Source organism: Myotis daubentonii, chromosome 5 (genome assembly GCF_963259705.1).
Source record: "Myotis daubentonii chromosome 5, mMyoDau2.1, whole genome shotgun sequence".
NCBI lineage: Eukaryota > Metazoa > Chordata > Mammalia > Chiroptera > Vespertilionidae > Myotis > Myotis daubentonii.
In genome coordinates, this window is record NC_081844.1 from 21,728,615 (window position 1) to 21,798,980 (window position 70,366).

The following is a 70,366-nucleotide window of genomic DNA, read 5'->3' on the forward strand; positions in this document are numbered from 1 at the left end:
CACTAGTTGGATTCCCAGTCAGGGCACATACCCAGGTTGCGGGCTTAATCTCAGCAGGGGGCGTGCAGGAAGCAGCTGATTGATGATATTTCTCTCTCATCACTGATGTTTCTATCTCTCTCTCCCTCTCCCTTTCTCTCTCTAAAATCAATAAAAACATATTAAGAAAAAAGAATCTAAAAAAAATATTAAAATGAAAGCATTTGTGCCAGCCCCTCCATTAGTGTCTACTGTGGCTGGTGCAGAAATCGGCCCTGGGAAGTTGGCCGCAGGGCAGAAATGCATTTCTTTTTTCTTTCTTTTTATTGTTGACACGATTACAGATGTCCCCATATTCCTCCCAGGAAACGCATTTCAAACATTGGCATGCATCAGACTTCCCTGGGACGCTCATTAGAAATGCACAGCCCTCAGCTCTGCCCACTGGGATTCAGATTCTGTAGGCCTGGAAGGTGGCCCAGGAGGTGTTCTCAGGAAGATGGTACCTCGACCATTCCTTGGGGGCAGTGGCATATCCCCAGGTGGGGGCACCCCACACTTTTTAAAGTCCTGACTTGACCCCTCATTTGATGGGTGGCTTTTGAAATCTTTCCACTGTGTGGAGCCTATTTCTTCATCTTACGTGTAGGGATGATGACACCCACCTTATGGTATCATTGAGAGGCTCCCTGGGTGCCCACAACTCAGCCTGGGGCAGCAGCTGAAACCTCAGCTCTGAGGCAATGAAGGGGGTTGAGCAAATGCTGTTGGGGAACACTGGGTGACTGAGGTGACAAATGGGCCGGTTCAATCAGAGGTAAGACATTGTCGAGAGGGGAGCATTTGCATCCCCATGAGAGGTTCCTGGGAAGAATGGATGGACAAAGATTCAGGCAAAGTGACAACTCCCAGCCCCAGAAAGGACCTGCAAGGGGCTCAAAAGTCAGTAGGTGGAGGCGGCAGCTCTGTGTCCTGGAAGGATATGTGGCCTGCACCAATGGGCTCCTTTCTCTCTGGCTTTGAACAGTAGGGAACACTGACCAATGGAGAGAGAGGGGATATTGCCAGGCTGCCTGCTTCTGACTACTTTGTCCCTTCGGACTTACCAAAGGAAAGGCAGCTCCCCCAATAATTAGTAGCTTGGAACTGTCCCTCCATCCTGCCTATGCCTTCGCAAATATAGGCACTTCTCACTATTCACTGTTGTTACAGTCTACAAAGTTGCCCAAATAAGCAACCATTGCTCCCAGAGGAAATACTGTAAGGGATAGGTTCCTTTGTCATAACATTTTTGTCAACTGCTCAACATATAACCTTGGTTTTTTGTTTGTTTTTTTAAAGATATATATTTTCTTTCTTTTTTTAAAAATTGATTTCAGAGAGGAAGGGAGAGGGAGGGATAGAAACATCAATGATGAGAGAGAATCATTGATCAGCTGCCTCCTGCACGCCCCCCCCACTGGGGACCGAGCCTGCAATCCAGGCATATGCCCTTGACCGGAATTGAACCTGGGACCCTTCAGCCAACAGGCTGATGCTCTATCCACTGAGCCAAACCGGCTAGGGCCATAACCTTGTTTTGTGTGTTTCTGCTTAAAGATGCCTTAGTTAATACACACTGTTCAAAAATATATTATTATTGTGAGTCACTAATATTAAACTTTAGGCCAACAGAATTATAACTCATGGCCAAAGGAAGCTTGTCTAACACATCATTTTCTCTGTGAGGCACATCACAGCCTTTTTGCCTGAGGAATACTATAGAGCACTTCAGAAACATGCTTAGGAAACATTTTAAACAGCAAAATTACCAACGAAAACAACAAAAATATGAAAAAACATGGCACTAAGTAGACCTCAAAAATGAAACTTGGTTTTTAAAAAATTATAGTTGACATATATATGCTTCCTGTTGGTAGGTATCCTGATTGGTACAGAGAGGAAGAACATTTAAAAAATATATATATTTTATTGATTTCAGAGAGGAAAGGAGAGGGAGAGGTAGACACATCAATGATGAGAGAGAACCACTGATTGGCTGCCTCCTGCATCCCCCCTACTGGGGATCAACCCGTAACCTGGGCATGTGCCCTTAACCAGAAGCGAACCTGGGACCTTTCATCAGTCGGCAGGCGGAAACTCTACTCACTGAGCCAAACCAGCCAGGGCAGGAAGAACATTCTTGACCCTCAGGAGCCCCTGGCAACCCTCAGGCTGTGAAGTTCTCTTGAGATAAGGAAAATGGCTGTGATGCCTAATGGTTCGGAGTCAGAGATGGTTCATTTGAACCCCTCAGCCCTACTCCTTCTCATCTCTGTGAGCCTGGGTAGGAAGCTACTTATTTTCTGTGTATTTCCTGTCCAATGGGCAGAATTAACACCACCTTCACGGTTGTTAAGGAGACCAGTGAAGATCCTGGTGAGCCCATGGCTGATGCTTGCAGTGTGGAGCAAGGGAGAGTGCAGACCCAGCTTTAGTCCCACTTCCTCTCTGGCTCTGTGACTCTGGGCAAATGAGCTCACCTTCCTGGACCTCATTGCGGTCTCTGTAAAATGTTGGCAGGGTTATGCTGTGTCCATGTGACTGGTTGGCTCTGCCAAAAGGATAATATTTGTGAGGCCATTCTCCGCATATACGTGGTCAGTTCCACGAGGGAGGGGCCATGCCTCTGTTGGTCCTCAGTGTACCCTCCGCACTGAACACAGCCTCTAGAGCACAGTTGCTTAGGAAATAGTCGTGGCTCGATTGAACACGGTCTATCCGACGTAGGCCACACCCTGAGACCTCCCCATGGAGAGCAGATGATTATGACAGCTTGGTGTGATGGGAGGGTGTCCACAGGCTAGGAGAACGGAGAGGAGAAGCTGGATGGGTGGGTGGTTGCAGCTGGTGGGCTTCCTGTAAGAGGCCAAGCTGCAGCTGCATCCAAAAGGATGATGTTGGCTGCACTTGGTCTACTTGTGAGCTCCCTGAGATCAGGGGCCACGGCAATCTTGCTCACTGTTGCACTCTCAGTGCCTGGCTCAGAGCCTGAAATTTTGTAGGAGGGGGAAAAAAAAGAAAGAAGGAAGGAAGGAAGAAGGAAAGAAGGAAGAAAGGAAAGAAGGAAGGAAGGAAGAAAGGAAGGAAGGAAGAAAGGAAGGAAGGAAGGCAGGAAGGAAGGAGGGAAGGAAGGAAGGAAGGAAGGAAGGAAGGAAGGAGGGAAGGAGGGAGGGAGGGAGGGAGGGAAGGAAGAAAGGAAGGAAGGAGGGAAGGAGGGAGGGAGGGAGGGAAGGAAGAAAGGAAGGAAGGAAGCTAGCTATGGATTTTGAAGGAGCTGTCTCCACTCCCCCCCCCCCCCCCCCAACCCCAACCCCTCTGAGTGCTAAATGGAGCAAAGGGCAGTGGAACTCAGCCCCAGCTTTGCACTTGAGCAGCTTGGGGTCTTCAGGGGAAGCTGCTTGACCTCACTGTGCCTGTTCCCCCAACTGGAAAATGAGGGCGACAATGACTCAGTGCACTGAGGGTACTGAATACCAGTCACCATTCCACAGGCCTCCCACATGGGAACTCTGCCCTTACAAGCCTTTGAGGCGGGTGCTGCCTTTCTTCCTGGTTACCGGCAGAGCCACCTGAGGCCACATAGCTTGGAAAGGCAGGCTTTGAACCCCCAGAAACCTGGTACCCAAATCCATCCAGTTGACTTGCAGGATACACCGCTCCCAACGTGCCGTAGGGTAAATGATAGACAAACAGGAGATGTCGAATAAATGTAATGATTGTTCTTTTTAATTATAATTCCGCTAGAGGGCGCTCGGACGGAGGGTGAGCCAGGGGAGAGGGAGGGTCACCAGGCTGAGAGTTTCCCAGGGAACCTGCCATGGGGTGGGGTGTGTGTGTGTGTGTGTGTGTGTGTGGCGGGGGGGCGGGGAGGGGTGTTGGGGGCTGGGGGTGCGCCTGCTACTTGGCTGCCTTGCTGTCCCCTTTTGGCGGCTGCGTTTGTGGGTGGGTCCCGGTCTTTGGCGGCGTGCGTGGGTCCCAGTCGTTGACCAGGCACTGCGCCTGCTGGTAGTTGACGTGCGGGTGCCTCTGGCGGAGGCGCAGGCGCACCACGTTGTAGTCCACCTCGTGCCCGATCCTCTTGCAGTTGAGGCTGCGGGTGAGGTTCCTGTGCGTGGTGTGCAGATCCTCCAGGTTCTTCTCCACGTGCGAGATGTGGCGCTGCAGCTTGTCAGTGCCCTGGGGAACGGGCGGGCGGGTTGGGGGACCGCCCAAGAGGAGCCAGAAAAAGGGTAGGGGGAGGGGGGAGGAGGGAGGAGGAGGGAGGAGGAGGGAGGAGGAGGGCAGGCACACCTGGCCAGATGTGCGTGTGAAAGGAGCAAGCAGAAGAAACGGTGGGCCTCGGATGGGGGGTGGGGGGGGGCACACCTGGGCCAGAAGAAAAATAACCAGCGACAGGGCGGGGCTGAGAGAGGAGCCGGATCACGAGTGAGTGGTGCGGGTGCGGGGGACGGGGGTCGAGGGGACTCATTTGGGAGGTCGTGGAAGGACTGACAACTCGGGTGACAGGCTCTTCCCTGGGCCGCGTGTCCCTGGGGCAGGAGTCTTACCCAGGGGAACGAGAGGGGCGTACCTGGGTGAGGCGCGCGGCCTCCGGGAGCTGGGTGCCCACGTGTCTCTGGTACACGCGGACCAGGGGTCGGTCCAGTTTCTCCCGAGTCTCCAGGTGAGTTTTGGACAGAGGACCCTGGCGAAGGGCGGGGCGCGGAGCGGTGAGGCCCTCTGTGTGCGCGCATCCCTCCCCGGCCTCCTCCCCGCAGACCCTGCGCCCCCAAACCGCACCTTGATGAGGCCGCGGGTGATGTACATCTCCTGGTTGAATTTCGTGCACCGGTGGATAGTCCCCCTCATCAGTCCTACGGTCATGTTCATTCTTTCCTGGGTGGGTGGGAGCGCGGGGGGGGGGGGGGAGGGTCACGCCGGCTCCCCGTCCGCTCTCTTCCCGTGCCCCCCTCTCAGCCTTGGTCCTCTCCCACCCTCGCCCCAGCCACCACCTCCAGGCAGCACCTTCAGCTCCGTGGTCTCGCGCATCTTTTGGGCCAGCGAGGAGCACACGCCATCGCTAATCTCCAGCTGTTGCTCCCGGATGTCCTCCTCATTCTTGGCCATTTCCTGTAAGGCGTCCTTGGACTCCATCAGCAGGCGCTTGGCGTCGTTCAGCGCCGCGGCGCACTCTGCAGGGGGGTGGGACCCGCGTGGGTGCCAAGCCTTCCCCCCCACCCCCCCGCCCCAGCCCCCTTTTGTTTGTTTATTTTGTTGTTGTTGCTGTTAATCCTCACCCGAGGATATTTTTCCATTGACTTTTTTTAGAGAGAGTGGAAGAGAGAGGGAAAGACAGAGAAGCATCATGTGAGAGAAACACATGGATTGGTTGCCTCCTGCAGGAGCCCTGATCAGGTCCCGGGCTGGGGGAGGAGCCTGCAACCAAGGTACATGCCCTTGACGGGAATTGAACCGGGGACCCTTTGGTCCGCAGGCCGAAGCTCTATCCACTGAGCCAAACCGGCTAGGGCTGCATCCCTTTCTTTATGGCGGCCTTGGTAAATGGCATTAAATAAATATCAAAAATATAAGTCTTTTACTATGGTTGCAGATATCAAAAAATTTCTATATGTGACACAGCACCAGAGTTAAGTTAGGATTTTTCAAAATGCTGACACACCGAGCTCAAAAGGTTTGCCATCACTGGCTCTAGGTGCAGTGGTTCTCAACCTTCTGGCCCTTTAAATACAGTTCCTCATGTTGTGGTGACCCCCAACCATAAAATTATTTTCATTGCTACTTCATAACTGTAATGTTGCTACTGTTATGAAGCATAATGTAAATATCTGATGTGCAGGATGGTCTTAGGCGACCCCTGTGAAAGGGTCATTCGACCGCCAAAGGGGCCGCGACCCACAGGTTGAGAACCTCTGGGGACAAGGCTCCAGGAAAAGGGGCAGCTGATGCCGAAACCGGTTTGGGTCAGTGGATAGAGCGTCGGCCTGCGGACTGGAAGGTCCCAGATTCGATTCCGGTCAAGGGCATGTACCTGGGTTGTGGGCACATCCCCGGTGGGGGATGTGCAGGAGGCAGCTGATCGATGTTTCTCTCTCATCGTTTCTGACTCTCTATCTCTCTCCCTAACTCTCTGTAAAAAAATCAATAAAATATATTTTAAAAAGGGGCAGCTGAGAAGTGGAGGGGAGAGGGTGGGCACCCACTACAGTGGACTCCTTTCTGAGGGGCCTACCTGGTGTGTACACGCCCACAGGGTCTGAAGGAGGCGTTTTCTGACCCTGAGTGCTGGGGGTGGGGATGCGGGAGAGGTCCACCCAGGAGTGGCGGCCGGCCAGCTCCAGAACCTTGTCCAGGGGCTTGTTCATTAAGTCCACAACTTGGAGCCTCTCCTTGCAGCAGAAGGCCAGGGTGTCTCGGCAGGAGGCCAGGGCCTGGGGGCGAGGAGAGGGAGAGAGGCCGAGCTGAGGGCAGGAAGCGTGCTGGGAGGGTGGGGGTGGCTGGAATGGATTGTTCTGCTGGGGGCTGAAAAGCCTTTCTGCCTCTGAACTGACCCTCTTTGGTTCTAATTGCGGCTGAAAAGAAGCGATTTTCAAGTCCAAGTTCAGGCACCCGACCCTCTCACCCTCTGTCCAGGAGCCTTCATGATCGTGGGAGTGGGGAGAGTAGGGGCAGCAGGGCCTGGTGGCAGCTTCCCTGTCCTGGGTGTCCATTGCTTAGGTTCTGTGTCGGGCTTTGCCCTGGCACCCTGAGAAAGCCCCGCCCCATCGACTTCCCTCTCTGGACAGTGGAGAGGGAGCCCCATTTCCGTCTTCCTGTGCCATCCTTTCCTCCTCACCTTGCACTCGCCTCATCCCTAGCCTCAGTCACACTATCTCTTCTCTAATGAGACTCAGGAGCCCTCTGCAGGCCTGAGTCCCTCTCTCTGATCCTCTGCATCTGGACCTTCGCCTCATCCAAATCCTATTTCCACCAGAATAAAGCATAGATCTACAATAATAAAAGCATAGTATGCTACTTAGACTGGGCAGCCGAACGACCTTCCAGACATCCTTCTGGACGACCTTTGCGAAGCTGTGGCTGCGAGGAACCAGCCCCTTGCACAAATTTCATGCATTGGGCGTCTAGTGTGTGTGTGTGTGTGTGTATATCTCCTATCTAATAATAGACAAACATGGTAATTGACCATACATTCACTACGCCTCCCATTGGCTAATCAGCGAGATATGCAAATTAATCACCAACAAAGATGGCGGTTAATTTGCATACATAGGCTTGAAGCGGTGGAGCGAAGACTGAAGGCGGCTCCGGCCAGAGCAGCGCAGGCTTGAAGGTGGTTCCGGCCGGAGCGAAGGCCTGGGTCCACATGCCAGAGGAAAACCAGTGCTGGGAGCCAGGGGAAGGGAAGGCCTATTGCACGAATCTTTTCGTGCAACAGGCCTCTAGTATATATATATATTCAGCCATAAAAAAGCAGAAAATCCTGCCATTTGTGACAACATGGATGAAATAAGCCAGATGCTTAAAGACCAATGCTACATGATCTCACTTACTGGTATATATGGAATCTAACATAATCAAACTTATAGAAGCCAAGAGTAGAAGGGTGGTTGCCAGGGGCTGAGGGGAGGGGGAAATGGGGAGAGGTTGGTCAAGTGGTACAAAGTTTCAGTTATGCAAGATGAGTAAGTTCTGAAGGGCTAGTGTATAGCAATGTGCCTATAGTTAACAATACTGTATTTTATAATTGACATTTGCTTAGAGGGTGGATGGTAAGTGTTCTCACCACACAGCATAGTAACTATGTAAGGTGCTGTACACCTTGATTGTGATAATTTCAAATGTATACATACACCAAATCTCAGGTTGTACATTTTAAATATATGTACAATTTAATGTATATACATATTTATTGATTTCAGAGAGGATGGAAGAGGGAGAGTGAGAGGGAGAGGAGAAAGAAACATCAGTGATGAGAATCATTGATTGGCTGCTTCCTGCATGTCCCCCACTGAGGACTGAGCCCACAACTCTGGCATGTGTCCTGACCAGGAATTGAACCGTGACCTCCTGGTTCATAGGTCGATGCTCAACCATGGAGCCATGCCAGCCAGGCTATATGTACAATTTAAAATTGTTAATTATACCTCACTAAAGCTGGGGAGAAAAGGATACTTGACCTAAAACCACAATCCTGCCCCTGGCTAGTCCTGTGCCTGGGGTGGGGCCATCTCTCTCTGAGCCTCAGTTTCCCCACCTCCAATAAGAGACCGCAGTTTCGCTTCACAGGAGTGCTTACAGGAGCTGACTCAAGGGCTGCACAGGGCTTGGCACAGACAGGGTGTCCATTGTTATTCCGAGGCCCAACTCCATCCCGCAGAGCAAAGCGGAAACCCAGTGAGTGTCAAGTCAGAGTGAGTGGTGGGTGGCTGAGAGGTTTGTTGTTGTTGGTCCCTAAGGTCAGAGCGGTTCGCTCCTTAGGCAGCCAGGGGTACCCCTCCAGCCCTCTTCCCTGGGTCCCAGGTATTCCCGACCTTGAGCATGACCTCTGATTTTTCCATGTCTTCCTCCATTTTCCTCTTCATGCTCTTTAACTTCTCTCTCTCCAGGGTAAGCATACTGTCAGCTTTGTCAGGGATCTGGAAAGCGAGGAGAGACTCTCTCACGCCCAGGAGGGGCCACAGGAGAGCTCTCCTTCCAGGGTGGGAGAGGTTTGCCAACCTCATAAACTCTGGGTTACGGGGATGGCGTCAGGGATCTCTCTGAGAAGACTTTATCCTTTCGGGGGGGCTAGAGAGGGGGGCTGGGTATCTCCCTTTTACAGGTAGGAGTCCAGTGAGCTAGGGCTGGGGGTGCCCCTTCCTTGGCGATGGTGTTACCCCCCCCCCCCCCCCACACACACACATCTCCCTGGCCAGTAGTGAGGAATTTCATTATAGGGATGATGAGAGCTTGCCTTTTTGGGGTCTTACTCTCTGAATTTCGGGGCTGGAACTAGGAAGACCACCCTGTGAGTGGGGTCCCTCCCCAGGGAGGGTATAATGTTCCCGCTTTGGGGTTCAAGTCTAGGGGTTCACTTGGGAGGGAGATTTCATAGGACTGGGACTAGGTAGGGGCTCTCTCTCCCTGGAGGGGATTAGCTCTTGGGATTAACTCCTGGGGGCTGGGAGTCTGAGTGTCTCAACCTGTAGGCAGGATCTGCTCCTTTATTTCCCCATGAGGCCTGGGGAGGGTTTCTCACTCACTGGGGCTGGGGACAGTTTTTGCTTGTTTTGTTTTTGTTTTTATAAACACTTTGAAGAGAGTTTCATGGGTTGGGACCAGGACATCACCCACTCTTCTCAGCTGCGCCTTTCACTGGGCGTGGCACTGAGGGTCTCATGACCACAGGCAGGTCTCACCCGGGGCCTGGGGGCTGGGTGGGTGACTGCATGCCTGGGTTGGGGGTTGTGAGTTTCTCATCTTCCATCTTCTCTCCCTCACGGGGGGACTGGGATACATCCCATCTGGGGTAAGGGGACTGAGGATCTCATCCCCACAGGGGAGGAGGGGGTGATCTCCTTCCCTGGGGCTGGGGACCAAGGCACCTCATCTTGGGGGTGTCCTCATCTTCTCGGGCCCTTGCTCACTGGAACTGGGGCCCGGGATGGGTGCTCTCTCTGCGGGGCGGGGTTTTCCCAGGGCGAGCTAAGCAAGGCTTCGGTCTTGGGGACTGGGCTCGGGTGGGGGAGGGGTCTCCCACCTTCTCCGACTCGGGCCGGTAGCCCCGCAGCTTGACGCTCTGCTGGTTAATGAGCAGGCCCTTGCGCACCTCGCTGAGCCTGTGGTCGGTGGCCTGGCGCTGGCGCTGCAGCAGCTGCAGCTGCCCATTGATCTGCTGCTGCGCGCGGCCCAGGCGCGCGGCCGCGAGGCGCGCCCCGCGCACGTGCGCCTGCACCAGATCCACGGTCTGCAGGGCGCGCGCGTCGCGGTTCAGGGGCAGCGGCAGGCGCGCGTGCCAGGCCGGCGGCTTCATCTTGCTCTTCCACAGCGTGACGCCCTCGCCCGGCGGCGGCGTCTCCAAGGTGCCCCCATCTTGGAGCAACTGCACGTGGAAGCGCCAGGGCTGGATGTAGGCGGCCTTGCAGAGGTGGCGCGCCACGTTCGGGTCCCACACGCTGTCCTTGGGTTGCCACATGGCCACGGCCTCCTGCCCGCAGCGGTCGGTCAGCTGCTGCGCCTCCAACATCTTGGCCTGGGCCTCCTCGCGCCATTCCCGGGCCCCGACGCGCGAGCTCTCGCTTTGCTCAATCGGGGGTATCAGCACGGGCATGGCCCCTGCTTGGTGCCCTGCCTGGGCCGCGTCCTACACGGGGAGAGGCAGGGACACTCAACTACACGCACTTCTTTCCAGTCCTGAAGCGTGAGTGAAGCAGAGTCCTCATCACAATGACCGCGGTGACAGGAGAGCGCGTCGGAGTTCCAGGGGTGGAGGAGGGGGAAGGCGGCGGGGAGGCGCTAGATGGAGCCTTTGGAGCTCTGCAGGGGTGGCTTGGAATCCTAGCTCCTGGAGAAAGAGGGCCTCATTTTACCCTCCTCTCCCTGTTACTTATTTTTTTTTTTTTAAATTTTTCCCTTTATTTCTTACCCTGCAGCAACATGGGCCTTTGTCCTGCTCTTAGGACACGCTAAGCTCTTCCTCCCTTCAAAGCTTTGGATTTGCTGTTCCCTCTGCCTGGCATACTCCTTTCCCTGTTCCTCCCATGGCTGGCTCGTGCTCAATCTTCAGAACCCAGCTCAAACATCGCCATCTTCAAGGGGTCTTTCCTTAGCACTATATCTAAGCCTCGCTCTCTCCCATCACTCAAGATTTCTAGCGCCAGAAACAGAAAAGATGATCTCACCATCAGAATCACAGTAAAAAATTCAAAGAAATACAGAGTCCTGTCTGAACTTCCTGTTTCCATGGAGGAAGAAAAACAGTTTCCCACTGAGACTCATATGGGGAATCCCTCCACCATAGGGAGCAGGCTAGAGTCTGGGGAAGAAAAAAGGGACAACTACTCTCTCTTACTCCCCCCTCTGCCCCCCCCCCCTAATTCTCCACCTCCTTTCCTCTCAGCCGTGGCTTCTTTCGTTGGGCATTTGGTAGGTGCCTCAAACCATGGTCAAGATCCTAGAGCCAGACAACTTGGGTTCAAATTATAATTCTGACATTTGCCATCTGTGTGACCTTGGGAAAGTCACCTGACTTCTCTGTGTCCCTTGTCTCCTTACCCGTCAACCAGGATAATGGGATTGTGGCATGGGTCAAATGAGTTAATAAGAGTGAAGTGCGTAAACAGCGGCTGACGGAGAGTAAGCACACTGTAAGTCAGTGGTTCTCAACCTTCTGGCCCTTTAAATACAGTTCCTCATGTGGTGACCCAACCATAAAATTATTTTCGTTGCTACTTCATAACTGTCATGTTGCTACTGTTATGAATCGTAATGTAAATATCTGATATGCAGGATGGTCTTAGGCGACCCCTGTGAAAGGGTCGTTCGACCGCCAAAGGGGTCGCGACCCACAGGTTGAGAACCGCTGCTAAGTGCTTACTTTTCATTTTTATTCACTGAGTGAGTAGATGAATGAGCTTTTCTAATACCAGGAGATGCACAGAGGGTTTCACAAAGAACCAGGGAGATGGCTTATTTGGGACAACACTCAGCACTCAACCGTCCATCTTGGCTTTATTCATTTAGTGCTTCCGTTTTCCCAACTGTAGCATTTCGCTGTCTTGGTTCGCTGCCTGGCGTATGGAGTATTTCTGTTGGGTAGTGTTGTGCCAAACTACCTTGTGCTCTTGTGTCAGATCTACACAAAGATGATTTTGACTTCAACATAGGTCTGGTGAACTTCATTATGGCTATGGGTGGAGGTGTAGTCTGTCCTAGTCTGGCTTTTAATTGGTTCAATGTATCCATGCCAACAAACCCCAGTGTATACCACCATTGTCCGAGCATTGACATCAGTATATGCCACTGCCCATTGTCAGTCCACCAACTTCTCATTTCCATCTTCCAACCCCAGTTCGTATCAACTTCTAAAACTCTCCTCTGGTTCCTAGTTTCGATGGTCCGTTTTGGACATTTTTCTCTAGTTTGACTCTAAGCCTGAGTTTGTGGACGAGGCAAACCACCTTCTGCTTTCAAAGCCTGCTGATCACAGCTTGGGTTGGCAGGTTCTATAGACTGAAAGCTTGTGTCCCCCCCAAATTCATATGTTAAGTTCTAATGCCCAATGTGAGGGTTTTAGGAGGTGGGGCCTTTGAGAGGCAATTAGGTCATGAGAGTGGAGACCTCATGAATGGGATTAACACTCTTATAAAAGAGACCTCAGAGAGTGCCCCCGCCCCTTCAGCCATGTGAAGACAGTGAGAAGACAGCTGTCTGTGAACCAGGAAGTGAGTTGGGCCCTCACCAGACACTAAGTCTGCTGGCACCTTGATCTTGGACTTTGCAGCTTCCAGATCTTTGAGAATTAAGTTTCTGTTGTTTCTAAGCCACCAGTCTGTGGTATTCTTTATAGCAGCCCAAACAGACTAAAACAGCAGGTGCCTGGAAGGAACCATAGTCGGGCTGGGATTAGCTCTCAGTCTCTCCAAGAGATTTAACTGCATGTGGCTGAACAGAAATGATACTCAAAAAAAAAAAATGCTACAGGAATCTATATCTATATCTATATCTATATCTATATCTATATCTATATCTATATCTATATCTATATCTATGCCAAATCTGGGAAAATTTTTTACTATTACAAAAACTCAAATGCCTCTCTTAAGCCAACAAATAAGCCTGTTTTCATGCTGTGAAAGTAATGTATGCACTGAATCTATGCTGCCTAGCCTAGTTTCTGGCATAAACCCAGAAAAATATAGTGAGGAAAAGAAAAATCATCTGCAATCTCATCACCCAGAGATATCTATTCTGAACATGTTTTGATTTCACTCTAGCTATTTCCTGAAACTCCCCTTCCCCCATATACAGGGGTGGGCAAAAGTAGGTTTACAGTTGTTTGTATAGAAAATAATACAACAATTAATAAATAATAACACAAGAACAAACTCTGTGTTTCACATACTCACAACCATAAACCTATTTTTGCCCACCCCTGTGTGTGTGTGTGTGTGTGTGTGTGTGTATTTATACACATCTCCTTCCTCCCAATATACTAATGCTCAAATATGTCTAACTCAGACCAGTGGGGAATAATATTTGTGAAATTAGCTCTCTGATTTTTATAATGAAGGCCGTTTTACAGAAATTCCTTGGTACTGCCATCTTTGCTGGGACCACCTATTCTATGTTATGAGTATTACAAAATGGGGAGCAGAATTCTGTCCTTGGATTAAATAGAATGAAACTGCAGGATGTATGAGGAAGAAAAAACCTTCTAAAACTTCTAGCTTTTCTTTCCTTTTTTCCTTTGTTATTGCACATTAATGTCCTTCATTCTGAAATCTTGGCAGGTAATTATCAGAGACCCCTTTTCCGGTTCCCTGATGTCTTCCCTTCTGGGGCACCAGGTCCTACTTTTAGTAGGTGCCCCCTTTCTCTTGGAGATAATCACACCAGTTGGTCTCTCATTCCAGGGGGATATGACCTAGAATCCGTTTTGTCTTTGAGAAATGAGGTCGCTTTCCTGGGGGAGGTGTCAGGAGAGAGTGGGAAGCCCCAGGCTGGGAGGGGAGGTTCTTCCTGGCTTTTACCAGTCCCTCTTGCAAAGATGGTAACCCTGCTAGTTGGTGAGGAATAAGGACTGGTCTGTATGGCTCTTGTCCCCATCTGTCCCCTAAAATGGTTCAGGCAAAAGTTAGTCATGTCCTCCTGCAATTCACCAATTCCATAGTTTCTTTTCTATTCCATTCAACTTGACCTGTAGGTAGAATTTGAAATTGTTTACTAGCTGAAACTTGAATCTCCTCCCCTGTACTATTTCACACTTTTCCCTTTTGCCTCTGATCTTGCTCCTTCACTGGCTGGTTGTCTGCCAGCCACCCCCTCAACTATAGTGTTCTTCAGTCTTAAAGATGGCTCCCAGGGGCCCCCACCTTCTGGCCTTCATGCCCTGTGTAATCCCCTCCCTCCCTTCGCATGTAGGTTGGATCTAGTTCTAGCCAATAGAGTGTGACAAACATTAAAGGATGCTCCTTCTAGGATTAGGCGATAAGACAGCGGTTCTCAACCTGTGGGTTGCGACCCCTTTGGCGGTTGAACGACCCTTTCACAGGGGTCGCCTAAGACCATCCTGCATATCAGGTATTTATATTACGATTCATAACAGTAGCAGCATTACAATGATGAAGTAGCAACAAAAATAATTTTATGGTTGGGTCACCATATGAGGAACTGTATTTAAAGGGCCAGAAGGTTGAGAACCACTGCTCTAAGAGCTCATGGTTTCTACCTCGCTCTTTCAGAAATGGAAAGACCATGTGGCAAAGAATTGAGGGAGCCTCTGGCCATCAGCCAGCAAGGACCTGAGGTCCTCCGTCCAATATCCTGTGAGAAACTGGAGCCTGCCAAAAACCACGTGAGTGAGCTTTGAAGTATACCTTTTCCCAGTCCAGCCTTCAGATGAGATAGCAGCCCCAGCTGATGCCTTGTCTGCAACTTGGTGAGAGACCCTGAGCCAGAGGACCCAGGTAGGCCATGACCAGATTCCTGACTCACAGGAACCCATAAAATCAATATTTGTTGTTTTATGCTGTTAAATTTTGTGATTGTTATGCACCAATAGCTAACTAATGTATTAGGTTCCCATGTTCTAGTCACTTCTCATTCCTCACCCTTCCCCTGGAAAAGCTCATCCGTATTAGTGGATTTAGATGTTACTTATTAGATTAGGGCAACTGTGGCTTTAAGACCAGTGGGTAGGCAAGTGCCCAGTTTAGAATAGCATCCAAGTTCCTACCATAATCGGCAGAATATCAGTTCCTTAACACCTGGCTCCTGCCCACCTTTCCTCCCCCATATCCAAACACTGTGTCCTTAGATCATTAAGGATCAGCCATGCTGGTGCTCAGATGCACCAAGTTTATTTAATCTCATGAGCTTTGTGCTTGCTTCCCCCCTCGTCAGATGTTCTGAATTTTCATATGGCTTACTCCCTTTCATCCTTTAGGTTTTTTTTTTTTTTGGTGTGTGTGTTTTTCTTTGTTGATTAAGGTGTTACATATGTGTCCATATACCCCCATTGCCACCCCGCTGTTGTCTGTGTCCATTGGTTAGGCTTATATGCATGCATACAAGTCCTTTGGTTGATCTTTCCCCCTTACCCCCCCCCCCCCCCCCGCCTTCCCTCGGAGGTTTGACAGTCTGATCGATGCTTCTCTGTCTCTGGATCTGTTTTTTCTTCATCAGTTTATGTTGTTCATTATATTCCACAAATGAGTGAGATCATGTGATATTTATCTTTCTTCAACTGACTTATTTCGCTTAGCATAATGCTTTCCAGGTTCATCCATGCTGTTGCAAATGGTAGGAGTTCCTTCCTTTTTACAGCAGCGTAGTATTCCATTGTGTAGATGTATCACAGTTTTTTTTATTAATGGGACTCTTATCGCCCTTAGTCCTCACTGAATCTATGCTGCCTAGCCTAGTTCCTGGCGTAAAGCAGGCCCTTCATACTTATTTTTTGAATGACTGAGTGATGGTGGCTCTGCCATACCTGGACATAGTCCATGAGAGGACTAACCAAGACTCTGCTGCTTCTGCCATGGACACTTGTGGTCTTTGCGGATGTAATTAGTTATTACACCAGGTTATACTGCAGTAGAGTGGATCCTTAATCCAGTGATTCTTGTTCTCATAAGAAGGCTACATGAAGACACGGAGACATACAGGGAAGATGGCCACATGAAGAAAGAGGCAGAGACTGGAGTGATGCATGTATAAGCTGAGGAACACCAAGGATTGCTGGCAACCACTAGAAACTGGGAGATGCAAAGAAAGGATCCCCCCTTGGAGCCTTTGGGGGGAGCAGGAGTCTGCCAACACCTCCATTTCAGACTTCTGGCCTCCATGTTTGTGAGAGAATAAATTTCTATTGTTTTTAGCCACCCAGTTTGTGGTAATTTGTTATGGAAGTCCTAGGAAACTAATATAATGACATCTGTCTCTTTAGTCGGAGGTCCCTTGCCTACCCCTGGCCTGTCTCTTTATGGGGCATTCCCCATCACCTGTGCACACTGAAAGCACCTCTTCAGTGTGCAAAGAGCAGAACCAGAGAGAGGCAGCTGTGTTCTCTCCTGGTGTCCTAAGCTTATTATCATTTTCTTCTTCTTCAAAAAATATATTTTTATTGATTTCAGAGAGAAAGGAAGAGGGAGAGAGAGATAGAAACATTCATGATGAGAGAGAATCATTGATTGGTTTGCCCCTGCACGTCCCCCACTCCCACCCTCCACTGGGGATTGAGCCCGCAACCCGTGCCTGTGCCCTGACTGGTAATTGAACCGGTCCTCCTGGTTCATAGGTCAATGTTCAACCACTGAGCCACAATGACCGGGCTGACCTCATCTTCTATATGTTAGTTTCCCACCTTAATCTTAACGCTCCTGTCATTTCCTGCTGGACCCTCCTTTAGGTCAAATCCACCTGCCAGATTCCTGGAAACAGGGAGCCCATTGATATGGTCCACACAGATCCATCCATTACCTGGGGTGCAGAGCAGGTTGGAGATGGGTGGAGGGTGGCCTTGGGGATCCACCATAAAATCTCTTTCCTAATGGTTGATTGATTGAGTTATTTGACAAACATTACTGAGCTCCTGCTCTGTGTCATCACTGGACTTAGAACCAGGAGCCGAGAGTGATGAGAGCTTCTCATCCAGTGGGGGAGATGGAAAATGAGAAACTAAAATAAGCCACCAAGTAATTGGGTGAAGAGCAGGCCACTGCAGCCTGTCCGTGGCCACTTCTCAGGTGCAGAATGCTGCTTCCGGTGTTGGCTGGCCCATCGGTAGCCCAATCATGGCTGGGTGGGAAGAGGGCAGCCCTGTGAAGGCCACCCGCTCTGCAGCAGCTCCTTAGGGTGGACGTTGGTGGGAACACAGGGCTGCAAGGAGCCATACCACTTTTCTGGCATCCTGTGCCAACATATCTGTTGGGAAAGATGCATTTGATGCTTACCTACAGAGGGTGAAAAATCAGACAGGCTGATTTATACTGGGATTCTGGCCCAGACAACATCTGGTGTGAAATGTTTCTCTTATTCTACAAGTGTGATCAGCCTTGCCTTTCTATCATACATGCTTGCACAGAATAATATCAGATTTGGAAGCCTGCCTTTGCAAATCTTATTTTATGGCATCATAGGACGCTTTATAGTGGCCACCCCAGCACTGCTTCTCTTTGTTATAAAAGGCTAGGTCATTGTGCCACGAGGCCACAAGAGACACTTATAAAGCCATTTCTTCTAATGTTGTGCTTTCAGAAATGAGTACAGTGTTTCACCAGAATGACATGAAGATTCCAAACAGCACATACTAATATGTGTTTACTACATTTTATGCTAAAGCAAAACCACTGTTAGTTAATCCAGGTCTCTTTCCAAACCCTGAAGACTATGACCATCTAATGGGCTATGACAAACCATTCACTTTTATATGGAAGAAACCAGTGAAAACAAACAAGTTAAAGATGAAAAATGAGTCTACTGTTTTGATATTTGGGCTTGACTGTGATTTATGTTCCAATGTATAATAGTAACATTACCGTGACCTTTGTTTCCTGTTAAAAAATAAAATAAAATAAAATAAAATAAACCACGGAGATCATGTCTGATAGAAGTAATTGCTTAAGGTGCAATAAATCATCATCATCAAATAAATACCATCATAAGCAGGACAACAAACTGCCAAAATGACATGATTCTATTTTAAAAAAACATGGTAAAATATACATAGCATCAAACTTACCATCTTAACCATGTTAAATCTACAGTTCAGTGGCATTAAGTACATTCACATTGTTGTGTAGCCCTCACCACCATCCATCTCCAGAACTTTTTCATCTCCCCAGACTGAAACTCTGCCCCATTAAACACTAACTCCCCATATCCCTCCCCCGGACCCTGTCCATTCCACTTTCTCTCTCTGAATCTGATTGCTCTAAGTGCCTCATATAAGTGGAATCACACAGTATTTATCCCTTTGTATCTGGCTTATTTCATTCACTCAGCATAATGGCCTCATGGTTTATCCATGCTGTAGCATATAGGCATGATTCTAATTTCGATAGGAAAACTATCCTTACCTAAAAGTAATCCAACATGTTAGTGAAGGTTATGAATGGGATTTGTTTGAATTTTTCTTTATTTTTCAATTTCAGTTTACATTCAATATTATTCTGTATTCATTTCAGAAGTACAGTATAGTGATTAGATGACAATCATGTACTTTATGGAGGGGTCCCTTAGCCCCCCAATATTTCAAGCACCCACCTGGCCCATACATAGTTATTACACTATCATTGACTAGATTTCCTGTGCTGTAATTTACATCTCTGTAGCTATTCTGTAAATACCAATTTCCACTTAATCCCTTCACCTTTTTCACCTAGCCCCACAGCTCCCCTCCCCTCTGACAACTGTCAATCTGTTCTCTGTAATTATGAACCTGTTTCTATTACTTGTTTATTTATTTTGTTCTTTAGGTTCCATACGTAAGTGAAATCATATGACATTTATCTTTCTCTGACATTTCGTTTAGCATAATATCTTCTAGTCTACCCATGCTGTCACAAAAGGTAAGATTTCATTCTTTTTTATGGCCAGGTAATATTCCATTGTGTATATGTATCACAACTTTTTTATCCATTTGTCTATTGATGGACACTTGGATTGCTCCCATATCTTGGTTATTGTAAATAATGCTTCAATGAACATAGGGGTGCACATAGTCTTTTGAATTAGTATTTTAGGTTTCTTTATGCTAGTATATACCCAGAAGTGGAATCGCTGGGTCATAAGGCAGTTCCATTTAAAAATTTTTGAGACACCTCTGCACTGTTTTCCATAGTGGTTACACCAATCTGCATCGTCACCAACAGTGCATAAGGGTTCCCTTTTCTCCACATTCTTACCAACACTTGTTGTTTGTTGATTTATTGATGATAGCCATTCTGACAGGTGTGAGGAATATCTCATTGTGCTTTTAATTTGCATTTTTCTAATGATTAGTGATGTCGAGCAACTTTCCATATGTCTATTGGCCATCTGTATGTCCTCTTTGGAGAACTGTCTATTCAGGCCTTCTGCCCACGTTTAAAAAATATTTTTTTTTTGCTTTTTAGAGGGAGAAAGGGAGAGGGAGAGGGAGAGGAAGAGAGAGAAAGAGAAACATCCATTTGAGAAGATCAATTGGCTGCCTCCTGTAGGCCCTCCCACTGGGAATCAAGCTGGAAACCCAGGCATGTACCCTGACCTAGAATCGAGCCAGCAACCTTTGGTGCACAGGCCGATGTCCAACCAACTGAGCCACACCAGCCAGGGCTCTTCTGTCCACTTTTTAACTGTGTTGTTTCTTTTTCTTTTAAAAATTCTTTATTGTTTAAAGTATTACAGATGTCTCTTACTGGGTTGTTTCTTTTTCTGGTATTTAGTTGTATGAGTTCTTTATAAATTTTGGATGTTAACCCTTTATTAGATATATCACTGGCTAATATGTTCTCCCATTCAGTAGGTTGTCTTTTTATTTTCTTGATGGTTTCCTTTGCTGTGCAAAAACTTTATAGTTTGATGTAGTCCCATTTGTTTATTTTTTCTTTTGTTTCCCTTGCCCGAGGAGATCCATCAGAAAAAATATTGCTATGAGAAATGTCCGAGATTTTACTGCCTATGTTTTCTTCTAGGATTTTTATGGTTTTGAGTCGTTAAAGTTTTTAATCCATTTTGAATTTATTCTTGTGTATGGTGTAAGAAGGTGGCCTAGTTTCTTCTTTTTTTTTTTTTTTGCATGTATCTGTCCAATTAACCCAACACCATTTTATTGAATAGACTGTCTTTACCCCATTGTATATTCTTGCCTCCTTTGTCATAGATTAATTGACCATCTACATGTGGGTTTATTTCTGGGCTCTCTATTCCATTCCATTGATCTATGTGTGTTTTTATGCCAGTACCATGCTGTTTTGATTACCATACCCTTGTAATATAGATTGATATCATGTAGCATGATACATTCCATTTGTTCTTTTTCAAGATTGCTGTTGCTGTTCCGCTTCTTTTATGTTTCCATACACATTTTTGGATCATTTGTTCCAGTTATGTGAAAAACACCATTGGTATTTTGATAGGAATTGTGTTGAATTTATGGATTGCTTTGGGTTGTATGGACATTTTAATGATGTTAATTCTTCTTATCTATGAGCATTGTATATGTTTTCATTTATTAGTGTCATCTTCAATGTCTTACAATTTTCTGAGTAGAAGTGTTTTACCTCTTTGGTTAAATTTACTCCTAGATATTTTATTTTATATTTGATGAAGTTATAAATGGGCTTGTTTTCTTACTTTCACTTTCTGATAGTTCATTATTGCTGTATAAAAATGGATTTGTGTGACTTTTGTTTCCTTCTACACTTTATGCATTTTCTAAATTTTCTACAATAAACAGGCATTACCTTGGTCATAAAAAAATCTTTAAAATGTCTGTCCTCCGTTCCTTTTCCCTCTCTTCCCTGCCATGATGTTGCTTTCTAGTGTTTCTCGCTCAGGCTCCCCAGCTCCTGCAGCTGCCACCAGGGACACACGGAGATGCTACAGTGTGTTTCTCATTGCCTGTTTATTGGAATTTTATTTCTTTTTAAGTTGTGATGGCGAATTTTCTTTACAGTAGTCCCCCTTTGTCCATGGTTTTGTTTTCTGCAGTTTCAGTTACCCATGGTCAACTGTGGTCTGAAAATAGTAAATAGAAAATTCCAGAAACAAACAATTCATACGTTTTACATTGTGCACCATTCTGAGTAGCATGATGAAACCGAGCCATCCCGCTGTGCCCCAGTGTGACTCATCCCTCTGTCCGCCATGTGTGCTGTATGTACTCCCTTCCCATGAGTCCCTTAGCAGCCGTCCGGGTTATCAGGTTAACGGTCATGGTATCGCACTGCTTGTGTTCAAGTACACTCATTTTACTTAACAATGGCCCCCAAACCATTCACATAGCTTTTATTACAGTACATTGTTATAATTGTTCTATTTTAGTATTATTGTTAATCTCTTATTGGGTCTAATTTGTAAGTTAAACTTTATCACAGGTGTGTATGTATAGAAAAAGAATAAACAAAGGACATCACTAGCAATCTGGGAGTGTAACCTCCACGGGTAAGGGCATGACTCCTGTGTTTATTTTTCAAATTTATTTGTATTGAAATATAATTGACATACAACACTGTGTAAATTTAAAGTGTACAATGTGTCAATTTGTTACATTTATCCATTGCAATATGATTAAATGGTAATGTTCGTTCACACCTCTATCATATCACATAATTGTCTTTTTTTGTGTGTGTGTGACGGGATCCATTAAGATCTAGTCTTTTAGCAATGTTGAAGTTTACAATACAGCGTATTGTTGTCTGTGATCACCATGCTGTGGATTAGACCTCCAGGACGTCTTCTCCATGTCTGTTCATTTTTCTACTGCTGCTTCTGAGTGCCTGTCTAGAGGGAAGTCTCAGCAAGAAGCAGACTCAAACAGGAGAGTCGGTGAAGATATGGTGGTGGCGTAAGGAAACAGTATAGGATGGCGCAGTCACCTGGAGCTAGCAGCACCTGGGAGCTGTTACTCTCTCTGAGCAGGAGGAGGAGGAGGGAGCAGTTACTGCCAGAATCTGCCAGGACCTGTGGTCTACAGTCCAGGGGCTCAGCCATCCGCAGTGAGAGTGGAAGGAGGGGCCTGAGGGCAACATGCCCTGGCCTCACTCTCCTCCATCCTGCGGACCTCCCGCAAGTGTCTTCCTTTACCTGAACCCAGTCAGAACCGGACAGTGAGAGAGCCTGATGGGACAACCCACGAGGGTCAAAGTCCTAGGACACAGAAGCAAGGGAGGAAGAAGGGTGTCCCAGGAGGCCATGGGAAGGTCTCCAGGGCTATGTCTCATTGAGACAGCGCTATGCTTCCCTGCTCAGAACAATGCTGTGCACAGAGCAGATGCTCAGAAATGTTAAAGAAACAGTCAGGGACTAGAAGGAGACTGATTTTTTCGTTGTAAAGTACACATAACGAAACTGACCATTGTAACCATTTCCCCAGCTTTATTGAGATACAGCTGACACAGAGCACTGTGTAAGTTTAAGCATGTGATGATTTGCTACATTTATGTATGGCAAATGATTCCCACCACAGCCATGATAACCACTTTGAAGTCACAGGTCAGTGGTATTAAGTACATTCATGATGTTGTGCAATCAACATCGAGTTCCAGAACTCTTTCATCGCCCCAAAAGGAAACCCCACATCCATTAGCGGTCACTCTCCTTTCCTTTCCCCCTTCAGCCCCTGACAACCACTCAGCTGTGCTCTGTTGCTATGGATTTATTTATCCTGAATATCTTATATCAGTATAAACCCAGGCTGAATTTGGGGGAAAATGAACTTAGCCCCTCATCTTTGAATCTCCTTTTCTCCCCTGAAATTCTGCCTGTGGTTTCAGTCACTTCACTTGCATATGGGGCCACTCTGGTAATAAGGAGGCGGGGGGGGGGGGTGGTGGGGGGGGTGGGGGGGGTGGGGGTGGAGTGGGGGCTCAGAGGAGGGGGAACCTGGCCTTTCTCTCCCTGCTCCTCTGCTCCCTTTGGGGCCCTGGGAATGATGGGGAACCTGACAGCTGATAATGAGACTCCCTCTCCCTTAATGACTCCGGGGGCTGCGGGGATGCCTCAGGCCAACTCTGCCCTAATTAATTAATAGGGAGCACTTCCCACAGAGGATTAGCCTCGATTCCTCCTGTCTCAGGCTCCTCTTGGCTCAGCCCCTGTTCAGGCCCCACCCCTCGGACAGGGCAGTCATCTGGGACAGCCTGGGGATGCTCCATCCTAATGCTGGGCCAGAGCTGGAGCCACTGGTCAGAGTGGACCTGAGGCGGGTGCCAGCTCTGGCTCAACAATGTGGGCTGTGAGCCCCTTTTACACCTGTAAACCGAGTCAGCATCCTTTCCCTTATTGAGAGAACGGGACACTCCCAGAGCCAGGGTGACGGGGGTGGGGTGGGCACTCTGTTTGGGTGTATCTGTAATTTCCAAAGAGTGAAATATGTCAGATTCTTTCTAGCATTTATTTATTTGTTCATTTACTTACTTATTTATTTATTTTTCTCTTTTAAAAAACTATTTTCAATTATAGTTCAGATTCTTTTTTCTTTATGAGGCATTTTTTTTTTTGGAGATTAGTTACACTATCTTTTCTCCACTTGGATGTAATAAAGATATTCTCCTAAAAAAGATAAATCATATTTCAATGTCAGTTGAACCCTCCCCGCCTCCCATAAAACTAATGCAAAAATCAATGATGATCTTCAAACACTACTTTAAAAGAATAGTCAAGTAGGTACAGAGTATTCAGTGCATTGACAGAGCAGGCTCTGCTTAGTCCTGTTGTTTGTCCTTGGGTTTGGGGTTGTTTCCAATTTTTTAATATAGTGGATAAAGGTATTACGTACATCCTTGAAAAAAAATCAGTGGTGAGGTAAATGTAAAAATTTAAAGACAGAATCAGTGAGTGTTGAGCCAAGCCACATGGCAGACCCAAGCAAAAGAAAAATCAGGAATTCTGATCCTGTCCTTTTTGGGGAAATGTTGACATTTTGTTAATTGTGGATATTTCACATTCATTTTGGATATTGAATAATGAAATGTGTTAATATTTGGGAGATCTTTGTAATTCAGTGAACTAATATTTTTCAAATGACTAGTGCATGATGTTTCAAAATCATGCATGGATAAAGATGCACTCAATGGATTTTAATTTTAATTTAAAAAGTACAAAACTTCACTGGTAATTCAAATCCCACTTTGCAACTATCCTTTAAGGAACTAAAATGTGTTCCGTTTTGGCGCAGTCTCAAAGAATAGTCACAATGACCTGAAAAACCGAGCAAAATACTCTTTCTTTTTAAAATTACTTGTTCATGTAAGATTGAATTTTCTTCAAATACTTCAAGCAAAACAACACATCCCCGCAGATTCAATGCACAAAATACATTTAATTCTCGTGATTCATGGTAATTTTGTTCTAGAAAGTTGTGCAAACACTGAATTAGCGGATAAACCGTTGCTCCCAGGGAGATAGACTGGGCGACGTTGCAGCGAGCCTCTGCTCACATTTTTGTCAATCAGTCATCAACCAATCAATACCTGACTGTTTTATGGGCGTTTCTGTTTAAAGACATCAGTTGAATATCATCTATGATAATATGCACGTATCTATATGTAATTCACTGACATTGAATTCACAGCCAACAACATCGTAAGTCTTGCCAGAATGAAGCTTAGCTAATACATATTTCCTCCGTGGCGCACATCACAGCCTTCTTATGCTGACAAACAGTAGACAGCACTTCGGCACTATGCCTGGGAGCCATTTTAAAATCTACAAAAATGAGGAAAACATGGCACCAACTAGACCACGGGAAGGCCATTATCTTTCATGTATGACAGCTGGTCCAAGAAGGCAGCGCACCCATCGCCTTGTTCAACCGCAGCTGGGAACACACCTGTTGGCCTGTTGGCTGCTCTGGGCAAGCTCGCTAATGACCACAAAAGCGCCACCAGCATTGATTTTGGGTCACAGATACGTTTATGCGAGTGGGTGAATTTGCTACTATGGAGTCTAATCAAGAGCAACTGTATGCACATCCCCCTGTCTTTTTGTGAAGCTGGACATCAAAGCCATCTGCGAAAGTGTGAAACATTGCCTCTCTTCTCACTAATTTTTTCTTGTTTTGGAAAATATTATTTTTCAAAAAATATGCTTTTTACGTGAAAACGAATAAATACATATTTTAAACCCTCAGCTTTAATTTCTAATACAGTAATGATTAATTGGTATAACTCAGATACATATTCTTTGGAGTCCTCCAGGATCTTATTATTTTATTAATATTTTTAAATTAAAGTCTAGTTGGCATATAATGTTATATTAGTTTCAGGTGTACAACATAGTGACTCAACATTTATAAACCTTATGATGTGATTGACCACCATATCATATCACCATGCAAAGTTATTACATTATTGACTGTATTCCCTGTACTGTACACAATTGTTTTAATCAACAGACACAATTCCTTAGAATAATTTTAGATTTACAAGAAAATTGAAAAGATAGTACAGGGAGTTCCCTTATTCTCTCCATCCAACAGTTTCCATTATTATTATTATTATTATTATTTTATTTTAGATGCAGGGACTGAGAGCTTCAGGGAGGAGTTGCAGGAGAACCTGACATCTAATGCAGGGGTTCGACCTCACGTGGGGAGCATTAAAACATGCCATGCTTTAGGCCTGAGCCTGTGCCCAGGACACCGATGTGATTTGTCTGGGGTGCTACAGAGGGAATCAGAATTTCCAAAAGCTCCCCTGGTGATTCTAAAGTCCTGCCAAGTTTGAGAACCACCTGGAGAGCAGGTTTGTCGAGGAGGAGAGTCCAGGCTGCATGCACAAATGGTTGGAATAGAAGTGGCCGCTCTCTGGCTCTCTCTTGGGCAGGTTACTGAACCTCTCTGAGGCTGTCCCCTTATCGGCAACGGGGGGATGTGTGATATCTACCTCATGGGGGTGTGCAGTTCAGATAGAAGTCAGGGAGCCTGCAGGGCAGGGGGCATAACTAACAGAGCCGCAGGGGCCAGGGCAAACATGTATGGATATTGATTAATTAATTTATTTAATATATTTTATTCATTTTGTACAGAGAGGATGGGAGAGGGATAGAGAGTTAGAGAGAAACATTGATCAGCTGCCTCCTGCACACTCCTTACTGGGGATGTGCCTGCAACCAAGGTACATGCCCTTGACCGGAATCGAACCTGGGACCCTTCATTCTGCAGGCCGAAGCTCTATCCACTGAGCCAAACCGGTCAGGGCCATGTATTGATTTTTAAATCACTCGCGCGGCTCTGTGCTCACCTTTTAAAAATGGCAATGAGCTTACAGAGCGGCGGGAGTTGTGGGCAGCGATGCCAGCACCCTTTGAGAAGAAAAGAGGGATCAGCGTGCTGGACAAATCACTGCTGAAGACAGCAGAGAATAATATTAATTACAATAGTAACAGGTATGCGCTTTAATCTCCTGTGGGGTCAGCAGAGCTAGGTGTTGTTTAGCTAAGGAGGCCAGGCTCAGAGAGGGAGAGGGGCTGGCCCGAGCACACACAGCGGCCCAGGCACACAGCCCCCAAGGAGAGCAGCGGGCCAAGGAGCCCACGCGCGGGAGCTGTGGTCACTGGGCCTCCCGCACCCACGCTTTCCCGGGGCCTCCGCCCAGGATGCGGACGCGGGCCGGCTCCAGGGGTGCCAGGAGCGAGTCTGGGCTCTCAGGGATGTCCAGGTCGCCAGGTCTCGGAGGGCTGGGGAGGCAGCAGGAGGCTGGGGCTCGGAGGCGCGGCTCTGCGCGGGGGGCGGGGGCAGGACGCGAGAGAGCCACCCACCCCGCCCACCTCAGGATCCCCCTCCTTCCGCAGACACGCGGTGCGCCCTTTCCTGCGCTGCAGCGGAGTCCGGGCGCAGGGGAGGCGGGGGGCATCCCTGAGGGGATCCCTTCCCCTCCCCCGGCCGCCCGGCGCCCCGGCACCCACGTGAGCGCACGGCCGGCGCCGATCCCACCGGCTGCACAGCGCGTCCTGGCTCGGCACCCGTGCCTCCGCCGCCCGGGTCCCCACGCCGGCACCGCGCTGTCCCTGCCGGGTCCCCGCTGCCCGAGCCGGGCGCTTGGCGGGGCTCCGGCTCCTGCCACCGGGACGCAGCGTACAGGCCGAGGCGCCGCTCCAGACGCGGGTGAGTGGGGACACCACGGCCCGCACGCGGAGGGACGGTCCTGGAGGCGCAGGGCAGGCGGGATCCCAGGCGGGTTTGGCCCACGCCGAGGTCAGGCGGGTGGGGCGCCATCTCTGGCCGCTCGTTCAGTTCCTCCCTGCCCCTTAGAGCCGCTGCCGCTGCCGCCGCTCACCTCCCGGTCGCCCTGCTGAGCTTCCTGCAGTTCGTTACCGAGCCGGGGTCTCCCTGCCCCCTCCCCGCCCCGATCCCGTCCCTCTACCTGTGGCCTCCGCTCCTGGGCAGGTTCCAGCGCTGTGTCTGATGCCTTGACCCGTAACAGAGCTCGTCCCTGGTCTATCAGAGGGGTTTCCTCCAACTCGACAGACCTGGCTGTGACTGAGACAGGTCACGGCTGCAGGGAGGCGAGGTCCAAAGATGGGTGGGCGGTGGTGGTGATGGGTGTGTGTGTGTGTGTGTGTGTGTGTGTGACAATTTATAGGGTTGCCTTCCCAAAGGAAGAGGTGTGTGCGGCTGAATATTTAGACGTGGGGATGAATGTGAATTTCTGAAGTTTTTCCGTCTTGTGTCCCAAGTTGTGTGTGTGTGTGAATTGTTTGGCGCTGCACGTCCGGGGCGTCATTTACAAAGGGGACTTGTGTAGGGCCGTGAAGGTGCGCGTGGGGTTGCGTGTTCGAAGAGGAATGGGGGGCTGTGTGGTGGATGGTGTGCAGGAATGTGACACGAGTGTGTGCACACGTATCTCTGTGTGTAAATATTGTATGACTGATGCTGCATTGAGTGCAGTTGCATTTCTGAAGCTGTGTCTGGGGCTGTATGTCTGAACAGTTCTCTGTATGTGATCGTGTGTCTTTGTGTGGCGGCGTATGTGTCAGTTGCACACAAGAGGTGTGTGCGGCTGTGTGTCAAGTGTGTGCGTATGTGAGATGTGTGTGATTTCCTTCTTCTCTTTCCCCTCATGCTTCCAGTTAGTCCAGCAGAGGGGTGAGATAAAACGTATGGAAAGCCACCTTGCTTTGTCTACCGTAGTTTGTTTTACCTTTAGAACATAAGAGACTTTCCTTTTCCCCTCGGCTCCGAGGGCCACGAGCACATCTCATCGGAGCCTGGAGGTTGGGGGACCAGTGGGGAGATGGATCCTTGAATTTCTGCAAGGACATGGGAGCACTAGAAGGGCCATTTCCCGAGCAGGAAGCCTAAGAAACAGGGTTAAGAGAGCACCTGGGACCAGGAGAGACTAGAAAAGAGAGAAGTCAGGCTGAGGGGAGAAGCCCCAGGTGTCCAAGAGACACTGAGAAAGGCCCAAGTGGAAGCCAAGGTCCTGGGAAAACCATTTCAAGTCAAGTATTGCCTGACAAATGACGCAGACAGGACTGAGAGAAACGGGGAGGAAGACATTCTCTCGCTTCAGCGTTTTTCTCTGTCCTCAATCACGAGTCTGTTGGGTCTCTGCTTTATATGAACCACAGTTGGCGTCTATTTCATGCTCGCCAGGCGCTGTTCTCAGCATCACCTGAACTGGGCCGTCTAAACCACATAGAAGGACCCGGTTCCTGCAAGGCGGAGCCGGGTTTGAAATAAGGGCTCAGGGATGCTCTTCCAATAGGCCAGGGTTGAGCAAAGTTTTTTCATTAAAGGGCCAGAGAGACTGACTGTTTTGTAGCCCATATAATCTCCGTCCCAGTAACTCACCTCAGACATTATAGCACATAGACAATACATAAGGAATGAGTCTGGGTGTGTTCCAATAAAACTTTATTTACAACAACAAGCAGGGGGCTGGATTTGGCCCTCAGACTATGGGTTAGCCCATGCCTGCTCTATGCCATCCTATTTTTTTTGTAAAGAAGAGAAAGAAAAGAGACAAAACTAGCTCTGGAGTTGTTGTGACTAGTTTAGATCTCAGCTGAACAGTCCCTTGGGCAGCTTGGAGCTACCATTGCTCGAAGACTGGAAAGATACAGCCTAGAGGAGAGGGAGAAATTACGAATTTCCTGTTTTGTGTGTGAATCCATGTCTGGGATCTTTCACAGCGAAGTGAGAAGCAGTATCAGTGGATCCATTTGGAGCAGGAACCAACCGGGGTTTGGCATTCGGGACCTGGAACTGAGACCTGGAAAGTTGAGGCAGATGACCCATCCCTCAGATGTAGGGGGAAGCAAAGGAGGGCAAGGAAGACAGTGAGCTCAGAAAAGTAGCTGCTCAGCCAATGGCAGGAAAAAACCAAAGAGTCCAGAGGCCCACCTGCTGGTGGAACAGAGACTTCCTACAGACTCCCAGCTCCGACCTGGATGAATTCAGGCAGTGGGGGTGGGGTGAGGAGACACATCCAAAGCTCTGATCCCTCAGAGACTAGCTGGGTGAGACCAAGTTCTTACCGGTGCAGCAATCCCAGGCAAACCAAGTAGGCACAGAGTTCCTCAGTTTACTGTCTTCCTTTGGCTTAGAGCAGTGGTTCTCAACTTTCTTAATGCCGCGACCCTTTAATACAGTTCCTCATGTTGTGGTGACCCCCAATTTCATTGTTACAAATTGAACATAATTAAAGCATAGTGATTAATCACAAAAACAATATGTAATTATATATGTGTTTTCCAATGGTCTTAGGCGTCCCCTGTGAAAGGGTTGTTCGACCCCAAAGGGGTTGCGACCCACAGGTTGAGAACCGCTGGCTTAGAGAGTTGTTTTTTTAAAAAAATAGATTTTTTATTGATTTCAGAGAGGAATGGAGAGGGAGAGATAGAAACATCAATGACGAGAGAGAATCATCGATCGGCTGCCTCCTGCACACCCCACACTGGGGATCGAGCCCACAACCCAGGCATGTGCCCTACCAGGGAATCAAACCGTGACCTCCTGGTTCATAGGTTGATGCTCAGCCACTGAGCCATGCCTGCCGGGCTCGGAGAGTGTTTTCTAACAGTGAGGTGAATCTGGTGTATCAGTCAGGGGACAAGCACACTGAAAAGAGTTTAAGATAAGGACTATTTACAAAGGTCTGAGCAGGGTTAAGGGAAACCAGCAAGGCTGGTGTAGCACTCAGGGGCCAGCATGAGGGGAGATTCTCAGGAAGGGAGCAGGAGAGGGACCCAAGAAGAGTGGAGGCTGTAACAGAGGCTGTAATTTTTAAAAATTGAAATATATTTGACAGATAACATTGAGGAAATTTAAGGTGTACAGCATGCTGTTTGGTACATTTATATATTGTACTATGATTGCCATTATAGTGGGAGTTAGAAGCTGTATTGCGTCAAGAGATCCAAGAGCACCTATCGGGGAAAGGACAGTCTCTTCAACAAATGGTGTTGGAAAAACAGGATAAACAAATGCAGAATGGTGAAACCAGGCCCCTGTCTCACACCACTCACCAAAATGAACTCGAAATCGGTCAGAGACTTAAACATAAGACCTGAACCATAAAATTCCTCGGAGAGAACAGAGGAAAGAAGCTCCTTGATATTGGGCAATGCTTTTTGGATACGACACCAAAAGGACAGGCAACAAAACAAAAAAAATCAACAAGTGGGACTACATCAAATTTAAAAGCTTCTGAACAGCAGAAGAAAGCATTAGCAAAGCAAAAAGGCAACCTGCAGAATGGGAGAAATTTTTTTGCAAATCATATATTGGAAAATGGGTTCAGATTCAAAATACATAAAGAACGCATACAACTCAGTAACCAAGAAACCTCCCAAATCCAATTAAAAAAATGGGCAGAGGAACTGTATAGACATTTTTCCAAGGAAGACATCTGGATGCCAGTAGGCAGAGAGGATTGTCTGATGGGAGCTGTGGCCTTAGATCGAGGACACAGCCACTGCCAGACAGGGCCGTGGCAGGGGGGACGGGGAGAACCAACGTTCCATCCCCTCCGGCCCTCTACTCTCCTGTTGCCTTCCACTGGCCTGACCCAGCAGGGAGCCAGTGGGCAAGGGAGCCTGAGCCAGTGCCATCTCTAGTGGTCAGCCTTTTAGCTGGGAGTGAATCTAGAGCAGCGGTTCTCAACCTGTGGGTCGCGACCCCTTTGGGGCTCGAACGACCCTTTCACAGGGGTCGCCTAAGACCATCGGAAAACACATATATAATTACATATTGTTTTGGTGATGAATCATTATGCTTTAATTATGTTCAATTTGTAACAATGAAAATACATCCTGCATATCAGATATTTACATTACAATTCATAACAGTAGCAACATTACAGTGATGAAGTAGCAACGAACATAATTTTATGGTTGGGGGTCACCACAACATGAGGAACTGTATTAAAGGGTTGCGGCATTAGGAAGGTTGAGAACCACTGATCTAGAGGAAAAACAGAATTCCAGGACCCACTTTTTTTTTTGCTGTAAGATCAGTATAGACAAGGCTGCCAATCCTTCAGGAACTGGAGGCCCAGTGCCCAGGGTCCATGAACCTTTTAGGAACCCACAGACATTTTTTACTTCTTTTAAAATCAGAAGAAAGAATGAAACTTCAAGTCAAAGAAAATTTTTTAATACATAATATGAGGTGAAATCCACATAACAGAAAACCAACCGTTTCAAAGTGGCAGTCAGTGGCATTTGGTACATTCACAATGTTGTACAACCATCACCTCTACCTAGTTCCAAGATTATATAGTCATCTTTATATCAATGCAGTTGTGAAATACAATTTTAATATATTTTTTTAATGGAGGAAGGAGTCCACAGAGGTAAAAGTTCCTCAGGCCCATGGAAGTCATGGGCTAAGCTGCCCTATATATGTAAGGCCAGCATGTCAAACTTGGGGTTTGTGGGCCACAGGCCTCGTCCAAATAAACTCCCGAGCCGGGAGTTTGACATGCTTGATGTAAAGTGCTTAGTTGGTAAAAGGTTAGGAAGGTGTTTATTTTTATATGTATTTTATTAATGTGTATTAAAACATAATTAGCTGGGATAGGGCCGGCGGGGGGCGGGGGGGGGCCTAGAAGAGGTCAGTGGGGAAAAGGGGGACATACCTAAGACTTTCAACAATAAAGATGAAAAAAACATAATTAAAGGCCCAATGTATCTAAAGCTTCCATTTGAGATACATTTATTTAGAATATAAATAAGATTATATGGATATGGCCGAATTTAAAGAGCAGACACAAAAGTCTGACGTAGGGGAAACAGTGAGATTCTGAACATCACATTTCCCTTCAAAGGTGGATCCTAAAGGACCACCGGGGTCAAGGATGATAACCATTTCCTTCCCAAGAGGCTCTTCTCCCGTCTTGTTGCTCACCCAGGCACTCGGCAGAGCAGCTGCATTTATTGGGCACCCACTGTTTGCCAGGCACTTGCTGTCATCGATTTTGTTGTTGAAAGGCCATTTGTGAGCATTTCCAGGCCAGACACCAAACCATGTTTAGGGCCCCGCATGCGGTGGCCTTGTTAGGTTGGCTCATTAGATGCGACAGCCACCAATTGCTTGTGATGATCTTACCGAATAAGGACAGGGCTGGAGTCAGGCAGTGGCAAAAGAACCTAATATTTCACGGTCTCCTTCCCTGCCTCTTCCCAGACAAGCAGGGAAGCAATTCTGAGACCCTCGCTCTTTTCTGCCAAGTCGTGACCCTTGAACCCTAGGCAGAGTCCTCAGGTGTCCCAGCCTGGGCACATCCCAGCAGATGCCCCTCCCCTGCTGTCTGGATTCTCTTCGAGTTTCTCACCCGCTTCCTCCACCCTGCCACCCTCCCTCTGCCCACATCCCACTCTGTCCTGTCCTTCACCAGGCCCAGGGCCCTCTGTTCCCCGCAGATAGACGATGAGCAGCCACGCCAACAGCCTGTTCCTGCGGGAGAGTGGCCAGCGGCTGGGCAGGATGGGCTGTCTGCAGCGGCTGCAGGACAGCATGCAGCAGAGAGCACTGCGCACGCGCCTGCGCCTGCAGACCATGACCCGCGAGCACGTGCTGCGCTTCCTGCGCAGGAACGCCTTCATCCTGCTGACCATCAGCGCTGTGATCATAGGTGAGTGGGCTGGGCGGGCGGGGACTTCAGGGAAATTCCTTGCACTCATGTCTCTTCATTCCACCAACTCATTCTCACCTGCACACATTCACATCTTGTCCTACCAGTGACCGTTCCTGTGTAGAACACACACACAGATAGTGCACACTTATGCAAAAACAGCTCTGTGCCCACACAATGTCATATGTATATGTATGTGTGCACATACATGCGCACACTATACAAACACACTTTCTACATATGAATACACACACATGAACACATTAATTTATGCATGCACAGAACTTACATTTGCAAAGACGTAAACTCACACAGTTGCACACATACTGGAACTTGCATGCACATTCACACACCACACACACACACACACACACACACACACACACACATTCCTCTGCACACACTCTGAGCTTAAATACACATACACTTTCATGGAGCCGTGGGACCTGCCTCTGTGCTGCTCACGCAGCATCAAGCCCCCGCTCACCCATGCGTGCCCGCTGCGCACGCAGCCTTCTGGTGATTGCTCATTACAGCGTGAGTGTGTCACGACACATAGGCTTTTATTATATAGGATAAGTCACCCCTCTATACACACATGGGAAAAACATGCGCATGGGTTCACATATACAAGTACAGACACATGCACAAATGAGTGTATGCTGTCACATATGCATGCATGTGTGCAGATCTTTACACACAAATTTACACAGTATCAACATAACATAAACCCATTCATTTTTACAATGTACACACACACACACACACACAGAATGTTTCTCTTTCTCTCACCTCCATCGACACACACCCTTCTTGGGATGGATGGCTCCTGCTTGGGGCTGAGTGACCCAAACTCCACTCCCTAGGGGTCAGCCTGGCCTTTGGCCTACGCCCGTACCAGCTCACCTACCGCCAGATCAAGTACTTTTCCTTCCCTGGAGAGCTTCTCATGAGGATGTTGCAAATGCTGGTGCTGCCGCTCATCGTCTCCAGCCTGGTCACAGGTGAGAGAGCCCAGGCCAGTGCTGGCCTCCAAGACCCACCCCGTAGCCCAAACTTAAACCTGGAGCCAAAGTGGTCCCAAGCATGGGACCACCTCCCTAATTTAGGACCTCAAACATGGAGTGTTCACCTAGCCCAGAGTTCTTGGCCAAAGCCCAGATCCTGATCAGACCCAGGTGCTGGGCCCTGTCTTACCTATACCACTTATCTCAGTAACCTTTCCATACTTTTCACTGGAGATAAAATACCAGCATGCCAGGAGCTGAGTATCATGCAGAGGTGAAAGGAAGGCTGTGGTGGGACAGCTGGGGAAGGTAGGGGGGATATGGCATGGATGGTCAGGGAGTGTGACTTGGATCAGGTGTTTGAGGTAGAGGTGACAGGCTGGTGGGTGAGGGTGGGATGGACTATGCAGGGGTCAGTACATTTTTTCTGTAAAGGACCAAATAGTAAATATTCCTACCTTAGGGGCCATATGCTCTCCTTCGTGACTATTCAATTTTGCCATCTTAGCGCTAAAACAGATGCCGATTAATATGTGCATAAATGGGTGTGGTTGTGTTCCAGTAAACCTTTACTTACAAAAACAGGGAGTGGGCCAAATTTGGCCCTTGGGTGGTTGATTGCCAATCTCTAGATTTTGTGATAGGCATGAAGACGAAGGCATGAAAAATGCTTTCTTGGGTTGGGTTTTCTGGAAGTAGAGCATGAGATATTTGCACAAGTAATTTATTCAGGACTGCTTTCAAAGAAACCTATGAGGAAGTGAGGGAAGAGGATGAGGTGAGGAAAGAAACTAAGCCGAGAGGTTCCAGAAGACTGGCCTCTGGAGGGAGCTCTGGAGCATGAGCCACACCACAGAATTGTTCCTCCTAACTCTGGTCCCATTGGAGTCAAAAGAGCTGGATTTTTGAATCCTTGTACCAGACACTGACTGTAGGTCTGCCTTGGGGCCTTTCTGAGCACAATTCTCAGGGGAAGGGGGCAGCATGAACTGTTAGCAGCCCACACACTCAGCAGCTGAAGGATAGGGGTATCAGCCTGGTAAAGGGTGTCTAGATAGGGCACCAAAAGCATCTACTACAGATAGTGTACAGTGAGCTGGGTTGCAGGGAGGTGTCACTACGGGGTGGATAGCGGGATGGAGAGTGGAACAAAAGTGAGGTTATAGTACACAATAGGGGTAAATGGAGGATGGGATGGGGTTGAAAAGGTTAGCTTGGAGTAGAGGGAAGCTTGGTTAAGTGGTGCTTGGGTAAAGGATGGGGAGGAAGATGTATATGGGAAATAGAATAGGGGTTGAAGAATGATGATATGGGTCAAAAATGATGGTGTGGGTGCTGGGTGGGTGTAAGAGGAAGGGATGCTTGGTGGAATGGTAGAGTTGGTGGTATGGGGAGAGAGGAGTGGCTGGATGGGAGAGTGGGTAGTGGAGTGTGAATGGAGATGCTTGGGTCTGTACCACCTGTCCTCCAGGTATGGCATCCCTGGATAACAAGGCAACAGGGCGGATGGGGATGCGGGCAGCTGTGTACTACATGGTGACTACGGTCATTGCGGTCTTCATCGGCATTCTCATGGTCACCATCATCCATCCTGGGAAGGGCTCCAAGGAGGGGCTGCACCGTGAGGGCCGGATTGAGACCATCCCTACAGCTGATGCCTTCATGGACCTGGTCAGGTGATGTCCTTTCTAATTTCGATGGGAATTCTGGCCCTATGTGCATCAATGTATACTCAAGGAGAGACAAAGGGGACAGGCTGACCCAGCCTGAAAGTGCAACATCCAAGTTGGGCCTAGTTTTATTGATGTCCATATTCTGGCTTGGAGCTTTGCACAAATTCTCTGAGAGCAGCTGACTCCTAGGATAGGATATTTTGACCCTTAGCTTAGGGAAGCTATATCTTGGGATAGGCTCAGGACAGACGATGTTTGCTGCTCCCAGGATCTGTTGGAGGGTGAATGAGTCTCTGAGAACAGCAAGATTTTGCCAGCCTAATTAAGGCTAGCCTTAGTTCTGCCCTAGCTGCTGACTTGGGGGGAGGTGGAGGAGTGCAGGAGCTGAATGGTTTATTTTATCCTTTTTTAAGCCATCACTGGCAAATGTATATGAATTGAAATCCCTGTATATGAATAGTGTCCTACTATAGGATTTAGACCGACCTGAGATGGATTTGAGGTCCATCTGTATGCCTTAGCAGCTATGTAGCTTTGGGTAACTTACATAAAATATTTTGTTCTCTCTCTGTGTGTGTGTGTGTGTGTGTGTGTGTGTGTGTGTGTGTGTGTGTGTGTGTAAAATGGGGACATCAATAGCACTCGCTTTTAGGGATATTGTCGTGTTTAAATCAGAACATATAGGTAAGGCACTTAGCTTACTTAGCTTGGACTAGGCAGTGGTTCTCAACCTTCTGGCCCTTTAAATACAGTTCCTCATGTTGTGACCTCCAACCATAAAATTATTTTCTTTGCTACTTCACAACTGTAATTTTTCTACTGTTATGAATCGTAATGTAAATATCTGATATGCAGGATGATCTTAGGCGACCCCCGTGAAAGGGTCGTTCGACCCCCAAAGGGGTCGCAACCCACAGGTTGAGAACTGCTGGACTAGAGTAAGTGTTCAAATGTTGGCTGCCATTATTACTGTTGCCTTTGCTAATATTATTACTATTATCACCCTAGATGCCTTTCTAACAGCTAATCTCTTCCCTTCATCTGATGTTTTTCTGCAGGAATATGTTTCCGCCCAACCTTGTGGAGGCCTGCTTCAAACAGGTCAGGGAAAAGTACAGTTTGATCAAGGAGGGTTGGAGGGCAGTGGGGACTTGCTGCTGAGCGAACGGACCAGGGATCAGGGATGGGAAAATGGGCCTGACAGAGCAATGGCCATTGGCATGATGTTCAAAGGAGGGTTAGAGAGAAGGATATAGGCCAAGGGCTTCCTGGGGATGGTACTAGAGGAGGAACCAAGACTTTTGACTGGAGACAGGCCCCCAAATCTGAGCATTGCCTAGGGAGCTTGTGAAAAATGCAGACTCTACTCATTCTTTGATGATCTGGTCATTCACTCTCTCATTCTTCTACTCATTCACCCATTATTCTATGCATTGGTCAAATCATTCATTCATTCATCAGATCTGTTGAATAAGACTCTCCAGGCTGTGGGAATCAGGAATTGGTATTTGAAAGACATTTCTTCAGGTGATTCTGATGCATCCATTGAGTTGAATTTGGCCCCAAATCTCTCCATATTTCAGTTCAAGACGCAGTACAGCACGAGGTTGGTAACCAGGACCGTTGTGAGGACAGAGAATGGATCTGAGCAGAGCGCCTCCATGCCTCCTCCATCGTCAATGGAGAATGGAACCAGCCTCCTGGAAAATGTCACACGAGCCTTGGGCACCCTGCAGGAGGTGCTGACCTTTGAGGAGATTGTGCCTGTGCCTGGCTCAGCCAATGGCATCAATGCCCTGGGCCTTGTGGTCTTCTCTGTGGCCTTTGGGCTGGTCATTGGTGGCATGAAACACAAGGGCCGAGTCCTGCGGGACTTCTTCGACAGCCTCAATGAGGCTATTATGAGGCTGGTGGGCATCATTATCTGGTGAGTGCTGGACTGTGTAGGGTGAGTGGTGATGGCACAGGGAAGGATGGAGCCAGGGATGGGAAGTCAGTCAGTTGGGCAGCTGCTGATAAGGTCATCAGGACCATTTGGCCAAAGTCATTTATATATGTATTGGTTAATTCACTCTCTCATTTACTCATTTGATCACTTATTTATTCACTCTTTTCTGCAATGATTTATTCACTCATTTACTTCTGGATTCATCTGTGCATTGGTTAATTCAATCATTCATACATTCATTCATCATAAATTCATTCATGAACTCATTCATAACTAATTAATTTACTTACTTATTCAGTCATTTATTCATTTGGACCCACTTATTCATCTCTGCATTTATTCACTCTCTCAGGTATTTCCTGCACTCATTCATCCATTTACTTAACACACTCATTTGTTCACTCTCCCTCTCATTCATGTCTCATTTACTCCTTTTTTCACTCATTTATCCACTCACTAATTATTCCTTAATTGATGCATGTATTCATTTATTCTTTAAATCCCTTCACACCTTCACCAATTTCTTCTCTTATTTAGCAGACATTTCCCAGGCTGACTTTGTCTCGATTCTGGAACAAAGATGCATTAGTCCTTGTCTTCAAGGAGCTTATAAAGTCTTGGGAGAGATAGACACATACTAGATCAATATAATACAAGGTGGAAGGTTCTATAGTAATGGGACGTTAAAAATGTGAACATGGAGAAGGGAGCCAATGGAGGGATATGCAGTGAACTCTTTCTGGGAAGGTGAGGAGGGAGTAATGAAGAAGGTCACCTATTAGAAGGAGACCTTATAAGATTGCATGCCATGGGCCTTGAGAGGTGAGTAGGAATCCAACAGGACAGAAAGAGGGGAGAGGTAGTTTAAGCAGAGGGAAGAGACCATGCAAAGCTGAAAAAACCTGAGTTGCTTGGAGCATGGTGAGGAGTTCAGGAAGGCAGGAGCATACAGCAACTTGGGAGTTGTGATGAAAGATGTTAACAAGGCTCTCTGGTTCCAAATCAAGAAAGACTTAGTATATCATCCCAAATGATTTTAAAGTTGTCTAGGGGGTTAGAGGCCAATTTAAAAACTTGGAAAAACAGCTGAGGGGGAAGGGAGGGGGAACTTGTCAAGGATAAGCAAGAAGATTGACGGGTATTGAAGGCTCAACTGAATTGAGAACCATGAGTTTATAGTGGTGTCCTTGGCATGGTTGGGGGAAATATCCATATGTGCCAGGTGGCTGAGTACAGGAGGAGAGAAGTGATATGCAATTGATTCAGAGTTAGGAATTTTATAGAGGATGAGATGGAAGGATGGAGGTGAGAGAGTTGGGAAAGGAGTTTGCAGAGTAATCATAGAGATGAGTGTAGACTTGGAGATAAATAAAAAACCACTGCCCAGGGCTAACCCTGAGACCAGCTTGAGTTTGTCTGGAGAAGACCCTGCATCCTTATTCTCATGACTTAGCTTCAGTTTCATGATTTTTGACCCAAGTTATTGAACCACATTCCTGAGAGTTCCTCACCTCCTCCAATACATCCATCATGACAATGGCCAAGCATAGCCTTCAGTTTCTAAAGAGAGAGGAACAACAGTTGAAGCCCAGTGATGGGTGAATGATGGCATCACTGGCAGACACTCACAAGACTAAGCAATGGGTTAGTTTGTGGGGAAAATAGGTGAGCCATTGAAGAACTCATTTCTGTCTCCTCTACTCTCCTTTTCTCTCACTGAAAGATTAGGTGTCCGAGCTAATTGGTCTTCTTTCTGCTCCTCCAATACTCCCAGTTCATGCTCATCTCAGGGTCTTTGCACTATGCCTGCAATGCTTCCCCCTCAGAAATACAGGGTTCCTTCTCATGATTCAGGCCTCAGCTTAAATGTCACCTCTTCAGATAAGCTCTTTCTGACCTCTCACATTTAAGCAGCCCCAGTCAATGACTATCTCTTGTAGTTATCACCACCTGAAGTTCTTTTAATGACATGTTTCTATGTGTACTGTGTAATTTCCTCATTTGAGTGTAAGCACCATGAGGTCAGGGGCTATGCGACTGCAACACAGTAGGTGCTCAATAGATATTTATGGAATGAATGAATAAACAGACTATTTGATAAGATAGGTTATTTGAAATGTCTGTGGGAAATCCAGGTGAAATAACTCAGGGCTGGCGAATGAGTGAGAATATGCACTTATAGGCAAGAGAATAGGGGCATGGAAGTGAGAGGTGTAGAACAAAGAGTTGGGGGCAGTGAATAGGGAAGTTAGAGGGCCAGAGCTAGGGATTGTCTGGGCAATGTTTTGAGAAAGAGCCCTGAAGAGAGTAATTTTGGGGAGGGGGACTTGAATGGGGGTGTAGATGAAGGAGAGACCTTATAAGATTGCATGCCATGGAGTCACGGGAACTTTTCTGCTGTCTGGGGTTGACCTGTAGGTGAGCAGGAAGAGCAGGTAGGACATGTTTGTGGGTGGTGTTGAGTGCTGAATGCTGGGCACTGTCTTGCTCTAGGGTCTTATAAGGGCAAAGCCTTGGGACACCAGTTCTAGGCTTGCAGTGGAAGTCATGAGGGAGCCCTGACTGGTGTCTGGTTTGGCCCAGGTACGCACCTGTGGGCATCCTGTTCCTGATTGCTGGGAAGATCCTAGAGATGGAAGACATGGCCGTTCTGGGGGGTCAGCTGGGCATGTACACCCTGACTGTAATTGTGGGCTTGTTTCTCCATGCCGGTGGTGTCCTGCCTCTCATCTACTTCCTCATCACCCATCGGAACCCCTTCCCCTTTATCGGGGGCATGCTGCAGGCCCTTATCACTGCCATGGGCACGTCTTCCAGGTATGACCTTGTCTCCCAACACTGGTACACTTCCTAGGTTTATTTGTCTACCATGGGCTCTTCTGGGGTACCTGCCCTCTCCCTGCTGCAGAACATCTTCTGAGTTGTTCAGTAATGTCAGGGGTTCCTGAAGGTGGCTTATCTGGGCACTGTTTTTGTCCTGGGCTGTCTCTCCTGACCCTTTTTCTCCTTTCCTGTGTCTCTATTTTATGTAGAGGAGAACCAGCTGCCACTTAAACAAATATTTTTATTGATTTCAGAGAAGAAAGGAGAGGGAGAGAGAGATAGAGACATCAACGATGAGAAGAGAATCATTGATTGGCTCCCTCCTGCACGCCCCCTAGTGGGGATTGAGCCTGCAACCCCAGCATGTGCCCTTGACCGGAATAGAACCCGGGACCCTTCAGTTTGCAGGCCGATGCTCTATCCACTGAACCAAACCAGCTAGGGCCAGCTGCCACTTTTGGGGTTAGGATGAGGGCTCCACCATGCCCCATGTTCCCAGTCATTTTCTAGCTCAGAGAGTCTCACTCTCTTTGAGATGGTGCCTGAAAGCTCTCTTGACTTCCTTCTCCTTTTTGGGGGGTTTCAGGTGGTTAATAAAGAGCTATCCTTTCTCTCATTCAAATTCAAAATAATTTTAGATGTATCACAAACACCAATCAGATGGAAGAAAAGTATCTTTTTTTTTATTGCCCATAATGCTGATCAGTGAATGTGCCTTTTGATCTGTGGCCAAGTAGGACTGATGCCACTGTACCCCAGAATTGAACTCGCCTGGGCCAGAGCTAGGGCTTGTCTGGGCAATGTCTAGGGAAAGAGTTCTGAAGAGAGTGATTTTTGGGGGGGACTTGAGTGGGGCTGGACACCCAAAGGCCCTCTCCGTGTTCAGGTTTTTCCCTGCATGACATAAAGGTGACCAGACAGAGCACATGTTTTGTGGGCAGGCTGATTCCCTAATGAGATGCCCACTCTTTGGACAAAACTCACCAATCACTCTTCCTCCTCTAGGGAGTGGTAGGGAGAGACTGAGAGGATTAGTGTAGCTGAGGTCACTCCCTGACCAAACACGGGGAGTGAGGAACGGTGGTCCTCTGTAATACCCCTGTCTTAGCCCTGAGAGGAGGACAGCTAGAATACCTTTAGTCCTCCCTTTCTGGGGGTGGATAGATAGAGTGAACTAGTGGCATGAACCAGTGTAGTAATTATCCTTAAGCCATTGGCTTTAACTGGGACAAGGAACCTTTAGCCTGGAGGACACCATGGCTGTGAGCTCCCTGTGTTGTGAGGAGTCCCTCTTCCACATGCAGTTATCAGCCTCTGAAATGTTAGACCCCTGCCATCTGCCCCTGGCTCTGGCTTCCACCTGGCCTTCCAATGTTCTCAAGGGGAACTCTCCTTTGGCCTATTGCTGCTCCAGCCCCGCACCGCCATCCCCTACTCTCAGCCCCTGGGGCTCTCTCTCCCAGCTCTGCGACACTGCCCATTACCTTCCGCTGCCTGGAGGAGGGCCTGGGTGTGGACCGCCGCATCACCAGGTTCGTGCTGCCTGTGGGGGCCACTGTCAACATGGACGGCACTGCCCTCTACGAGGCCCTGGCAGCCATCTTCATTGCCCAAGTCAACAACTACGAGCTCAACCTGGGTCAGATCACAACTATCAGGTGAGATAGTCTTTGTGGGACCTGCCAGCAGTTGAGACCTAAGAAGTCATTAGTGTGGCTAGGGGAGGAGGCAGCTCAAGGTCAAGGGAGGCTTTGGATGCTAGCAGGGAGATGTGGGTAGAGGCCAGTCACCCATGCCAGATGAGGTTCAAGGCAAGTCTGCAATCTGAGACTGTCAGGAGCTGGCCAGGTGTTCCAATCAGATCTCCTCTCACATGCTATTGTGGGAGACCCTTTGTCTCCAGTATTTTTCAAATGGCCTGAGGTTCTTGTTATAAATATGGATTCCTGGGCCACATCACCCAGAAGTTCTGACTTAATCATTATAAAAATAGCGCAAATGCTATCACCTCCTTCAGGTCTATGCTCCAATGTCACCTCTTCAGGGAAGCATTCCCTGAATACCCTATTTAAAATTGCATGTCTGGGCTTTCTTAGGCTGAACCCGTTCTCCATGGTACAATCTGTTTGTAAATATTTTACTGACTCATTTGCTTATTGCCCGCGTCCCCTACTAGATGGTAGCCCTGTTTGGGCAAGCCTTTTCTTCTATGGGAATTTCTACTAGTTATATAATACATGGTAGATGGCCAATAAATACGGGTTGAACTAGTTAATTTATTGAAGGCTCTGTAAATTCTTATGTAAAATGCCTTTGTGCCCATTTGCTTGATTCCCACCATACCCCATGAGGTGAGTCAAGTAATTGTTTTGGAGAGGAAGAAATGAAAATTGAGGCAGGTTAAGTTACTTGCCCAAGGTCACCTAGTGGAAGAGGTGGAGGGTCTGGTAAGTGCAGAGCATGGGGTGGGAGGAAGCTGTGTTAGGAAGCAGAGGCATGTATATGTGGGCAGTAGTTTCAGATTCTCTTGCCTACGGGAAGGGGTTGAGTCACCAGACCTGCCTTCTTCTGTCCCACACTCAGCAACCCCATGCTGCCTTCATGTGCACAGGAAGTACCTGGAGCTCATGGGGCTGGGGTTCTCCATTTCCTGTGGTTCTGGTAACAGGTCTCATAAGTATTCACTATGAGGGAGTAGCCTCTTGTCCAATCAGTCAGCAAATGTTTATTGTACTAGTACTGACTTGGTTCCAGGAGCTGGGAATATGGCTGTGAGCAACACACTCATGGTTCTGCACTGCGTCTTTTGAAATCAGATGGCACAGTTGACTCAGGGTCCTGGGAAGGTGCCATTGAGGATTTTCATCACGGCTTGGCTGCTGGTAGTAAGGATTCTGCATGAACTCCCAGCAAAGGCTGACTAGAATGTGCTGGACACAGCTCTGCAAGGCTCTTCTCTTATTCAGGGATTTTTTTGGAGGACGACGACACTCAGTGTGACTCCTGTGCTGATAGAGGCCCGAGGGCCAGTTTCTTGGCTGGTTGGGAGATCCTACTTTGGACCTGATCTGAGCTTAACCCAAAGAAGTTCGAGTTGGCTTCTTGGATCAAGCTGGAATTAGCTCATCCCATTGAGAGTGTGCTATGTGCCTCTCGAGGGCACCCACATGCCAGGGCTGGTGCTTAGGGGGAGATAGTCTCTCTTATTTAGAATAATGGTAATAATGGCCTTTCCTGAAGCCCCATTCATGAAATACTGTGCTCTTTTACCCTCACAATAACCTATAAGGTAGGTATACATCTCCCATTCTACAGATGAGGAAATAGAGGCTCTGAGTTTATGTACAAGGTCATATGGCTAATGAATGGAGTCTACTGGGCCCCAAAGTCCATTCTTTGTCCACGAACCCAAGTGCTCAGTCACTGTTCTGATGGAGACATCATCTTGGCTAAGTGTCCTAAGTGGCTCCATGGTCATAATTATAAAATTTGCGAAGGGTCTTCAAAGGCCACCAGATAGAGGGGTGTAACTTCAGGGCACTAAAGCCTTTCCTGGCAAGCTCAGTGGCTTTAGAATTCTTCTTAGCACCCCATACCAGGCAATCAGAGTTGATGTAGGAGCTAAAATCTAGCTTACTCTTGATCCAGTCAGATTTGTACCTGATGTTGGGCCACTATCTCTTTTATTTTCCATATTTTAGTTTTCAAAACCATATGAAATTATTATTTACTTGCTCAGCATCATAGACAATTTCTTCTTTTGGTTCTAAACTTTGCCCCTCTTCCAGAGTTCCATTCCTAGCAGCTGTACCAACCTACCTATTTCCAATATATGTGCATACAGGAAACTCAATCTCCTGGTTCATGGCTGCTGCCTGGGGTGATTCTTCTGCCCTCTTCCAGCCCACAAGGCAGTTCAGTTAAACACCTACTCTTGCACCTACAATATGAGTTGTCTAAATGTTCAAAAGTCCATCTTAGATGGACTTCCAAACAGATCCTGGCAAAGGATGAGAAGACCCATCTGTACTGGCACTCCATGAGTCACACTGGATTTGCCTTTTATTTGGGGACTTTAATTGAAGATGCCCTGGGGAACTCACTTCTTCCCCCCTGCCTACTCTTTCTCACTATCTTTCTCATCTCTCCCTTTTTGTCTCCTGCTTCCCTGTGTTCTCTCTCCATTTGCAGTATCACTGCCACAGCGGCCAGCGTTGGGGCTGCTGGCATTCCCCAGGCGGGTCTGGTCACCATGGTCATTGTGCTCACATCAGTCGGCTTGCCCACTGAAGACATCACGCTGATCATAGCTGTGGACTGGTTTCTGTGAGTGTCCTTCAGGCCCTGCTGCTGTCTCTCCTCGAACCCCTGCTTTCCATTCAGGATCCCCCAGCCTATGGGTCCTCATTCTAGCAAGGACACATTGTTCTAGAACATTAGAGTGAAAGGGGGCCTTGGGAATACTCCTAACCATGGCCGGTGGATCCCAAAGTCCATAGAATTAACCTTGGGAAGTAGGGCAAAAAGGAGATAAGTGATAGAGGTTTTACCCATCAACCAGAAAGGCCCCCCTTTTACCCGTTTTATGTAGAAGTCACAAAAGTTGATCTGTGGGACAGAGCTGGAATGCAAATATATTTTTAAAAGTCTCAACTTTAAAAATAGGAGGGTTTCATAAAATAAGTCTGGACTTCCTCATTCTGTATGCTGTTCAGCTCATAACTCCTTATTTTCTATATTGAATATTTACATCCTTAAAAAATTTGTGTTGCTGAGATCAAATGTGAGCATATCAGAGCTGACCTTAATTGCTCATTCCCCTCCATTCTCTTCCTGTTAGGAGGGGAACTGAGGACAGAGAGAGGAGATGACCTGCTTGGTCTGGAATTGGATTGGAATGTGAACCCCCCAACTCTCAGACTTAGGGAACCCCCTCTGCCGTATCATCTCCCTTCCGGTGCTCTTCCGGCTTTGGTTAATGGGAGATAATGGTTAACGTTCTCTCCTCTCCCTTCCCCAGAGATCGACTTCGCACAATGACCAATGTGCTGGGGGACGCCATCGGAGCAGCCGTCATTGAGCATTTGTCTCAGCGGGAGCTAGATCTGCAGGAAGCTGAGCTCACCCTCCCCAGCCTGGGGAAGCCCTACAAGTCACTCATGGCACAAGAGAAGGGGGCATCCAGGGGACGGGGTGGCAATGAGAGTGCCATGTGAGGGATGTCTTGGGAAAAACCCACTGCCTGAATGACCCACACCCTGAACACATATTCTGTCCGACGTGTTTGAGGGAAACTAAGATAAAGGAGCAGGAATGAAAGGATGTCCACAGTCTTCATTTCTCTCTGAGCCTATACTGAGAACTCGAGGGAGGTTGGGCAAGGGTGGAAATCGGAAATGTTTTTCCTGGGGTTGTGGGTATAGGAAGCTTCAGGTTCAACAAGGTGAGGGGTCATCTCATGCTCCTTATTTCCTTAAGGAGCAGTGTAATTGAAGGAGGTAAAGGGAAACCACTATTTCTTATAATAAAACAATATCCATGGCCTCTTTGTTGGGAGGTTCTCAAGACCACTTTCAGGTTCCATGATTGGTTGAAAGGACTTAGAAAACTCAGCAAAGCTGTGATGCTCACATTTCTGGTTTATTGCAGTGAAAGGACACAGATTAAAATCAGCAAAGGCAAGTAGCACATGGGACAAGGTCCAGGGAACATCAGATGTGAGCTTCCAGTTGTCCCTTCTTAGTGGAATTGCATGGCTGGCACTTTTTCTGCCACCATCAGTGCATGACAACACAAAGTATTGCCAGCTAGGGAATCTCACCTGACCCTTACTGTCCAGGGTTTTTATTGGGAGTTTTTTGTGCAGGTGTGGAGTGCCTGCTGACCTTAGTTACTCATTCTTCAGTTCCCCCAGAGGTCAAACTAATACAGCATTGCCCAGTGAACAAAAATAGGCATTTGCTGTAAATTACACTGTCAGCACAGACTACCTGGTATAGCTCAAGACTCCAGGCATACAAAGACACTTAAAAAAATGAAAATTTTTTTTTTTTACCCTAGTCAGTTTGGCTCAGTGGAGAGAGCATCAGCCTGCTGACTGAAGGGTCCTGGGTTCGATTCTGGTCAAGGGCACGTACCTTGGTTGCAGGCTCCTCCTCAGCCCAGACCCTGGTTGGGACACGTGCAGGAGGCAACCAATCCATGAGTTTCTCTCACATCAATATTTCTCTGTCTTTCCCTCTCTCTTCCACTTGTTCTAAAAATCAATGGAAAAATATCCTCATGTAAGGATTAAGATAAATAAATAAATAAATAAATAAATAAATAAATAAATAAATTTCCCTATGATTTAAAAATAATGTAATTGTTAAAAAATGTTTTTACTGATTTTAGTGAGGAAAGGAGAGGGAGAGGGAGAGGGAGAGGGAGAGGGAGAGGGAGAGAGAGAGAGAGAAACATTAACGATGAGAGAGAATCATGGATCAGCTGCTTTCTGCATGCCCTCTACTGGGGATCGAGCAATCCAGACATGTGCCCTGACAAGGAGTCAAAACCATGACCTTCTGGTTCTTAGGTCAATGCTCAACCACTGAGCCACACCAGCCAGGCCAAAGACACTTTTATCAGGCAAGATATCCCAAGGGCTCAAAGGTCACCTCCCAGGAACCAATAAAGATCCAATCTTTTCTTTGGGATGTGCAGGCTTTGAGCACCCCTAGCCCTCTGACTTAACTTTTTATTTCATACCCCCCACAGTTGAGAATAGAGGAAGCAGCTTTCAATGGGGTTGAGTAGCCCCAACTCTTGATTCCTGAGAGCAACTGGCCTAGACACCCACCCCCATGCTAGCCTCAAAAAGCTCTGTGTCTCCTAACTACACAAGGGTGGACATTGGCCTCTTAGCATTATTTTCCTGCAGTCTAGTAAACCACGTGGGACATTAAATGGGACCTTAATAAAGGTTTGGAGAAAACACATGTGAAGTAAACAAAGAGTAAAATGATTCTACCTATCAGGTAACTCAACTCCATGGTCCTTTTGTCCAGGAAACATGACATTAATTTTTTTCTAAGTTAAATTAAACTTCACTTGAGCATCTGTCCTTTCCAAGGGGTATTCAAGCACAGGTATGTTTTGGAATCCCAACTTTTAGGATCCTAAGAGAACCATTGGACATAAATAATTGAGAGAACTTGGAAGAGAATTCTAGAATTCTTTGATCTATTTGTAGTTACCATGGAGACATTTATGGTCAGAGACAAGAAATAATTCATGCAAAGGCAAGAGCCTCTTCTGCTTATTGTTGACAAAAGTCCCCAATCTGAGGTGTGGAAAAGAGAGACTTTAGTTAGGTGAACAGTTTGCAACTAGGGGAAATGCAGCCTCTGGTGGAAATGGAAAGTGTGTCTGCTGAGGCAAAGGGAGTCTGCCTTTTACAGAGAAAGTTCCTGCCCTGGTTTCTGATTGGTCCATTTTTAGGTGAATGAGGAATCAAGTGGGCACAGTTTGATTGGTCCAAAGAGCACTATCCTGATTGGTCAGCATCATGTGTTCTGATTGATCATCATGGAGCTGCTCTGATTGGTCAGTGTAGATGCAAATGAAGCTGTTACTGTGTAGTTGCAAGATCAGGCAGATTTCAGCCCACGGATTGGAAGGTGATACCAGGAACTCCCTTATAAGGGTAGACTCAGATGGCAGGAACACAGTGCAGAAGGCTGGCAGCTCAGCCTGTGGCTTTTCCCTGAAACACACAGTGCCGGGGAGGCCTCTGTCAGCCATGGGTGCTAGACTCTGGTTATGAATTTGTGCCCAGTTAACCACAAGGAGACCTTGCCAGATATAGTCCTTCTGGAGGTTTACACTGTAAAACATCCTACGCCACATTTGACCCTGGGGAACTTTGCCTGGGATCCCAGGCTCGAACCAGAAATTCAGCCTCTGGCCTCACACCACCCCATGGTCAGTGGTCTGTGCTTCCAGTGTGCTCCTTGTAGGAGCAGGGTATATGACTTTGCCAGGGCTGCATGACAAAGTCCCACAGACTGGAAGGCTTAAATAACAGACGTTAATTTTCTTATACTTTTGGAGGCTGGCAGCCTGAGATCAAGTTGTCAGCAGGACTGGTTTCTGTTGAGGCTTCTCTCCGTAGCTGGTAGATGGCTCTCTTCTCTTTGCATGTTCATATGATCAATGGATTTTTACATATTGATTTCATATTCTGCAACTTGACTGAATTTCACATAACCTCAGAAATCACCTCTGTAAGTCAGTTTGCAGGGCTTCCAAATTAGGTACACATTGCATCACTTCTGAGGATACATTTTAAAAGCTTGAGATATTTTTTGAGAGCTCTATTTTGTCTTACTGGTTAGTTGACATCAATTCCAATTTAACTCTAATAACATTGACAAATTCTTATCAAAAGCAATGTCAGAAGAAAAAGTTTTATCATTGCCTCCTTTAATCTTTCAAGGAAAATAATCTTAAAAGTTGACAAATTTTAAAAAATGTCATCTTACATCTCACATTTGGAAATCTAGATGGTAGGCTACAAAGAGACGTATAGGCACATGATATGTGTATTGAAATGAGGCTTTCTTAATGAGTTACCTGGGAACCAAGGGAACCTAGACTTCACATCTGGAGGTTAATGCAGCGGCCCTAGGAGCGGTTCTGGCTCAGCAGGCAGAGCCCTGGAAACAAGCCAAGCTCTGTCTCCACCTCCATCATCCTGAACCCCTGTGGCCAAAGCAGGGCACAGAGTCTCCACATAGGAGATACAGTAGGAGACTTAATATTTTTTAAAAATCCAAACCATTACTTAAGATAACTGAGAAAGCACCAGGCTTTATTTATATAAAGTTAAAATGACTAGTTGTAAAGTGAAAAAGAGAATTCAAGATATGACCTGAAGAAAAAATGGTGAGAGAACAAAGAAGACCCAAGGAAAGTTTTGCTTTAAAACATATAAACTTAAGGAAATGGCCTGGCCCTAGCCGACTTGGCTCAGTGGATAGAGCGTCAGCCTGTGGACTGAAGGGTACCGGGTTTGATTCCAGCCAATGGCACATGCCTGGGTTGCAGGCTTGATCCCCAGTAGGGGACGTACAGGAGGCAGCCGATCAATGATTCTCTCTCATCATTGATGTTTCTATCTCTCTCTCCTTCTCCCTTCCTCTCTGAAATCAATAAAGAAATATATTTAAAAAAAGAAAAAGAAAAAGAAAATGGCCTGGCCTGTGTGCTCAGTGGATGAGCGTTGAGCCAGGAACCAAGAGGTCGCTGGTTCGATTCCCGGTCAGGGCACAATGCCTGGATTTTGGGCTTAATCCTCAGTAGGGGCCGTGCAGGAGGCAGCTGATGGATGTTTCTTTCTCATCCATATTTTTATTTCTCTATCCCTTTCCCTTCCTCTTTCTCTAAAACATCAATTAAACATATTAAGAAAAGAAAAGAAAATGAAAAATATCGGATGAAAGAAGCCAGCATTTCTGGTCCTCAGCATTATATGCTCAGCTACTCACCGGGGGTCCTGAAACTGCTTTATTCCTGACAGTTACCACCCTGGTAAGGAGTTCCCCCAGGGCCCTCTTCATGTCCCTGTTTCGAAGACTGTAGATGAAGGGGTTCAGCATGGGGGTGACCATGGTGTACATCACTGAGGCCACCAAACTTGTCTTAGAGGATGAAGTGGCTGCAGAACTGAGGTAGACCCCCAGCCCCGTGCCATAGAACAAGGAGACCACTGACAGGTGAGACCCACAGGTGGAGAAAGCTTTGTACTTGCCACCAGCGGAGGAAATCCTCAGGATGGAGGACAAAATCTGAGCATAAGAAAAGAGGATTCCAGAGAGCGGGAGAACAGCTAGGGCAATAGTCACAAAATATACCACCATGTTATTGACGAGGGTGTCAGAACAGGTGAGTTTCAGGACTTCAGGGAGATCACAAAAAAAGTGTGGGATTTCAATGTTTGTGCAGAAGGACAGTCTCAAGACGGTCAAGGTTTCAAGCAGGGAGCCCATGACACTGATGCACCAGGACCCCAGAGCCAGCAGTCCACAGAACCGAGGGCTCATGATGACGGCGTAGTGCAGGGGGTGGCAGATGGCCACAAAGCGGTCATAGGCCATGATGGTGAGGAGTAAATTGTCCAGGCACCCAAACACAATGAAAAAAAAAATCTGGGTGATGCAGCCTTCATAGGTGATGGCTCTGCTCTGTGTCTGGATGTTCACCAGCATCTTTGGGACGGTGGTGGAGGTGAAACAGATGTCTACCAAGGACAGGTTGGAGAGGAAGAAGTACATGGGTGTGTGGAGGTGGGAGTCGGAGCTGATGGCCAGAATGATGAGCAGGTTCCCGGTAAATGTGACCAAGTACGTGGACAGAAACAGCCCAAAGAGGACAGGCTGCAGGTCCGGGTTCTCTGAGAATCCCAGGAGGAGAAAGTTTCTGACTCTTGTTTGGTTTCCTCTTTCCATGGAGCTGCTGGGTTTGCCCAGAAGGAGGAAAACAAACAAACAAACAAACAAACAAACAAACAAACAAACAAACAACACAAATTTCACTTCAAATAAGAAATCTTTGGAATGATAGAAATATCCTTAATCCAAACCCAGGAAAATCATAGTCATTCATCTTAGGTAATGAATGGTTGGCCTTTGCTGGCAAATTGTGGTTACTGTGGTTACCTGGGAAAATGTCTGTCTCTAGGTCCAGTGGTTCTCAAGTTGCGGTCCCTGACCAGCATCACTTGGTAAGCTGTTAGGGATGCACATTCTGGGGCTCACCTGGCCTATTGAATCAGATGCTTGGGTGTGGAGCCAGTGTCCGTGCTTTAACATGCCCTCTCAGGAACTCTGATGCTCGAAGTCGAGGATTACTTCTTGAGCAGTGGTTGCCTGCATCCCTAAGCAGTCATCCCATTCCCAGCATCTCTGGCACTTTTTGCTCAGTACTTGTAGGATAGGGGGTTTTCCTAACTCTAGGCAGACCTTCCAGTAACTAAGAGGTTCCTTTATTGTGCTGTGGTTTCTGTATATTAGATCTTCTGGACCTTGGGTTCTCCTGCTAACAAAAATAATAACCCATGTTATTATTAATCATAGTCTACATTTCATGTATATTACTAGTGTTCCTAGATAACATAAAAAACGGAATTTCTAAATATAATCTCCTAATGCTTCTAAACATTCAGTTTGTTTTTCACATGAGTTCATCTTTTTAGCTTTATTGAGGTATAAGATTTACAAAAATTTGCACCTATTTAATGTATATATCTTGATAAGTTTAAACATATGCATACAACCATGATACCAACACCACAATCAAGGCAATAAACATAACCATCACCTTAAGAAATGTTCCTGTATTCTTTGTGTGTGTGTGTTTATGTGTGTATGTGTGTGTTTGTGGTAAGAACCTATGATCGATCCTCTTGACACTTTAAAGTACACAATACCGCACTATAGCAGATCTCTAGAACTTACTCATCTTGCATAACAGAAGTTTTATACCATGGGCTGGAGATAATGAACTGGCAGCTGAAAACCTCTTTTAGCTGTGTATAATTTTAGTAAGTCAGGTAGCACAGAACAAATATGTAAACCAGTAGCCACTTATTTTTATATTTATTTATATTTATTTTTAAATAATCACTTGAGGATATTTTTTTTGTTGTTGATTTGAGAGAGAGAGAGATATTGAAGTGAGAGAGAAACATCAATCAGTTGCCTCCCAGACACACCCCGACCAGGGATCAAACTGCAACCTACATATGTGCCCTGATGGAGAATTGAACTGACAACATTTTGCTGTATGGGTCAAAGATCCAGCCAACTGAGCCATCTGGCCAGGGCACCAGTAGCCATTTTAAAGTGGAATTCAGTGACATATAGTATTTTCAGAATGTTTTGCAACCATTGTTCCCATCTAGTTCCAAAACATTGCATCATTATGGGAACTCACTGTACTATCTTTGTAAGTTTTCTATAAATCTAAAATTAGTCAAAAATAAAAAATAACAAAAAGTGGGGGCAAGGGAAAACCCCCAGCAGTGATTACATGTCTAGGAAAATCTCTTAGAAAATAGGTTACAATTATTTCACATATTAACAAAAATTTAAATGTCTTGGAACAGGGACTGGAAACTTGCAAATACACAAAAATGAGAGTGATAAATTTACTAAATTAGCTAAAGTTTCTCGAGGCTTTCCATGTGTTGAGCACTTGTTCTATATTTTATATGCCTTGGCTTATTTTATCATCATCACTCTTTTTTACCACTATTTTTTGATTTAACAATGAATATTTGCTTACAATAATACAATGGTGACAATTAAAATGTATAGGTGTTCACTAGGTGATAGACACAAAAATCTTCCCAGTCTTTATCTTTTAAAATTTAATTCTCATATTATCCTTATGAAGAGTATACTATCAGTAGTCTCATCTTACAAATGTGGAAACTAAGACACAGAAACATTAATTAACTTGAGATCCTAAGAGGTATGAATAAACTTACCAGTATAAATCCTCACTAGGCAGAATTCCAGGGAATGTTTCTTGTTTGAATGAAGGGGTGAGTAAATGACTGAATACAATTTTATAGATAGAAGAATATGGGTGAATCTTTGATAGAGGAACTTGTAGTGGCTCCTGTATAAATGGCTAAGATGGCTGGGTATGAAACTCTTGACAGATGTTGGGGGCAGAGAGAAAGTCAATTTCCATTAGGAAGGTCAGAGATCCTTAGAATTGGGTCCCAGAAGAGAGAGAGAAAAGGACGCTGAGAGAAAGAGAAATTGAGAGAGACACAGGAACTGTATTGTGTAGAATGTTTTAAGTAAATGGATTCTCACTATTGTGCCTCAAGTGATTATTTAAAAATAAATATAGCCAAAACCGGTTTGGCTCAGTGGATAGAGCGTCGGCCTGCGGACTGAAAGGTCCCAGGTTCGATTCCGGTCAAGGGCATGTACCTTGGTTGCGGGCATATCCCCAGTAGGAGATGTGCAGGAGGCAGCTGGTCGATGTTTCTCTCTCATCGATGTTTCCAACTCTCTATCTCTCTTCCTTCCTCTCTGTAAAAAATCAATAAAATATATTAAAAAAAAAAGTTATATCCTAAAAAAAAATAAATAAATATAAATAAATATAAAAATAAGTGGCTACTGGTTTACATATTTGTTTTGTGTTAACTAAAATTATACACAGCTAAAAGACGTTTTCAGCTGCCGATTCATTATTTCCAGCCCATGGTATAAAACTTCTCTTATGCAAGATGAATAAGTTCTAGAGATCTGCTATAGCACAGTATTGTGCACTTTAAAGTGTCAAGAGGGTAGAACCCCATCTGTACCATCAAAGTTCATCCTTTGAGAGCTCTGCCTGCCTCCATACCTGTTTCCCACAGCAGATATCTGATGGTATTGCTGAACCACTAGTTTCCTTGGTCTTTCCTTCCCTGGGTGATGGATATTTAACCCAGCTCCAAGGAAGGGCAGGGAGGGGGCATCAAGCATCTGTGCTCTGAAAAGCAGAGTTGGACTCCCTCCTTCCTGGAATAGTTGATCTGTAGGTGAGAGAAGTAAGGGACATATGTACTGTTTCTGGGGCTTTAGAGACTGAATTCTCACAAATCTTCATTAAATTAATTGTTCCTTGGTTGCTCTATTCTCTGAACAATTTGGTTCCCAGGAGTGAAGGAACAAAAACAAAACATAACTTTTCCTTCTTCTAGTTTTGTACCCTTGGGGTCGTTTTAGATGCCAGCTACATTTATCCCATCCCTTTGTTGCTGGAGTGGGTTTGCCTCAGGCTGGCCTGTAGTGTATGGGTCCTTGACTTCCTGTAGGAAAGATTTCACAACAGAGTCCAGGCGGACTTGAGAGTATGTTCATTAACACTGGGGACAGTGAAACAAAGGAAGAAACAAGGGTAGAAGAAACAACAGGGGAGAGCCTGGTGCATGATTTTTTTTTTTTTTTGTGATCATCTTAGGCTGTTTTATTTTTGTTAATTTATTTTAAAAATTAAATTGTATTGGAGTGACATTAGTCAACATGAACATATAGGTTTCATGTGTGGATTACTAAGTTACAAAATCTGTATATAGCACCATGTACCCACCACCCAAAGTCAAATCTCCTGTCACCTCATATTAGGACCCCTTTCTTCCCCTACCCCCTCCCTCTGGCAACCACCACACTGTTGTTTGTGTTCATAAGTTTCAGTTTTATATTTCACATATGAGTGAAATCATATAGCTCTGAGCTTTTTATGTCTGACTTATTCACCTAGCATAATGTTCTCAAGGTCCATCCATGTTGTTGTAAATGATGCTATTTCACCCTTTCTTATGGTCGTGTAGTACTCCATTGTGTATATATACCACATCTTCTTTATCCAGTCCTCTACCAAAGGGCACTTTGGCTGTTTCCAAGTCTTGGCCACCGTGAATAATACTGCAATGAACACAAGGGTGCATATATCTTTGCAAATAAATGATTTCGAGTTTTTTGGGTGTATACCCAGAAGTGGGGTTGTTGGGTCACATGGTAGCTCTATTTTTTAGAGCTTTCCATAGTGGTTGTACTAGTTCACATTCCCACCAGCTGTGAATGAGGGTTCCCTTTTCCCCACAATCTCTCCAACACTTATTGTTGCTTGTCTTGTTGATAATGGCCACTCCAACTGGTGTAAGGTGGTGTCTCATTGTAGTTTTAATTTGCATTTCCTTGATTACCAGTGAGGTTGAATATCTTTTCATATATCTAATGGCTGTTTGTATGTCTTCTTGGGAGAGGTGGATTTTCAGGTTCTCTGCCCACTTTTTGATTGGATTGTTTATTTGTTTGGTGTTGAGTTTTATGAGTTCTTTATATATTTTGGAAATTAAACCTTTGTCAGAGCTACTGTTTGCAAATATCATCTCCCATATGTTTGGCTGCCTGCTTGTTTTGTTGTCTGTTTCTTTTGCTGTGCAGAAGCTCTTCAGTTTGATATAGTCCCATTCATTTATTTTTGCTTCTACCTCCCTTGCCTTTGGGGTCAAGTCCATAAAATGTTCTCTACCACCAGGTCCATACGTTTGGTACCTATATATTTTTTATGTTACTTATAGTTTTGGGTCTTATGTTTAAGTCTTTGATCCATTTTGAATTAATTTTTGTACATGGGGACAGACTGCAACCCAGTTTCATTTGTTTGCATGTGGCTTTCCAGTTTTCCCAGCACCACTTATTGAAGAGACTATCTTTACTTCAATATGCATTTCTGGCTCCTTTGTCAAAAATTATCTGTCCATGTATGTGTGGTTTTACAGCTGGGCTCTCTATTTTGTTCCATTGATCTGTGTATCTGTTTCTCTGCCAATACCATGATGTTTTGAGTATTGTAGCTCTGTAGTATATTTTGAAATCAGGTAGTGTGATACCTCCAGCCTTATTATTATTATTTTTTTCAGGATTGCTTTGGCTATTCTGGGTCTTTTGTGTTTCCATACAAATCTAATGATTTCTCATTCTATTTCTTTAAAAAATGACATTGGGATTTTGATGGGGATTGCATTAAATCTGTATATTGCTTTGGGTAAAATGGCCATTTTAACTATGTTGATTCTTCCAATCCATGAATACTTTTCCATTTCTTTGTGTCTTTCTCAATCTCTTTTAATAATTTTTTATAATTTTCAGTATGTAGGTCTTTCACATTCTTTGTTAAGTTTATTCCTAGGTATTTTATTCTTTTGGTTGCTATTGCAAAATGAATTGTTTTCTCTATTTCTTTTTTTGAAGTTTTGTTGCTAGTGTACAGGAAGGCAATGGATTTTTGCACATTGATTTTGTATCCTGCAACTTGACTGTATTTGTTTATTGTTTCCAGTAGTTGTTTTTAGTAGAGTCTTTAGGGTTTTCTATATACAGCATCATTTCGTCCACAAAAAGTGACAGTTTGACTTCTTCCTTCTCTATTTGGATGCCTTTTATTTCTTTCTCTTGCCTTATTGTTCTGGCTAGAACTTCCAGTACTATGTTGAATAAGAGTGGTGAGAGTGGACATCCTCGTTTTTTTCCTGATCTTAGGGGAAAAGCTTTCAGTTTTTCACCACTGAGTATGATATTGGCTGAGGGCTTATCATATATGGCCTTTATTATATTCAGGTACTTTCATTCTATTCCTATTTCATTGAGCATTTTAATCATAAATTGATGTTGTATCTTAGCAAATGCTTTTTAACACATCTATTGACAAGATCATATGATTTTTATCCTTTCTTTTGTTAACGTGATGTATTATATTGATTGATTTGCGAATGTTGAACCATCCTTGTACCCCTGGAATGAATCCCATTTGATCGTGATGTATTATTTTTTGGATGTACTGTTGTATTCGATTAGCTAGTATTTTGTTTAGGATTTTTGTGTCTATATTCATCAGGGATATTGGTTTGTAGTTTTCTTTTATTGTGTTGTCTTTGCCAGGTTTTGGTATCATGGTTATATTGGCTTCATAAAATATGTTAGAAAGTATTGCCTCTTCTTCAATTTTTTGGAAAAGTTTGAAAAGAATAGGTTTTAATTCTTCCTTGAACATTTGGTAGAATTCACTGGTGAAGCCATCTGGTCCTGGACTTTTGTTTTTTTTTGGAGGTTTTTGATGGTTGTTTCAATTTCCTCATTGCTGACCGGTCTATTTAGATTTTCCAGTTCTTCATGATTTAGTCTAGGTAGGTTATATATTTCTAGGAATTTATCAGTTTCTTCTAGGTTATTGAATTTGGTGGCATAAAGGCTTTCATAATGTTCTAGTATGATCCTTTGTATATCTGTGATGTCTGTGGTAATTTCTCCTCTCTCATTTCTTATTTTGTTTATATGGGTCTTTCCCCTTTTTTCCTTAGTGAGCCTAGCCAACGGTTTCTCAATTTTATTAATCTTTTCAAAGAACCAGCTCTTTGTTTTATTGATTTTTTGTATAGTCTTTTTGTTCTCTATCTCATTTAATTCTGCTCTAATTTTTGTTATTTTCTTTCTTCTGCTAATTTTGGGTTGCTTTTGTTCTTCTTTCTCTAGTCTTTTAAGGTGTGATATTAGGTTGTTTACTTGGACCTTCTCTTGTTTCTTGAGATAGGCCTGTAGTGATATATAAACTTTCCTCTTATTACAGTTTCCGCTGCATCCCAGAGGTTTTGATATGTAGTGTTATCGTTCTCGTTTGTCTCTATGTACCTTTTGACTCCATCTTTTATTTCTTCTTTGACCCAGTCATTTTTTAGTAGTATGCTGTTTAATCTCCATGTATTTGTAGTTTTTCTGGTGGGTTTTTTTTTAACCTCCTTTTTGCAGTTGATTTCTAATTTCAAGGCATCGTGGTCATAAAATTTGCTTGGAATAACTTCAATCTTTTTGAATTAGTTGATGCTTGTTCTGTGACCCAACATATGGTCTATCCTTGAGAATGTTCCATGTGCGCTGGAGAAGAATGTATAGTCTGATTTTCTGGGATGAAATGTTCTGTTAATGTCAATTATTTCTATTTGGTCTAGTGTTTCATTTAAGGCCTATATTTCTTTATTGATTTTTTTATTTGGTTGATCTGCCTAGAGCTGTCAATGGAGTATTAAGGTCTACAACTATAATTGTGTTTTGATCTTTTTGTCCCTTTAGTTCTGTGAGTAGCTGTTTAATATGTTTTGGTGCTCCCTGGTTGGGTGCATAAATATAAAGAAGTGCTATGTTTTCTTGATGTAGTGTTCCTTTTATCATTATAAAGTGTCCATCTTTGTCTCTTGTTATCTTGAGATTTATCTTATTAGTTATAAGTATGGCTACACCTGCTTTTTTATGGATTTTATTTGCTTGGAGAATCATTTTCCACTCTTTTACTTTGAATCTACCTTTGTCTCTGCTGTTTAGATGAGTTTCTTGTAGGCAGCATATGGTTGGGTTTTGTTTTTTGATCCACTCTGCTACTCTGTGCCTCTTTACTGGTGAATTTAGACCACGTATATTTAGGGTAATTATTGATGTATGAGGATTTCCTAGAGCCATTTTATCTTTTGTTTTCTGGTAACTCTGTGCCTCCATTGGTTTTTTTCCTTTATGCTTCTATCTGTTGTTTTTGTTTGGTGGTATTCCATACATGTTTCCTGTTTTTTTTTTTTTTTTTTTAAAGCTATATGTCTTGTTTGGGGGATTTTTGTGTGTGATTACCATTAGTTTTATAAAAAGAGAAGTTGCATATATACCATAGTTTTTCCCCTTTTGAGTGCATCTGATCTTCATCTTCCTTTGCCTATTCAAACCTGTCCCTCTTCCCTCTTCCCCTTGTATGTTTTTATTGTCACAAATTATCCCTGTTTATGCTGCCAGTTTTTTTTGTCAATCCTACCAATAGTGTTATGACCTTATGTTCTTTGTTTCAGGTAGAATAACTTCCTTGAGTATTTTCTCTGATGGAGATTTTCTAGTTATAAAATACCTCAGCCTCTGTATGTCTGGGAATATTGTTATTTTTCCTTCATATTTAAAGGATAATTTTGTTGGGTATAATATGCGTGGCTGGTAAGTTCCCTCTTTCAGACATTTGAATATTTGGTTCCACTCTTTTCTGGCTTGCAGAGTTTCTGCTGAGAAGTCAGGTGAAATTCTGATGGGTTTTCCTTCTTTTCCGTGGATGCTTTGAAGATTTTTTTCTTTGTCACTAATTTCTGACAGCTTCATTACCAAGTGCCTTGGAAAGGGCCTCATTGGGTTGAGGTAACTAGGTGTTCTGTTTGTTTCTTGGATTTGAGGATCTAGTTCTTTCCATAGATTTGGGAAGTTCACATCCACTACTTGTTTTAATAGATTCTCCATTCCATACTCTCTCTCTTCCTCCGCTGCTATGCTTATGATTCTGAGGTTATTTTTTTTTTATGGAATCAGAGAGGTCTCGTAGGGCTATTTCATACTTCTTTATTCTCAGATCTCTCTCTTCTCCCCTCTGCATCATTTCTTGATTCCTACCTTCAATATCACAAATTCTTTCCTCTAGCTGGTTGGTTCTATTTTCTATGCTCATCAACTCACTCTTAATTTCTTTAATTGCCTGCTTCATTTCCAGAACTTCTGTGTATGTGTGTTTCCTCACCTCCCGCATGGTTCAGGGTTCAGAATCTGGAAGAGGAGCCACACACAAATGAAAGAGACAAGAGATAATTTGGAAATATTGGGGGGCCAGGTGGGCAAGTCCAACTCAAGGGGAAGGACCTCCACAGGTGCCCAGGCCTCGCCAGCCTTTTACTCAACTTTGGTTAAACATAAAGCCCTTAGTCAGGCAGGTAATTGCAGTAACAGACAGGCTATCTTAAAGGTCAGTAAATATTAGAAAGATTTACTCTAAGACTATTTGATCAGGAAATAGCTTGAGCTCCCATTGACAGGACTAGACAATCTGCAAAACTCAGGCCCTTGCCGTGGGTTCAAGGGTCACCAGCATTCCGGGATCCTTGTTTGCACTTCTCTGCTAGTGAAGACAATGGGCGGCCTCCTGCAACTTCTGCTTGATTCTTTTTTTAAATTTCAATTTCTTTGGAGAAATACTCATTGTGTCCATTGATTTATTTTCTGAGTGTGCTGAATTGCCTGTCAGCATTTTCTCGCATCTCATTGAGTATTTCCAGAACTGCAATCTTGAAATCTCTGTCATTCAACTTGCATAATTCCATGTGTTCCAGCCTGTTTTCTGGGGATTTTTCCTCTTCTTTCTGGTCATCATTGTTGTTGTGGTTGTTTATGGCGTTCACTGTTTAACGTTTTCCCATTTATCTCTGAGGAGGTCTTTCTATTTTGTTCCAGTAGATGGCACTCAATTACAAGATTTTTATCCTCTGTGGCCTCACAGTTTTGAGCCTCTGTTGCTTGGGGGTGAGGTTTGTTTTTCCCTGAGAGTAATGGCTAGCCCTGATCTCCGCAGGTCCAGCCCAAGCACCCCTCCTTGGGATTCAGTCACAGAGGGAAATGGTGTTTCTGCTGCCCTAGCTCTTGGCCCGCAGATAATACACTCCTGGAGCCAACTCCAAGGGCAACGGGAAGCGAGATTTGGGAGTCTAATCAGTGGCAGGGCTCTGCGATCTCCTTTCTTTGCCTGAAAGCCCGCAGCCAGGCCCCGCCTTGCAGAGCAGCTCTGTAAGGCGGGTGTCTGCTGACTCGCAGCTCACGCATGCAACTTAGACCCCATTCACAACACGCCCTCAGCTTCAGACTCTCACTGCTAATGTGCACGACCACTCACTGCCGCTGCCAGTGGCAACTCCAACAGCTAGCCACTTGCCCGGTTAGCTCTCTGTTCGTTCCAACCAGCTGAGGGAAGTGCCCATAATTGCTGCTGCCAGTTTCCAGCTGTGCTGCAGACACGCTGCTGCGCTGAAGCCATGTTTGGCTTCCCTCCCTTCTCGTCTCCCCGCTTATTCCAAGGAGCCCACCGTCGCTGTTCCGGTGTGCAGGTCTCTCAGGCGTGCATTTGTGTCGAGCAGGGACTCCTTTATTGAATTGTAGGTGGTTATTTTGTTGAGATGTTAGGGGGAGAGGAGAGATGCGCCCTTACACCGCCATTCCTCTGACGAGGCTGTTTTCTTGGCTCTAGAAATGTTATAGGAAAGAAGCGAGCCTAGTGGGGCTGCTTTAGCTCCCTGGGAGGTCAGACATAAAGGGGGCCTTGGAGACAGGATCCGGCGTGGAGCTACCACTGCCCACTGCTCCCCTGGCTGCAAGTCGCGTGGGGACCCTTAGAAATAAGTTCATGCCCGGGAAGGGGCATGGGTGTGCTCTAGGGCAAGCTCGCATTGAGCTTTTGTCCTGAGGGCATTTTATCCTTTTTTTTCCCCCCTGCAGGCAAGAATCTCAGGGGAGAATTTCGTAGAATAGTCATCAGCTCTCCAGGTGCATTTTTAATATGCTGATGCATCAAAATGAGTGTACAGGGGAGTTTTGGGTTGTTTATTCTTTGGTCTGATTTACTGTTTTACTTTTATCTTAGGTCTGTCTGGCTTTAATGGGGTTTTTGCTTTTTGTTCCTCTGACTTCATTTGTCCTTGGGTTTAGCTGGCACAAATGGCTTTAATTGGGTCTTTGTTCTCTGTTTTCCTAAGCCAGCTAAGCTATGTTATTTACAAGAGCTAAGATTTGGAAACAGCCTAAGCGCCCATCAGAAGATGAGTGGATAAAAAGCTGTGGGACATTTACACAATGGAACACTATGCAGCTGTAAAAAAGAGGGCTCTCTTACCTTTGGGACAGCATGGAGGGACCTGGAGACTATTATGCTAAGTGAAATAAGCCAATCTGAGAAAGACAAATATCACATGATCTTACTTATCTGTGGAATCTAGTGAACAAAATGAATTGACCAACAAAATAAGGCCTGAAGCATGAAGGCATGGAACAGGCTGACATACCTCGATGTGGGGATGGGAGGACGAGAAGAGATAAACCAAAGAACTTATATACTTATATGCATAGCCCATGGACACAGGCAATAGAGTGATGAAGACCTGGGTGGGGGTGGGGGGTAGAGGCTGGGAGGAAGAAGGTAAAGGGGTTGGGGAAATGAGAGACATCTGTAATCTATTAACAATAAAAATATATATTAAAAATAAAAAATAAAATTTTTTAAAAATAAATAAATATAAGGGTTTTTTTTTTTTTTAAGTCTTTTCTTTAGCTAGTCTTCAGTTGCTAATTCATAGTGAATGTTCCCCAATTTATTTTTATTTCCAGTTTGGATCTGAGAGGAGGTGCACTGAAGATCCACCTACCCCATTCCCATGACCTTCATGGCAGGGTTCAGGGTCTGAAGGAGGGGCCAATGCACAAATGAAAATGCTATAGAAGAAATATGAATTTAGAAGGCACTGGGGGCCAGGTGGAGACCCTCTTTCTTGAAGCGGCACACAGACCTCTGGACTGGTCTGTTTTTTATTTACTTGAATACACATTTGCCCTTTAGCAATGCATACCGGCAGATCAAAGGTAAAGTTTGGTAAACAGTATAAGGATTATCAGGTTAGGAAATTGCCTTGAGCCACTGAGCCCACAGCAGGGCAATATTATGCTGATTTTCAGCCCTGCTGAATATCAAAGTCCATTGGCCTTCCAATGTTTCTTTTTGCATTAATGTGCTAACTGCTGTTTGCTTTAGCCTCCGGCACCCCATTACTATCTTGAACACCCTTGGACCTGGAGATTATTATGTTAAGTGAAATAAGCCATTCAGAGAAAGACAAATACCATGTGATCTCACTTATATGTGGAATCTAATGAACAAAATAAACTTAAGAGCAAAATAGAAATATTGACGTGGATAGCTGTCAGACTGATAGCTGTCAGAGGAGAGGGGAGAGCGGGGACTGGAAGAAAGAAGATGAAGGGATTAGCCAAAAACAGATATGCATAACACATAGACACAGACAACAGTGTGGTGACAGCCAGAAAGAAAGGGGGGTGGAGGGTAGGGGGAGGTGGGCAAAAAGGGGGGAAATGGAAACGGAAGAGACTTTGTTTGGGATGATGGGCTCACAGTGTAGTGTGCAGATGATGTTTTCTTGAGTTGTACACTTGAAGCCTGTATGGTTTTGCAAACCAACATCACCCCAATAAATTCAATTAAAAAATATCATGGGGGTTTCATTTTTTAATTTTTTGAGGAAATTCCATACTGTTTTCCACAGTGGCTGCACCAGTCTGCATTCCCACCAGCAGCACTAGGGTTCCTTTTTCTCCACATCCTCGCCAGTACTTGTCATTTGTTGATTTATTGATAGCCATTCCGACAGGTGTGAGATGGTACCTTGTTGTTTTGATTATCTCTCGGATGATTAGTGGCATTGAGCATGTTTTCGTATGTCTCTTGGGCTTCTGTATGTCCTCTTTTGAAAGGCGTCTATTTAGGTCCTTTGCCCAGTTTTTGATTGGATTGTTTGTCTTCCTTTTGTTAGGTTGTATGAGTTCCCTATAAATTTTGGAGATTAAACCCTTATCGGATATACTAGTAACATTGGCAAATATGTTCTCCCATGCAGTGAGCTCTCTTGTTGTTTTGTTGATGGATCCAGAGACATAGAAGCATTGAACAGACCATCCAACCTCATAGGTGTTAGGTAGGAGAGAGCCCAGGTTCAGATACATGCAGACATGTGATGAGACAATGGACTTCCCCTGGAATTTCTCACAGATCAATGTGCCAGACACAGATACCAGCTTCTTCTCCCTGAATCCACATACCCCCACACAGATACGAACTTCGTCCTGAATATCCCGCCCACCCCCTGCAGCTGAGACTTCCTCAGTTGAATGCCATGATGATCCCTGCAGTGGAGACTTCCTCAGTTCAGGCTCCCCCCCCCCGGCCCCCCCCTCACCAAACACCTGAATAAAAAGATTCCCCTCCCTCCCTGGAGGCACAAAATTCACAGGCCCCACCTTTTGGGCCAGTGGGTCTCACCCGAGAACGCAAATAAACTTCTCCTTTTTCTTTCTGATTCACTCGGTTCTCTTTGTTCTCTTCGAAGCTTTTCTGGGCCACCTCACAATAGGGAAGGTGTGTGGGAGGGTGGTGGGTGGTGAGAGATCAGCCAAAGGACTTGTATGCATGCATATAAGCATAACCCATGGACACAGACTGTAGGGGGGTAAGACATGTGCTGGGGAGGTTGGGGGGGGGGTGGATTACCAGAGAGAGGTCAATGGGGGGAAAAGGAGACATGTGTAATACTTTAAACAATAAAGAATTAAATTAAAAAATATAATGGGGGGACATAATATGACTGACTGACAGAACTGACCACGCAAAATTTATAAAATGCCCACATTCCCCCAATACATCTACACATATATAAGATAATACACTGTCAAACACTAAAAAACTTTGACAGAAACTCCAATTTTGTTTGAAAGTATGGAATTCAAAACCACAACAAGAAACCAGCTCTCACTCTATAAACTGTGTAAAGAGCTTGCACAATTTACAGTGAAGTAAAAGGCTTTAACCCTAAATATAAACATTTGCACCAGGAATAAAATAATTGCAAAGTAAAATTATTTAGTATTCTCTTTTAGACTTATTAAATAATATTTTTATGTGAATAGTCAATGAGAGATGATACTGTGAAATGTTTCTCTCAGGAATGGATGTGGCAAGGTTTTAGCTACTGCCATAGAGCTGAATCTTTTTAATGAATACAAAACAGCTACTACATAAGCACTCATGTTGCCCCACCCATGAAGTTCCCCTTTTATTTTTAACTAGAGGCCCGATGCACAAAATTTGTGCAAGAGTAGGCCCTCGTGGCCCTGGCTGCCTTGTAGCCCCGTCCCCCGCCCACTGGTTGTTCCAGCTCATTCTGCTGTCCAGTCTAATTAGCATATTAGCTCTTTATTATATAGGATTTGATTTAATTATTTTGTTTTGGAACTTGAAATATATGCAATTTTATTTTTAATGAGAAGCAATTTCAATATGAGCAAAGGGAGAAAGTTCACATTAGACAATGGATATATTGAGGGAGCAAAGTTTATTTGGAATTACATATAGAATTTTTGTGAATTTTACACAAGAATTAACATATTATAAAATCCCCCTTGTAGAAAACCCTGAGTAACCTAGATAACTGACCATATGGGTGACTCTGCTTTTCCTTCCCCTGCCCTAATTCCACTCTTGTTTTAAAGAAAAAGCAAACCCACAAAACCCTAGCCATCCTGCCTTTGGCCTCCAATAAAGGCAGAGCCCTTCAGTCAAAGTCCATTTTCTCTCCCTCTGTCTCTCTCTTTCACACACACACACACACACACACACACACACACACACACACACACACTCCTGTACGGCTTTCGGCTTGCAGGACCTATGAGTAATAACACTTACATCTTCATAGCTCTATGATGGCTGTTTCAATTATAATAAGGATCAAAAGGGTCCATATAGTCACAACATTGACTCTGGTCTGAGGAACAAGTAGTAGTGAGAAGGCTAAGCCCTATTTTGTAAAACTACTGTTTGGAATTCTCTGCTATTCTTTAGGCAGCCTCTTGTTCTAAAAAAATAACTTTGCTTTCTAGCCTGCTTTGTCCTACTTGAACAATGAGGAAGATAAACTTAACTGTCTGACTTTGTAGGCCAGAGACTAGATATGCCCATACTCTCAATGCCATGCCAGGTGCATTTTTTAATTGGATAGAACTGTGTAGTTTTCAAGACCACCAGCGAAATAACCATTAAGCACACATAAGGCTGGCTCTTTCATAAAAAGGGAAGTTCTGCTTGTAGCTCTGCTTCGAATTTGAATTCATTTTCTCTAAGCCCACCGCGGTGAATAAAGTGTGACTCCAAACTCTCTGAGCATTGCTTGATTTATTCCGATTCTCTGTAACAGTGGAACCCAGGCCAGTGCCCAGGCATCCCTATCCTGTTGCATCACTATCAACAGACTGAGACTTATAGGGAACAATCATAAAGTCTAAAGTATCAGGAAGATCAGTTAAGGTACCGATGTACAAAGAATGAGGGACACATGGTGAACACAAGAACAAATTACTTACAATGATATATGTCATTTGAGAAGAAATTATTGTTAAGACATCAATGTTACCAATGAAGTAAATGAAAATTTCCAAATATTTCTGATCACAGTTGGAAAAAAAGACAAAGGGAAAAACTGTCTACATAATAGGCAAAGCAGAAAGCTTCATAAAATGGTACCTGAAATTGTATAGAGAAGTTACAACAAAAATAGGAAACTCAAGGACAGGAATAAAAGGAGTGAGTCTGAAAAGCCACAGTCTGATTAAAGAATCACAATTTCTGATTTGGAGCCTTGGAGCTTCAAAATCAAGGCCACCTTTTCTACCTCAGGATGATTGTCTCCTCTGTACCTGCCATCCCAAAAAATCTCTTCAGGGCCCTCTTTATGTCCTTGTTCCTGAGACTGTAGATGAAGGGGTTCAGCATGGGTGTGACCACGGTGTACATCACTGAGGCGGCTGCACTTGAGTGAGAGCTGTGGGTAGCAGCAGAGCTGAAGTACTCACCTAAGATTGTACCATAAAATAAGGAGACAGCTGAGAGGTGAGACACACACGTAGAAAATGCTTTATACTTCCCCTGAGCTGATGGGATTGCACGTATGCAGGACACTATCTTTGAGTAAGAGTAAATGATACCAGCGAGGGGACCACCACCCAGTAGCACAGTTAGAAAATACATCACCATGTTATTAAGAAAGGTGTCAGAACAGGCAAGTTGGATCACCTGTTTAAGTTCACAGAAAAAGTGGGGGATTTCCAAGTCTGTACAGAAGGACAGCTGCAATACCATTGTGCCTTGTAACAAGGAATTCAGGGCACTCATGATCCAGGACACCAGAACCAGCAGTCCACAGAGCCGGGGGTTCATGATGACCATGTAGTGCAGGGGGTGGCAGATGGCCACAAAGCGATCATAGGCCATTATGGTCAAGAGGATGTCATCTAGCCCTGCAAATAGTATGAAAAAATACATCTGAGTGATGCAATCTTTATAGGTTATGATTTTGCTCTGTTTCAGGATGTTCACAAGCATCTTTGGGATGGTGGTGGAGGTGAAACAGATGTCTACCAAGGACAGGTTGGAGAGGAAGAAGTACATGGGTGTGTGAAGATGGGAGTCTGAGCTTACGGCCAGGATGATGAGCAGGTTTCCAAACATAGTGATCAGGTACATGGACAGGAAAAGCCCAAATATGAGGGGCTGTAATTCTGGTCCTTCTGAAAATCCCAGAAGAAGAAATTCTGAAATTGGGGTATCATTGCCTCGTCCCATGTGGTGAAGGTGACTAGTAGGAAAGAAAAAATAGCATGATTAGCTTTTAAATGGCCATTACTAATATAGTTGAAATGCTACAATTATATTTTGCAGTGAAGTAATATATACTTTTTGTATGTATCATGGCCTTGAAGACACAACCCAGCCCATGACAACTCTGATTAGGATTTTCTGTCTTCCTCAGACCTTTTCCCCAAGGTGGTCATGGATTACACAGTGTTTTTATTTTGTTTACAAATCTTTATTGTTGAGAGTATTGTAGATGTTCCCTTTTCTCCCCCTATTACACCCCTTCACCCAGTTCCCACCCCACCCCAGTCCTTCACCACCCTACCATTTGTGTCCATAGGTAATGTGTATATGCATATAACTTCTGTGGTTAATCTCTTCCTGCCCCCCCCCCCCCACTTCCCTCTGAGATTGGTCAGTCTGTTCCATGTTTCCATGCCTCTGGTTGTATTTTATTCATCAGTTGATTTTATTCATTAGATTCCTTGTTCATTTATCTTGATTTTTTAGGTTCAAATGTTGATAGATATGTATTTATTGCCATTTTATTGTTCATATTTTTTGTCTTTTATAACGTTTTTGTTGAGAAATCAGTTGACAGTCGTATGGGAACTCCCTCATAGGTAACTAACTGGTTTTCTCTTGCTGCTTTTAAGATTCTCTCTTTGACTTTAACCTTTGGCACTTTAATTATGATGTGTCTTGGTGTAGGCCTCTTTGGGTTCCTCTTGTTTGGGATTCTCTGCACTTCCTGAAGTTGTAAGTGTATTTCTTTCACCAGGTAGGGGAAGTTTTCTGTCATTATTATTATTTTTAAATATATTTTTTATTGTTGATAATATTACAGATACCTTCCATTCCCCCTTTCTCCTTCCTAGCACCTCCCTCCCCCACCCCCTGCAGGTCTTCACTACCCTATTGCTTGTGTCCATGGGCTATGCATATAAGTGCATAAGTTCTTTGGTTTATTCAAATAGGTTTTCAATATCTTGCTCTCTCTCTCTTCTCCTTCTGGCACCCCCATAATGAAGATGTTGGTACACTTGAAGTTGTCCCAGAGGCTCCTCACACTATCCTCATATTTTTGGATTCTTCTTTCTTTTTGCTCTCCTGACTGGGTGTTTTTGTTTCCTCATATTTCAAATCGCTGATTTGATTCTTGGCGTCCTCTATTCTACTGTTGAATCTCTGTAAATTCTTCTTTATTTCAGTTAGTGTATGCTTAAGTTCTGACTGGTCCTTTTTCATGTTTTTGCTATTCTCACCAAGATTCTTGAAATTGTCACTAAGGCCCTTGAAGCTCTCATTAAGATCCTTGAGCATCCTTATAACCATTGTTTTGAACTCTGTATCTAGTAGTTTGTTTGCTTCCATTTCATCTAGTTTGTTTTCTGGCGATTTCTTCTGCTCTTTCATTTGTGACATGTTTCTTTGTCTCTGCATTTTGGCTGCTTCCCTGTGTTTGTTTCTATGTATTAGGTAGAGCTGCTATGTCTCCTGGAATTGGTTAAGTGGCCTTGTATAGTAGATGTTCTGTAGGGCCCAGTGGCTCAGCCTCCTCAGTCACCTGAGCTGGGCACTCTAAGTGCAGCCCTGTGTGGGCTGTGTGCACAGTCTTGTTGTAGTTGAGCCCTGATTGCTGTTGAAATCACTGGGAAGAATTGAGCTCCAAGCCAATTGGCTATGAGGACCAGCTATTTCTACAGCAGAAGAGTTGCTGTGCAGGAAATACCCCTGTGGAGCAGGACTTGCTTCAGTGGGGCTTTGGTGCTCAATGAGTCTGCCCCTTGAGTGTGTTGCTTGTGGATGTGTAGAGTTGTAATCTGCTATGGTTTGAAGCTGTTCACTGGGTGCACTGGCTCTGAGTCCTCCTGGAAGGTGCAAACTTAGCTACTTCCTGGGGCCGCCTGGCAGGAGCCACAGAGAGATCTGCAGATGGCTGCTACTTGTGTTGGGCTTACCAGTGCCTATGTGAGGCCGAACTGTGAAGCAAGGCAGGCTGCTGCTACTGCCAGGCCTTGGGCCTTTTATTGAGAGGTACGGGGCATGCTGATTGCATCTGCTGCTTGTTTGAGAGATTTTAGGAAGTCTGAAGCATGACTTTTCATATGGAAAAGCTGCTGAAAATAGCTTGGGTGGGGCTGCAAATTTGGTGGGGTGAGGTCTCAGGGAATCAAAAGGGTGGAGCAAACAGTGTGCTTCAGGCTAATGGAGACTCAGATATGGCTGCCAGCCAGCTCTGTGATGGGGTAGGTCTCAGCATAGGAATAATGAACTCTGTGAGCACCCCAGACTGGGAGAAACCCACCCCTAAGTTCTTGCCATGATGCCAGACAATCCAGTTCTTCTCTGTATGTCCCATGATCCCCCCAGTCTGCTGCCCTAGTTCTGGGGCTCAGAGGGAGCGAGTCTGGGTAAGTTCATGCTTTGGCCCTTTAAGAGGAACTCTGGGACTCCCACAGCCTCCATGCCACTCAGCCACAATTCCCACTGGCTTTTATAGCCTGAAGTTATAGGAACTTTTCTTCCTGTCACTGGAACCCTGGGCTGAGGGGCCTGGTGTGTGGCTGAGACCCCTTGCTCCTCATGGGAGGCCTTCACAGCCGAGATATCCCCCCCCCCCGCTCTAAAAAATGGCACATGTGGTGTTAGACCAGCCCATTCAGCCCCTCTGCCCATCCTACCAGTCTTGGCGTGCTTTCTTTTTTACTTCTGTAGTTGTAGGACTTCCATTCAGACAGCTTTCAGGCACTTCTAAGTGATGGTTGTTCTGTATTTTAGTTGTAATTTTGATGTGGTTGTGGGAGGCAGTGAGTACTGTGTTTACCTATGCAATCATCTTGGTTCTTCTACACAGTTTTAATGAGAAATGTTTTCATGCACTTGAGGAATATATGTTGAGTAATGGCCATCTCTAGGGAAAGGGTATAGGATGCTGAGAAAAAAAATCCTTAAAGTATAATGATGATGAAAGAATTTACACAAAATATAGGTCATATATACCATGCCATATGGTGTCATGTGAAGAAAAAGAAAGTAGGTATAAAATAGAGTGGATGG

At 45.4% G+C, this 70,366-nt stretch overlaps 4 protein-coding genes and 1 pseudogene across 11 annotated transcripts; 2 read left to right on the forward strand and 3 right to left on the reverse strand.

The window, feature by feature from the left end:
* Positions 1–3,893: 3,893 nt before the first annotated feature.
* TEKTL1 (tektin like 1) lies at positions 3,894–10,510 on the reverse strand. 4 transcript variants are annotated; one of them, XM_059695156.1, is made up of 7 exons: positions 9,758–10,510; positions 8,550–8,654; positions 6,251–6,449; positions 5,026–5,192; positions 4,801–4,896; positions 4,592–4,705; positions 3,894–4,197 (listed from the first exon to the last, which is right to left on the reverse strand). In XM_059695156.1, exons 1-7 carry the CDS (start codon positions 10,325–10,327, stop codon positions 3,919–3,921), a joined length of 1,530 nt encoding a protein of 509 aa, XP_059551139.1. In that variant the 5' UTR covers positions 10,328–10,510; the 3' UTR covers positions 3,894–3,918. The 4 variants fall into 4 exon arrangements, with proteins under 4 accessions (XP_059551139.1, XP_059551140.1, XP_059551141.1 ...); XM_059695159.1 differs by having other exon boundaries at positions 4,071–4,197; positions 5,013–5,192; XM_059695157.1 differs by lacking the exon at positions 8,550–8,654.
* Positions 10,511–13,765: 3,255 nt separating this feature from the next.
* On the forward strand, positions 13,766–17,692 carry LOC132234494 (transmembrane protein 70, mitochondrial-like; annotated as a pseudogene).
* A 9,005-nt stretch (positions 17,693–26,697) lies between these two features.
* Positions 26,698–45,769, forward strand: SLC1A6 (solute carrier family 1 member 6). 5 transcript variants are annotated; one of them, XM_059696483.1, is made up of 10 exons: positions 26,701–27,025; positions 32,763–32,999; positions 33,866–34,003; positions 35,478–35,682; positions 36,738–36,780; positions 37,263–37,606; positions 40,413–40,444; positions 41,892–42,108; positions 44,642–44,776; positions 45,471–45,769. In XM_059696483.1, exons 2-10 carry the CDS (start codon positions 32,795–32,797, stop codon positions 45,664–45,666), a joined length of 1,515 nt encoding a protein of 504 aa, XP_059552466.1. In that variant the 5' UTR covers positions 26,701–27,025; positions 32,763–32,794; the 3' UTR covers positions 45,667–45,769. The 5 variants fall into 5 exon arrangements, with proteins under 5 accessions (XP_059552468.1, XP_059552466.1, XP_059552467.1 ...); XM_059696484.1 differs by having other exon boundaries at positions 40,211–40,444; positions 45,471–45,605; XM_059696481.1 differs by having other exon boundaries at positions 26,703–27,025; positions 40,211–40,444; positions 41,914–42,108.
* Positions 45,770–49,965: 4,196 nt separating this feature from the next.
* On the reverse strand, positions 49,966–50,937 carry LOC132234495 (olfactory receptor 7C2). The gene has a single exon (XM_059695447.1). The coding sequence runs from the start codon at positions 50,935–50,937 to the stop codon at positions 49,966–49,968; it is 972 nt and encodes a 323-aa protein (XP_059551430.1).
* A 15,403-nt stretch (positions 50,938–66,340) lies between these two features.
* Positions 66,341–67,294, reverse strand: LOC132234111 (olfactory receptor 7A10-like). Its single transcript, XM_059695161.1, has one exon. The coding sequence runs from the start codon at positions 67,292–67,294 to the stop codon at positions 66,341–66,343; it is 954 nt and encodes a 317-aa protein (XP_059551144.1).
* Positions 67,295–70,366: the final 3,072 nt, after the last annotated feature.

What these genes read in the sequence shown, in the direction of transcription:
- TEKTL1 (XM_059695156.1), bottom strand. Translation starts at nt 10,327, where the DNA reads ATGCCCGTGCTGATACCCCCGATTGAGCAAAGCGAGAGCTCGCGCGTC. An exon ending in ACCGGCCCGAGTCGGAGAAG is followed by an intron (nt 8,655 to 9,757) that starts GTGGGAGACCCC and finishes CTCGCTTTCCAG; the next exon opens with ATCCCTGACAAAGCTGACAG. An exon ending in TGTGGGCGTGTACACACCAG is followed by an intron (nt 5,193 to 6,250) that starts GTAGGCCCCTCA and finishes ACCCCCCTGCAG; the next exon opens with AGTGCGCCGCGGCGCTGAAC.
- SLC1A6 (XM_059696481.1), top strand. Translation starts at nt 32,795, where the DNA reads ATGAGCAGCCACGCCAACAGCCTGTTCCTGCGGGAGAGTGGCCAGCGG. An exon ending in CGTCTCCAGCCTGGTCACAG is followed by an intron (nt 34,004 to 35,477) that starts GTGAGAGAGCCC and finishes CCTGTCCTCCAG; the next exon opens with GTATGGCATCCCTGGATAAC. An exon ending in GGTCAGATCACAACTATCAG is followed by an intron (nt 42,109 to 44,641) that starts GTGAGATAGTCT and finishes CTCCATTTGCAG; the next exon opens with TATCACTGCCACAGCGGCCA.
- LOC132234495 (XM_059695447.1), bottom strand. Translation starts at nt 50,937, where the DNA reads ATGGAAAGAGGAAACCAAACAAGAGTCAGAAACTTTCTCCTCCTGGGA.
- LOC132234111 (XM_059695161.1), bottom strand. Translation starts at nt 67,294, where the DNA reads ATGGGACGAGGCAATGATACCCCAATTTCAGAATTTCTTCTTCTGGGA.